Source organism: Microcebus murinus, chromosome 14 (genome assembly GCF_040939455.1).
Source record: "Microcebus murinus isolate Inina chromosome 14, M.murinus_Inina_mat1.0, whole genome shotgun sequence".
Lineage (NCBI taxonomy): Eukaryota > Metazoa > Chordata > Mammalia > Primates > Cheirogaleidae > Microcebus > Microcebus murinus.
In genome coordinates this window covers 46,341,031-46,413,119 of record NC_134117.1, presented here as the reverse complement: position 1 = coordinate 46,413,119, position 72,089 = coordinate 46,341,031, and the positions used below count along the sequence as shown (strand labels likewise).

The 72,089-nt window shown below is 40.9% G+C and overlaps 1 long non-coding RNA gene across 1 annotated transcript; it reads right to left on the bottom strand.

Moving 5' to 3' along the window:
• Nucleotides 1–17,540: 17,540 nt before the first annotated feature.
• LOC142875645 (uncharacterized) lies at nucleotides 17,541–62,088 on the bottom strand. The gene is made up of 2 exons (XR_012922965.1): nucleotides 62,013–62,088; nucleotides 17,541–17,910 (listed from the first exon to the last, which is right to left on the bottom strand). It is a non-coding gene; the product is annotated as an uncharacterized LOC142875645 (long non-coding RNA).
• Nucleotides 62,089–72,089: the final 10,001 nt, after the last annotated feature.

The following is a 72,089-nucleotide window of genomic DNA, read 5'->3' as shown; positions in this document are numbered from 1 at the left end:
CACAGGATCAGATCCTGGCTCTGCCTCTTACTAAATGTTTCCAAATGTCTAAATTAAATGTTTCCACTTAAATTCTCTCCAGCCTCGTTTTTCTCGTCTGCAAATTGGGTTATTCCTCACAGGTTTGTAGTGAGAACCACAGGAAAAAACGTGTAGGCAGGGAAGTCCCTGACACTTTAAACCACAAATTCAGCAAGTATCTTGCACTGCCAGTCGATATTTGATACCTCTTTTATAATTGCTTTGAATTCTTTTTTTTTTTTTTTTTAATTTTTGAGACACGTTCTCACTCTGCTGTCTGGGCTGGAGTGCAGTGGCATAGCTCACTGCAACCTCAAACTCCTGGAGTCAAGCGATCTTCCTGCCTTAGCCTCACAAGTAGCTGGGACTATAGGTGTGTGCCACCGCACCTGGCTAATTTTTAATTTTTTTTGTAGAGATGGGATCTTGCTATGTTGCCCAGGCTGACCTCAAACTCCTAGCCTCAAGCAATCCTTCTACCTAGGCCTCCCAAAGTGCTGGGATTACAGGCATGAGCCACTGTGCCTGGCCTTGCTTTGAATTCTTTACCTTTCTAACTTAACAGTACTAGAGAAAGGCATCATTTATTGAGCAACTACTCTCTGCTACACACTGCAGCTGCTGCTTACATGCATGACCTCTAATTCTGACATCCTCCACGGCAGCCAGGTACTATTATCCCCATTTTGTGGATAAGCAAACAGAAACTGGGAAAGATTAGGGGAATTTAGGCCGGGTTACACCTCTTGTCAGTGCTAGAGCCCAGGTTCAAATCCTGATCTGTCTGCCATGTGGCTTTGCTGGCCCCCTAGCCTACAGTGTAAGCTTGGGCTATGCTCTTAAGGGAAAGCTAAGCTTAGGGCCAGGAATCACCTCCTCATTGTCTGCGTCTCCTCCAGCACCGGTCCCCAACCTTTTTGGCACCAGGGACCATTTTCATGGAAGACAATTTTTCCACAGACCGGAGGGGCTGCATGTGTGTGCTGGGGTGGAGGTGGAACTCAGGCGGTGATGCGAGTCTGGGGAGTTGGGGAGTGGCTGTAAGTGCAGATGAAGCTTCATTTGCGCACCCCCCTCACCCCCCACCTCCTGCTGTATGCCCCACTTCCTAAGTTTCATAGAAGATAATTTTTCCACGGACGGGGTTGGGGGAGGGGACCCGGCAGAGCTCTGCAGCCTGGCCCCTAACAGGCTGCGGACCATTACCTAATAGGTCCCTGGGAGTCGGGGACCACAGTCCTACAGTGTCTAGCCCTTCGCCTCCTCGTACCTAATATACCTATGTATTATTTATTGTTATTTAACATTCTCTGAAAAACAGTGTCGAGAGAGATGATCTAGAAGCTCACGTATGACTCTAAAACTTTACGATCTTTTGGCTTCAAGGGGTTGATCAAACTGAAAGTGTGCATAGTCTCAAGAACGTGTCATATTCCTGGATGAAAGAGCAATAAGAGACGAGGGTGCTGGTGCAATACCGCAGGGTACCCGGGGCACTGTCCAGAAAGGATGACACTTTCCCGGGCTCCGAGGGAGGGATGGTGGGGCTGGCCGGCCCGGCGAGACCGGACGAGGAATGAATCAAGGGCCAGCGCGGCGGTATGTGCTATTTCCAAGCTGCCTAGCTCATGAGTACTGCACAATCCGGCAGCCCACTCTAATTTGTCACACCAAAGGCTGCCTTCTTAGTAAACAGTTGTCCACACTTCTGTTGGTTCTGAGTCACCACTCAGTGTTCAAACTGAAATGCCAGCGCAGCCCTTGGAATACACCATGCAGTGTGAAACCGAGGGGGGCGGGCCGGGCAGGACGGCACTTCCTGTGGAAACTTCCGTGTCCTGCAAAGGAGCTAGATCTCCAGCCAGGGGTCCGCAAGGGGTCACTGCAGGGCAGCCCCCTGTTCACAGCTACCCCCTCCTCTAAGTGAACCCCCTGTCTTTATAGCTGAGGCATCTGGAGGTGAACCGGCATGGCAACTTGCCCAAAGTCCTGCAGGCAGGTCCCTTTGTGACCTGGCTCCTGCCCTCTCCTGTGTCATCCTCCACCTCATCCTCTTCCCATCCACACACATCCTCTTCCCACCAGATGGAGTCACTGCAGGCCCTTCAGAGTGCCACATTATTTCACTTCTCTTGTCTTTGCACATGTGTCCTGTGAACCCAGTGCCATCTCTGCTCCTCCACGGCTGGTGAGCGACTCGTCCTCCAGGACCCAACTCAAGCATCCCTTCCTGTGGGAAAGCCTCCCCACCAGTCCCTCAGAGCAGCACTGTCCACTCTGTTCTCCGCGCTGCCTGTGCTATGTTCACATCACAGCCCATCACCCTGGATCATGTCATTTGTCAGCGGAAGTCTCTTTGCTTTCCCAGGCCACGGAGTCAAGTTGAAGTTAGGAGTGTGTTCAGCTGCAAGTAACCAAAAGCCCCAGTTCATTAATATCTTAGACAAATTAGGAGGCTATTGTTATTATTATTATTTTTTCAGGTAGCCAAGCCTGCTAGGATAATGCTAAGATTAATCTTTAGGGCCCAGTTTCTGTCTAGATTTCTACTCAGCTATCTTTACCATGTGGTTTTGTCCTTATGTTTGTCACTCAGCGTCACAAAAGAGCTGCTTCTTGGCCACACCCAACCTCCAGGATGGAAAGAAGGCAGGGGCAACGGGAGTGAGGTATTCACTGACGGAATCTGCTCCTCCTACAGAGCTTTCCTGGAAGCTGCACTTAGTGACTCTGGCTTATATCTCCTTGTTCAGAATGGGACTATCTGGATATCCCTAGTGGCAAAGAGAATGGGAGATACATTTGTTCAACTGGACATATCGAAATTTCAAGTACAATCATGTCTTGGTTAGTAAGGCAGAGGGAGAGAATTGATACTGGGTAGGCAAGTATCAGTGTCTACCGCATGCAGAAATTATGTCTCATTTCTCCTTCTCTCTCTCCGGGACTTTGCATAGGGCATGGCACATAGCAGGTATTCAATAAATAAAAGTTCAAGAAAGAAAGGAACTGAGGATTTGTGACTCCGTATCTCACTGCTACTGTATAGTGTGACTCAGCACATCTTTGAGCTTTCAGACAGGAAGCAAAGCCTTACCTGGGTGGGGGTGGGGGAGAACAGCAGGGAGGAGAGATGCCTGGAGGGGGTTCCAGCCAGAGCTGACTTGCTCCAGCTGGGAACCCTCAGTTTAGCGATGCCTAGAAGCTAGGAGAGAGGGTAGAAAGTTCCTTCTGGATATGTATGGCTGCAAGGGGCCACCAGTTCCCAGGTTGAAAAGAACGTGTTGGTCACTCCAAGACCTCAAGAGCTTCCTCAGATCTGTGGGACACCTCCTTCCCATCTGCCACTCCCTGTGTGTGGCAGCCTTGGGTCCTCTAACGCCAGGTGCTATTTCTGTGTGTCATGGTTGTTTCCAGCTTTCCACAATTACACACGATTTTGCAACGAGCATGCTTGAAATAAATCTTTAGGTTTGCCTTCGTACATCTTAATTATTTTTTTCCTTCGTTTAAATTCCAAAAAGTGAAAAATTCTGGGCAAAAGTGTACGCCCGTCGCTGAGGCTTCTGGGAGTATGGTTTCCCTGCCAGAAAGCCGTGTTGTTTTATGCTCCCATCTGTCATGAATGGAAAAGCCTGCCATGCTTCCAGTGGTGGCTGCCCTCCTCTGCTGAAGGCGTCAGTTGTCAAGCAGTCAGGCCAAGGTCTAGTCCTTGCTCTCTTCTGAAACAGCAGAACAGCGACAAACCGGAAGCAAAGACAGAAGACCCACAATGACAGCGAGTCTTGATTCCCCTAGTTGACTGTAAGTTTCACTCTGGAAAGAATGAAGGTTGTAGATTCTGTGTGCATAAAGGACACATTCATCAGATGCTCGACAAGGGGGACCTGAGATGATCCCATGGGCCCAGCTTCAGTCCTGGGGGCCATGGCTGACTTCTTTCTATTGCTCTCCATCAAGTCACCAAGTCCTGTCAGTTCTACCCCCGAAGCCACCTTTGCAGTCAGCCCCCTTTTCTAAATCATCTTTGCAGCCACCTCTGACCCTGTCTTGGTCATAGTCCTCACCATTTCCCCTACTGACTGCTTTACCAGCTATTTCTTTGCTTCCACCACTTCAATCCATACCCTGCACAGCACCAGACAGACTTTTCTGAATACCCATGACCATGTCACAACACAGCTCATTCCGTTGTTTTAAATCCTGTTCTTTCAACCTAGCAGCTCCCCGAAGTGCTCGTGTGCATGTGCACGATGGGGGTTCCACAAGCAGGATTCCTTGCAGGGAGACCCCTTGTTTATTCTTCCCACTCCCCTCTCTCCAGATAACCATCTTAGAAACCATCTGGTTGAACTCCCTCATTTTATAGAACAGGCACTTGGAGAATACATGCCTAAAATACCCTCTCTCCATACTTCAAATGGCAAACTTATATTCCTTGTTAACATTCAGCTCATTGTCTCTTCTAGGAAGGCTTGGGACACCCCCTCCTTTTAGCCAAAGTTAGGGGCCCTTTCTGTATATATATCCTCATGGCACCCTGTGCTTTCTCTCTCTCTCTCTCTCTCTCTCTCTCTCTCTCTCTCTCTCTCTCTCTCTCTCTCTCTCTCTCTCTCTCTCTCTCTCGTGACTATTTATTCCTTTGTCTTTCAATCTCCTCAACCGGACTGTAAACCCTTGAGGGCAGGGATTGGGCCTTATTCATCTTGCTAGCTCTGTAGACTATAACATTGCACATATTAGCCATTGCTTCCTGACTGTTTACTGAATAAATAAGTGAATAATTGGTTACAGATTGGAGGAAGTATTAGTGCTGTTAGAGAAAACATGGATGGTGACCATTTCCACAACATACAGCCTATAGATCGGGTGTCAACTTCCCCCTTTGGCGTGGCCTGGGTGAGTGCTTATGTTCCATGCAGCAGGTTGAAGAGGTATGTCCAAGCTATATGTTTCCATTCCTATTGGGAAAACGACTCTTCCCTTCTGGAATGTTGTTTTACTTTTGTGGGAGTACCAAGCCAGGAAGCGGATAAGGCACGTCACTTGTGCATAATATGATAGGGGCTGAAAATAGTTTTGCTTCAAATGGCCATAAAAAAGCTACCGTTAATTAAGGGTTAACTGTGTACTGGCCCTATTTAATCTACTGCATGCATTTTCCATCTATTTCTTATAGAAATTCTACAGGTTCAATGCTACTCTTTTCCCAAATTTATAAACAAAGACCTAGGAGGTGGAGGGGTGAGAAACCAAGGCCATGTGGTGAGTAATCAGTTCAAAACTGATCTAGCGGCTAGACTCGCGTCCAGTGCTCACACCCTGATTATTACATGATACACTGGCCAAGCACAATCACCCAGTGAAAAAGACTGGATTTATGTCACTGTTCCCACTTTGTAGACAAGGACACTGAACCTGAAGGATAACAGGACTTGCCCAAAGACAGCTGGTTACTAGCATTAGGCAAGCAGTACAGGCGTCCAGGTCTCCTGACTCTGAGAGAGCGACCTACTAGATCTGCTAGAACTCAAGTCAGTTCAGTGAACACAACAAAAAAAGAGAGAGAGAGAGAGAGAGAGAGAGAGAGAGAGAGAGAGAGAGAGAGAGAGAGAGAGAGAGAGAGAAGTGCAACTCAGGTCTGTTCGTTGACATCTGAAGTTCATGAATAGCCAAGTGCAAGAGCCGGCAGCTGCTGTGGTCCCCAAACCCCCAGGCTGTCTGGGCAGGGCCTTTCACTCAGGCAGTCTAAGGAAACAGCTCCCTCTTTAGGCCAACTGGAGGAACAGCAGGGACTGCGGGAACACAGCCCCCAAACTGCAGGGAGAGCACCTGTCAGCGCCTTAGAACTCTCCGATGTCTTGAAACAGCTTGACTTACAGTGTCATGGTGGTGATGGTGCGTCCATTAAGAGGTCATATTTTTATCCAGGACTGTGCAATTGAAAAATGATTTTGGTAGCTAGCATTAAGTTTCTTTGTAATTTCCATGCAAAATCTAATACCTTCTCTCTGTCTCCAACATGACAGAGAATAAAGGAGAGGAGAGTGACTTAGAAGGGATAGCGGAGCTTGCAAAGGGAGGAGGAGTGGTCCTTCTGAGCCGCATCCCATGAGTGCAGTGGCCCTTCACCGACTGACCAGATGAAGGCAGAAGAGAAGGGCCTGAGTGAGTTGGTGCAGACCCTGCCCTGCATCTAAGGAGCAGGACTGGAAGAGGAGGGGTGAGAGGCATGACCTGAGCAAATATGAAGGTCCCAGGGGAAAGCACAGGTTGAGATCTCTCTGCCATACTTAGCACGCATTAATACTACTGGCTGGATGCTCATAAAATCTCTGATCTGGAAGGATGCTAGGGTTATCACGTCCAGCTCCAAATTCATCTCCTAAGTTCTCATCCACTCGTCTAAGACAAGTGGTCCCCAAATAATCCATATTCACTTTCTTCTAGAGACAATTTTAAGATGTCTAAATTGAGAACCAATTTCCTGTGTAGAGAGGTGGGAGAGCATAAAGTTATAGCCAAAACGTGGAGACTTGCTGTCAGAGAGCCCTCAGTGACACAGCTCGAAGCCCTTTATTGCACCAGAGAATGAGTTGCATTTCTGAAAATCAGATAAGCAACTGACACCAGCTCCACTCCGAGGCCACCTAGATGGCCTGAGGGTGTACACAGGCCCTCCCGGTGGTGCAAACACTTGGTGGAATATGCTCTTTTCCCCATGGCATAGGGTCTTTCAAGCTCAAGAGTGGAATTTTATGCGCCACTGTGTGGCCTTGGGCAAGTCCTGCTCATCTCTGGGTCTTACTGCTCCGGTCTCTGAAGCGAGGATTTCAACAAGATCAGAAGTTTCCAACTATGCTCTGCAGAATCTAGGGGGCCCTGGGGTGCAGGCCCCTCAGTCTCATCTGGAACAGATAAGCTCCTCTTGCATCTGTGTCATATTGGGTGTCTCCTGGATATTTTGTTTGAACAAAAATCCCACAGCTTTAAAAAGTTTTAAAACTACTGGACCAAATGATACCTGCTGTGGTTCATTCATTTATGCACTCATTCAATTCTACAAGTATTTATTGAGCACTTACTATGTTCCAAGTACTGTTACAATGTCAAGGAAACAATTGTGAGCAAAATCCAGATTTCCTTGTATAATAAAGACTATAATTTCAAATCAGGGACATTTGGCCTTCCACTGCAGACTTGACCTTGGACACAAAGACCACATCCTCATCCTCAGATGGGCAACCAGGATGCATACTTTTGCACATGTCTAACTTCCTGTTTTCTGGTGGTCCCACTTGCTAATGAGAACCTGAAGCTTGATTGTTGAATATATGGTGTTCACAGAGACATGAAGTGTTAAAGGAACATGATTTTTCTGATCGGGAATTAGGATCATTAAGCCAACAAAAGAAGTTTTGTGGTTTTTTTTTTAATATAATGATTTGTTTATTTATAGGAAAATTCTTTGGAATGATGAAACGTCATTGTTTATTGAATCTTACATGATGAATATTCTTTATTAAAACCAATAAGATTTCACAGAAAGAAGTGTCAAATTTATCACAATAATTCAGTTAACATAGCTGTGTGGTCTTTTTCATCATTCGTCCACTTTTGGTATTGGAGAAAAAGGAAACTGAGATTGATTGAGGCCATGGTCTGTGGTAGGTATTTTTCTAGGCATGTTCGTGTGCATCTCTTGCCTCACTTAATCATTTAATCTTGAGAGTAATCCTGCAAGAGCTATTTACCAATTTCTAGAGATAATGAAACTGACGCTTAATGTCTGTCTGAAGTTCAGAAATCCAATAAGAAGTCCACGTTTAAAATTCATGGTTGTCTGATTGTAAAACCTATCAGTACTCTTCCTGCCGGGTAGCCCAGCCGCCCGGCTTGCAAAATGTTATTTGTTCCCAGTTGTTTGCAATCACTTTTTGGCTCATCTCTGTGTAATCATTAGGAAAATCAAGTGATATTTCACCATTTCGAAGGTCACCAATGGCTTTTTTCACCCTCTATTCAGCAGTGAAAGGACAAGCGTGCACCTTTTCTGATTTAGCACTCAGGAATTTAGAAACACCAGTATGCCAGTCAGCATATTTTCTGATCTGTAAATATTTCACCTTGTCCCAGTTGGCTATCAAGTTCGCCTTAGATTAAGGATACAAGGCCCCCTAAAAAGCAGGATTTTGTAATAGAGCACTTAAAGGTTTTCAAAGAGAATAAAATAAATTTTCCCTAGATTACCCCACTCAGGGCTTTTTATCTCCAAATAAATTAGGGATAATTGATGAAGACTAGCAGGTTTTGTGCTTCAAGGTCTTCATCATTGAAACTATTCATATATAAGTTCCTTGAAAATGCTGTAAAATTTCATATCATGGTGATTATTATTGATAACAATTTCTTAGAGAATTGTTATCTTGTACAGCAAAAGCAAGCATCTCCCTTCAAAATTCTTATACCAGCATACATACTCACATTTGACTTCCAATGCAAGCAGTTTCTATTTTCCACCTGAAAATTGCCCCACCCTGGTCTTCCCTGTCCAATTTTGCATTGTAAATATCAGTGGTAAAGATGCAGAATAGTCAAAATGTTAATGTTAAAAAAGAACAAACTTGGAGGACTAAGACTTCTTAAACTCAAAACCTACAGTATCCAGACAGCATGGTACTGGCATGAGTACAGACATATAGATCAGTGGAATAGAATTGGGAGTCCAGAAATAAACCCTTACACTTGGGGTCAATTGATTTTTGACAAGGACACAAAAACAACTGAACAGGGAAGAACAGTCTTTTCAAAAAATGGTGCTGCAACTGAATGAAGTTGGAACCCTTACCTCACATGGCATATAAAAATTAACTCAAAATGTATCATAGAACTAAATACAACAGCTAAAACTATAGAACTCTTTTAAGAAAACATAGGAGTAAATCTTTGTGACCTTGCATTAGGTAATGGTTTCTAAAAGCACAAGAGATAAATAAATAAATAGCACTTCATCACAATTAAAACAACCAGAGAACAGAAGAAAATGTTTACAGATTAAGAAACTTGATAAGGGACTTTTATCCAGATTATGTAAAGAAGTATGGCAACTCAACAATTGTTATGGTTTGAATGTGTCCCCTCCAAAACTCATGTTGAAACATAATTCCTGTTATGGTGATATTAAGAGCTGGGGCTTTTAGAAGCTGATTAGACCCTGAGGGCATTTGGGTTATTTCCAGTTTAGGGTGATTATGAACAAAGCCTATATATACCTTTATGTACAGATTTTGTTCAAACATAAGTTTTTAGTTCTTTTGAGTCTTAAAATGGGATTGCTGGGTCAAATCATAAGCATAGATTTAACTTTGCTTAAAAATCTGCCAAACTCTTTTTCAAATTGGCTGTACCAGTAATGTATGAGAGTTTAGTTTTCTGCATGTTCGACAGCACTTGGTATTTTCAGGGATTTTTAAAAAGTATTTTATTAGGTACGTGGTGGTAACCCATTGTGGTTTTAATTTTCATTTCCCTAATGACTAAATATGTTGAGCTTCTTCTCATTTACTTGTTTTCCATATATATTTTTTCTTTGGTGAAAGGTCTATTCAAATCTTTTGTCTATTTTTTAACTGGATTGTTTGTCTTATTATTAAATTGTAAAATTTATATATTCTGATACACGTATGTTATCAGAATATGATTTGTGGATATTTTCTCCCAGGCTATGGCTTGTCTTTTCCATTTTCGTAATGTTATCTTTTGAAGCACAAAAGTGTTTAATTTTGATGAAGTGTAGTTTAGCAGTTTTTTTCTTTCATGGATCATGCTTTTTTGTGTTGTATTTAAAAACTCTTTGCCTAACCCAAGACCATAAAGAATTTTTCCATAAAAGTTTTATCATTTTCTCTTACATGTAGGTATATGATCCATTTTGAGTTAATTTTCTATATGGTGTGAAGTTAAGGCCCCAAATCATCTTTGTGCATGAGGATATCCAGTTGTCCTGCACCATTTGTTGAAAAGACAGTTTTTCCCTGATTAATTACCTTGGCACCTTTGTTGAAAATATATTGATCTTAAATATAAGGATCTATTTCTTAGTTCTCAATTCTGTTCTATTGATGTGTGTGTCTATCCTTATGTCAGTGCTCTGATGTCAATTTTTAAGACATAACTTACTAAGATAGAGGCAATTATTTATACTTATGGTAAGTTAAATCTATTATACTTGTGAAGTACAAATATTTTGCCCCATACCTTGAGCTTCTGGAGCAATAGTTGTTTTTTTGTTATTTTTATCAATAACAATTAGGTTTGAGCAAGGTGGAGATAAGAGGTGAAGTTGGAGCTATAACTGTGTCTCACAGAATCATATGTGATTTCCTACAAACTATTTTTAAAGACATATTTATAATAAATTTCTCCAATGTAACACTGGAAGCTATAGGGCTCACAGCCAGCTTCTGTTTAATATAAGAAGTATTATCAAATTTTCCACTTTATGCAACATTTACTTCACTATTACTGTATATTTGAATCTAAGATGCCATTAATTATAAAATGTACCATTAATTTACCGTGTTTCCCTGAAAATAAGACCTACCCATAAAATAAGCCCTAGCAGGATTTCTAAGCATTTGTGCAATATAAGCCCTACCCCTAAAATAAGACCTAGTGATGGGCGTGGCTACCCAGCGTATCTGCACAACCCATGCATTTCGTCACAGAGCGATAAAGAAGACGAGCAGCCCTTCTCATCTGCCCCATCGTGACAGCTACTATCCCAGAGGTGACTGGAAAGGTGCGGGCAGCCCCACCAACAAGGCCAGCTCCCCCTGTCAGGTCCCGGCTATCCTGTGCGTGCTGAAAGCTGAGGCTTTGAGGGGAAAATAACACATCCCCTGAAAATAAGCCCTAGGGTGTCTTCTTGAGGAAAAATAAATATAAGACCCTGTCTTATTTTCAGGGAAACACAGTACCTATCACTAAGGCAGAAAAAAATGCTTGCAGTTAGAATATACAATGTGACCAATTGAAAAAGATGCCTCCTAATTCCAGAGATGTAAAATTCTAAATAAAAGTGCATCTTAAAATTGATGCAATTTAGCAGGCATAAATGTTACTTTCGAGTTGTCACATGTCTTTTAAAAGAGATATTTCTATTGCAGGATCTCTTTAAGACTATATTTTTTCTCCTGTGCTTTGTATACATTTTCACAGTCAAATAAAATTCTATAATATTTTCACTGATTTTGAATGTCTTTCAAATTATTCTGAAGTGGAAGATTGCATTTAGACAGCTTTAGACACATGTGTCTGTCTCGATGAATCACTAACATTTCTTCAGCCAGTGGGAATCCCATCTTTCTAATTTATTTATTGTCATGTCCACTATTTTAAATTATTCTGAAACTATTTACCAAATATTGGAACTTCTGGGACAAATGAATGATTGATAATAACCCTGGGATGGCATATTTGAAATCTGGACAATCCCAGAAAATTCAGGATGTAGACTCCCTATACCATGGACATTAGTCACTGGCGAGACTGCTGGGAAGCCACAAGCTCAGCCCTCTGTGGAATGTACATTCCGAAGTCGAAGAACTGCCAGATGTGAACACATCCCTGTCATTGTCTCCGGGATCTAATTCCTGCCATAGGGCTGGCCTTGCACATAGAACGTCCGAGCAGCTGATTCTTCAGGGCTGTCCAAGGGGAACTGGAACCATCCCCACCACCCCAAAGTCTCTTACTTGCTGGCCTGCCCCAGTGCCTTGGTATCACCCACTTTGAGATGAGACACTGACTCCAGAGTCCCTGTCTATGGAGGGGTGAAACCTGGACTGAACTAGGAGCTTGAAAGCTGTTCAGAGCCTGATGTTGTTCTAGAGAACACTCCACGCCCCCTCTCCTGCCCTGCATGGTCTCCTGCTGACGTTGAATCTGCTACTCTCCGCATATCTGTTCTGCCCCCACTCTCGACATGGACTAACTAATCTTTAATACACATTCAAGCCCAAATTCTGAATATATCAGGGTGCTCATGCTAGCCAATGATGTCAGCCCAGTTGGGTAAAGCCCTTCTCACCTGGCCACCTAATGGGCCACCCCATGGACTATAACCAGCCCATGTATGGGCTACCCTTAGGCTAGGTGTTGCCTTGGACTGATCAGTGGCTTTAAGAGGAAACTTGTAAAATGTAGGCTCAGAACCACCTGCATGGGGGACAAAAGGAAGAAGCATTTAGCCCTTGGGTCCCATCCCACATTGGTCAAAGGGGCACCACATTTCCATGTTACCCATGTATGAGTGCAGGAGTGAACCTCCCACCTGCAGGGCAGAGGGGAAATGAGAAGTATCACAACAGAGCTGTCTGGTGGTACCTGCAGGAAGCTCCCCCAAGCCTTCAAGAAGTTGGTTTCTCCTGCAATGTCTGGAGTGGGAGGTGGGGCCGCAGAGACATTGAAGTATAAGACGCTTCCAACACACCCAGGCATGATCACCTGTGTAAGTAAAATGCTCTTTTGGGAAGGAAACGTATTTTCATCTGGTGCAGGGTGTTTGATTCCACTTGTCAGGCAAAACTATCACCCGTGTCAATTTCCTTCACTTCCCAAGAAAGAGCACTCGAAAGTACTAACCCACACTTCAGTTGTCTATTCCTTAGGGAAATTGCCGACTCACACATGCATCAGAGAACCTGCTACCTGGGTCACCACTCTGTCTTGCAACTCCAAAAAGCACCATTCACGTCCTCAACTGCAGAATTCTACAGAGCCGCAGGGCTCTCCATCGTGGCCCTACTCACAACACGTCTCCTGGATTTTCCTACTGACCATGGTTAAAGTAGAATCTACTTTCAGGTAAAAAATTGCCACCAGGAGGTATAATACCCCATCATTGTTTCCGTGTCTCTTTCTTAAAATGCTCTCAACATAATGAAAATGCAAACATCCCTCAACAGGAAGCACTTAATCTGTCTTTAGTCATTTTCACTTTGGTAAAGTGAGGAACCAAGTTCTCAGTGGGAGTGAGAGTGGGTAAAGGCCAGAGGGGTTGCCCCTCCAGAGCGTGCCAGAGGAGGGTGGCAGGGCAGTGGTGGCTGGAAGAGTCCAAAGACAAACTTCAGTCATGACACAGTTCGACTGGGTCTGACCTTCTCAGGCTGGTTCAGATGAGTTCACTGTAGCCAGAGCAGGATAATTCTCCCTGGATGTCATGTTCTGCAACTTGGCGTCAATCACATTGTTTTATCTAGGCCTTTGTGGCATCTTCAGAAGCTATAATGTCGTGAGAACTTCAAAGCTAAGGGCCTTTTCTGTGAATACCCCCTGAGAAAGCCCTTAGAGGTGACCAGACGGGAATGCGTATGGTGCCTGAAGCCATCAATGGCCTCTTAGATTTCCCCCAGGACTTTACAGTGTGAGATCATACGGTCAACACAGATTCAGAGAGAAACTGATAAACAGATAGTCGTGCACCAACGAGTGGTATTGGATGAAGGAGGATGTGGGAAAGAGCAAGGCCGGAGGAATCAGAAAGATTATCTTAGAACCCAAGCCGCAGAGGGTTGGCAAACCACGGGCCAAATCTGATCTGCTGCCTGTTTTGGAAAATAAAGTTTTATTGGCACATGGCCACAGCCATGCATTTACATATTGTCAGCGGGTGCTTTTACACTACAGTGGCAGAGTGGAGTAGCTGCCACAGAGACTGTGTGGCCTGCTAAGACTGAAATATTTGCTTTCTAGCCCTTTATAGAATGAATTAGTTGACCCCTATACAACCTTACCTGTATGTGTGCTGATGTTCCGGCCTCGTTTCTTTCTTTGCAAAGCAAAGATTTACCATTGACTGAGGATCCTACTGAGCACCGCTTTTTGAATTTTCAACTAAGTTTTCCCAAAACAACAAGATGGAGCATTCAGACGCACACTGCCTCAACTTCCCCATTTGAGGACCACTCCCAAGAGGGGCAGCAGCAGTCATCCCACCAGTGGAGAAACCCAGCGCCCCAGCCTAGCGCCAGCACCGCCCTGGGTGCTGGGAACACAGATGAGTAAGGCAGGAGGCTCCCAGCTGGGAAGTTCTGAGTTAGGCTGTCGTTCTGTGTCAGGGGTAACCAGACAGGCCACACGAAGCAGTTAATGCTGGTGGCCTAGTCTTCCTTCTCTCACTCTCTTTCCCTCTTCCCTCTCTCCTCCTCCTCCCTTGTCTGTGCCCCCTTCCTCCTTGGCTCTCCCCTGGCCTCCTCTCCTCTCTTACTTTCGAGTCTTGCCCACATCTCAGGCCTGCCAGTGCCACCCAGTGGCTCTGACAGGCATTACCCCGTCTTGCTGACTGCCCCAAGGCTGGGAATGACCAGGGGAAGTCAGCGAGTGCCGCAATCAGGGCTTTCCAAACAACTAGAAGGCTCCAGTGAACCTTTGCATTCCCCCCACCCCCAAGATTGCTCAAAGCATTAATATTAACTTTTTAAGTCATTTACACTTAAGTATAAATGAAGGAACCCGGGAGAGGTTTGTTAAGGGTAAAGAGATCAGGAAGGCCCTAAATAGTTAAAAGAGGTTACTGCACATCTTTCTGAGCAGAAATTGCATTTGGTATAGTTAGCAATACTGTACTGTAGACACAAAAATTTGTTCAGAGGATAGATCTCATGGTAAGTGTTCTTTTTTTACCATAATAAAAGATAGATAGATAGATAAGAAATTTGCATATAAATTATTTCAGGGTTGTTATTGAAATGGTATATGATATAGATGTAATGCTATGTGAAATGATAGGTTGATGAATGTAATCAATTTATTGGGCCATCTCAATATTATAATGAATTAACATAAAACAATAGTATTTCCCCCAATTGCTGTAATTCATTGTGCTGCCTTTAATTCTATTTCCTGTCCTTTGATGACACCTTAGGTGAACCCAGAGCAGTCAAGGGAGCTGCCTCTCACACAGATGCTTCCCCTGCAAAGCTGTGGCAGCAAAACCCTCAGATGTTTGCAGAGCTGGGCTGAGAACCTTGTTGATTCTCTCGTCTCTCCCCGGAACCCCTCTTAAGAGGAATAGACTGCAGAGTTGGGATGTGTATGACTGTAGCTGATCGTGGAAGAGATGGCTCTATGGACATTTAATAAGTGTGTGCATGTTGGGGAGGATGGGTTCTGGCTTCAGTTTTTGGCCACTGTCTCTAAAAGCAGAAGTACTGAGTGTTTGCTGTATAGGACAATTCTCGGACAAGAGGAAAAGGGCCCCCATCCCATCATAGTCTTGGTGCACACAGCCTGGCACTGCATCCGGGTGAATTCGCATTTGAGGGAGGCTGTAGCATACTGGCTGTTGTGAAGAGATGCCTAAACTGTGGCTATAATTTTCTCACCTACCAAGATTATTTTCTCTAAGAGGAATCTGAGTCTCAGAATTCTATTTCAATGGGCCACCAAACTTGTCCATAGTCTAATGGAGGTTCTGAACAGCACCATCCCTTTAAGTGTGAGAAGGAAGGAGAAGAGGACATTGTCATTATCACTGGTAAGGTTAATATCAACATCACTTCTAGGCAGAAGTTTTAGTATTTGCCTGTAGTGGTGTTTGAAAGACTCCCTTGTTCCAAACCCTCTCTCCCACTTAGGTGCCCCAGGGCCTAAAACTCTACCAAGAGAAATTGTCTTTTGGTAAAGCATTGTCCTCTTTTCCATGACTTCTCTTAAAAATATCCTAGAAAGTTTTTTTCATGAAGTCACGATCCACCAAGGGCTACGGCCTCTGAGTTGAACAGCAAAGTGATAACAGGCTTAGTCCTTTGGAGCCTTCTCTGAAATTATCAGTGGCTTGCATTTAAAAGTCTTACTGTTTCAATTTAACAAATTGCTTAAATTAAATTAACAGTTACATTTAAAATTTTACCTGTTAAAAGTTAAACTCACCCATGTCGTTATCAGTCATGAAAATGCAACATTTTAAAGGCTTAAAATCTGGTACTTTAAAAAGATGATAGAAATAAGAAGGTTGGTCATGGCTTCTGCTTTTCAACTTGGAATCCCTGAGAAATATTGAGGTGGTGTAAATTAAATACAATCACCCTTCCTCAGCTTCAAGGGAGAGTGAGGAGGTGAGAGCAGAAATGTAGGGAGAGAAGAGTAAAGGGATATTCCCTTTTCTCTGTATTTGTGGATTTTTCCATTAATAATAAAGGTACCCATCATTTACACTAGACTGCCTATAAAAGATTATACCTGAGTGCCCATGTAATCAATAATAGACACTGTTACTGACGATCTTCACAAACTATCCTGGCACCAAGCTTTTGTTCATCTTGTAGCTTCTACATAGACTGTCTTTTCTCTGGTTTCCTCCTCTCTAAATGCTTCCCTTTCTTCAAACTCTGCTGAAATTCTACCTCTAGACTTTTTTAGTTCCAGAACTATATTTCTAAATTCAAAGCACTATCTGCACAAATCTCTTGGCATTTAAGTCTTTATTGCACTGTGACTTCTCCAATGATTGGTTTCCTACTTAAGTTTCAACTCATGTAATTTAGCATATAGAGATGCATATCTTGTTTGTCCACCTACATGTAAATCCAACAGTTTTGAAATCTCCACAGGATTGGGTACAGAGCTGGGCATGTGATAGTTACTCAATTATATATTAAATGAATAAATTAAAGTTAATGCATAGACTTCTGCTTAGATAGAAGGTCACATATGCATTTTGGGGCTCTAGTCTTTGGCTACCTCCAAAGGATGTACCTTATTTAACAAATTGAAAACATTAAAGCAGCTAAAAAAGGATATTTTGGTGTCTTTAGAATCAAGGAAGTAATACAATTGGACATTTCTAAGAAGCTCAGTTTTAGATAAGGTGCTAATTCCAAGTGTCATCATGGCTATTCTTTTGCTGTCAGCGTTGAAGTAGATGATGATGGGGGGGGGGAAGAAGAGGACAGGATAGTTCCTGCACTGGATTGGAAGAAAGGTGTCCCATGGGTCATTCATGATTGGGATGACCAGGAAGGGCTTCCGTCAGGAATATGAATGTCCACTAGAAATATACTATAGCTAAAAACATGATCACTAGAATTGGGCTTTGGTTCAGAATTAGATTGAACCATATAAAACGACAGATCTTTGGCCATAAAACTACAGAACAGTTTCTCTATGATCCATCATAATATTGACCCCTACAAAGATGAACGCATAGTTCTCACTTCCTTCCTGGTATCTTAACATTATGGTTCTAATTCTATTTGGTTTGAAAATTTACTTTCACATGGCAAACCACAGCAATTTTAGTGATAATAGAATGTCAGCCATGACATACCTTAAATTTAACCTTCTAAGGCATCTATCTATTTAGAAAGTCTTTACTCTTACAAGAGTGTATCTTATTAGAAATTCCTTCTCAGTAACCCCTTCCCCTCTAAAGGATTTTTTAAGCCATACTCCCTCATTGATGAAATGTGAGGTCATTTTAGGTGGGAACAACCATTTATAATAAGCTTTCTTCTCAATTCTGCCTTTCCCTTGTGGTATGATTGTTTTTTGTTTTGTTTTGTTTTTCACAAGGGGAGTTTGCTGTCTTCTGCCTTTTCTAGTTTATTGTCTTCATATATTATGCTTCTCAAGAGCATGTCCCTGACCAAACCACTGCGCCCCATCCAATATTATTCTATTTACCCTCTGTCTCCTCTCCGTAAGTGAAAACAAAGATAATATTTACTCACCTTTTCTTTGCTGAGGGAGATAACAACAGCCCAATAGTACCAAAAGAGCCTGGCGTTAGAACTCATTTCCTTGGCAATTGCATCATGAAAGGATTTGTCAGCCCCAGAGCAGACATCCGCAGCTTGTCATCAGGCTCAGAGAGAGGAGTTTCGAGTTCTAATCCAAGTTATGAGAGTGATTCATAGAATACTTTTAGGACAATTTGTTGAACTTCCAGTTTGGCCATTTATTCCCATAATACTTACATGGAAACTCTTATTCCACCACCCCCCCTCCCCACCTTTCATTTCTACCAGGTTTAGCCAATTTATCAGATTCCTGATAAATTTGTGTTGTGTTTCTTTCCCGTGTCTCAAATTCCTCAAGTTCTTAGTAAATCTGTTTTGCTCATTTGTTGCTGTGAAGAACAGGCAGATTTGAGAGCAAGTGACTAGTGAGTGCTTAGCATCATCTGGAATATGCTGCCTCCTGAGACAGTGGCCCCCGTCCAAGGTCTTAGAGCAAGCTCCTTTCAAGAGCCTGACCCAGGTGAAGGAGTGATTTGCTCTCTGGTTAGCAGAATGGGAAGAGCCCAGAATGTCCCCTTGAGTTAGTGGATGAAGCCTGCTGCATGGACGGATTGGATGGATTAACTGTCTCCCATTGAGCCAACGCTGTTGGGCATGGTAGTCATCACAAAATCTGGTCCTGCTCTCAAGAAATTCACTTTAGTTGTTGAGGCAAAAACAATATATATGTTAAGTTTGAAGAAAAATTAACTTCTAAATGGCATAGCCCTGTCTAAACCACATTGTAGTTATATTTTTTATTCCTTCATCTATGAAACTTACGTTGTATGGTCATAATGTGGTGACATAGAATAATGGGCAAAGGTACAACAGAGAATCTGATTTTTAAGACGAGTTACAGCAGGAACCAGCTATAAGCTCTTAGAAGAAAATCTTCGTGACTTATGTTAGACAAAGATTTCTCAAATATAACATCGAAAGCCCAATGCATAAACGAAAAAATAACAAATTGGACATCATCAAAATTAAAAGCTTCTGTTCTACAAAAGACACTGTTAACAGAATGAAAACACGAGCCACAGACTGGGAGGAATATTTGCAAAACATACATCTGAAAAAGGACTTGTATTCATATATATATAGAACTCTTACAATTCAATAATAAGAAAACAGCCCACTTTTAAAAAACGGGCTAAAAGACGAACAGATATTTTCCTACCATCTCTTCTTTCTTCACCAAACCAGATATACATATGGCAAATAAGCACACGAAAAGGTGCTCTACATATTTAAGCCTTAAGGAAGTGGAAATTGAAACATAATGAGATATATGTTCACACCTACTAGAATGGCTAAAGCTAAAATCTCTGACAATATCAAGTGGTAGCAAGGATGCGGAGCAGTTGGAACTGTCATACATTGCTGGTGGGAATGCAGAACGGTACAGTCAACTTGGGAAACACTTTGGCAGTTTTTTTTAATAAAGATAAGAATACACCATTTGACCCAGCAATCCCCTCCTGTGTGTTTACCCAGAAGAAATGAAAATGTATGTGTTTATGTAGCTTTGTTCATAATCACCAAAACTTGGCAATCATCAAATGTCCTTTACCCAGTGAATGGTTAGACAAACTCTGGGACATCCACACAATGGACTACAAATAAATTAATAAACAACTAGATAAATACATCAATTTTAGCAATATAAAGGAACTGACTGCTATTGCATGCTATGACATAGATGAATCTTAGAGGCGTCATGCTAAGTAAAAGAAGTCAGATACAAAATGCTACACGCTGTATAGGCTAAAGTTTATAGGCTAAAGCTAAAAACAAGAGAAGAAACAAAGGCAGAACTGTAGGATTAAAAAGAAATCAGTAGCTATATTTGGCTGGGGGTGGGGGTTGGAGTACAAAGGAGTATTGAGGACCTTTAGTGACATGATGGATCTGTTCTATACGTTGACTGTGATGGCTCTTATATCACTATATGTTTGTCAAAACTCATGGAACTGTAACACCAAAAAGCAGTGACTGTTACATAATGTGTTAATTAGACCTCAGGTTTTAAAAAGGGAAAAATGCAATTTTTCTGACTCAGTTACACATTTGTCAAATAAAAACTAAGCCCTGCTGCTGCTGCTGCTGATGATGATATATCAAACTCACAAGATTTTTGTGAATTTTGTAAACTTTTGTAAATGAGAAAATGTCTGTGAACGCTTTGAAATACATGAAGTGTCAAACAATTGCCAGATATTATTATTAAATTGTTCTGTTTTGATTTTGTATTCAGTTACTTTGCTAACCTCTTTTAGTGTTTATAAAAGCCTTCCATTGATTCTTTCAGCTTTTAATGTAAATTGTCAGGCTACAAATAAATAATGACAGTTAACCTCTTCCTTTCCAATCTTGTAATTTCTTTTACAACTTCTTTTTTTATTTTCTTGTGTTGGTTAAGAAACATTGCCAAGTCAATGTTGAATAGCAGCCATTGTAGTAGGTATTCTTTTGTAATTCCTCAATAAAGAGGTTTATAAAATTTCAAAATTAAATATGATTTTTGATGGGCTTGGTAGATATCCTTTATGGAATGAAAGAAGTTGCTTTTCATTCCTGTTTCCCAAGTTATTTGTTTTGTTTTGTTTGAAAGTTTATTAATTTTTTATTAACTATATTTCCTGCATCTATTAAAATCATATCATTTTATTATTTAGTAAAAAGTATTTATTTTTAAGTAAACCTTAGAGCTGACCTCTTATATTCTTGCAGTCCCTTCTCTAATCAATCTGTAATCTTCTAAAGGGCATGACTTTGTCTTTTGGTCATTGCATCTTTATTATCTAGCCCAGGTCTGATTTAAATAATATATTTATCCCTAGAACTTAACTCTTACCTCTAGAGAGAAGAGAACACTTAAAACACGCTGTCGAATACTAGAGGGCTCAGGAGAACTCTTCTCCCGTAAGATTTTTAAATGTTTCGTTTCAAGATTAATCTCAGCCCATGTAGTCATCTGCATCTCTATCAAAGTTTTGGTTTCATTCTTTCTGCCTCAAAATTGGACTTGGAGATAGACTTTTATATATATATATATATATATATATATATATATATATATATATATATATATATATATACAGAGTTAATATGAGTACAAATACTTTTTTCGTTCTTCTCTGGGCCTTGCTGCTATCTTACATTTCAGTATCTTTATTTTTGAAGAGTGGGTTGTAGGTTGTGCTTAGGAGCTTGAAGATTTATTCTTCAAAGACCAGGATGTCTTTGAAGACCAGCAGAAGAGAGAAAGTTTCTAGTAACACCTGGAGACTTGCGGGAAGTTTCCATTTGGGACAAAGGAGTGTCAGCCAGGAGAGTGACAGGTTGCCAGGCTGGTGGCCAACTTCAAGCTCGCTTTGGTTGAGTCTCTTGAGAATTCTGCTCTCGGGGAAGACTGGGGAGATAGTATAGGATTGGTAAGAACATGACTTTGGACACAAGTAGCCCTAAGTTCAAGTCTTGGCTCTAACAATCAGTAACTAGGCAACCATGGATAAATCTTTATTTTTGGTTTCCTCATTTCTAAAATAGGGGTAGAAGTAGATGGTTTAGAGTACCTGATACACAATAGACTCTCAAAAAATATTGACTATGATTTCAATAGCAGTTGCCTAGGCATAATCAGATGCAATAAAATAGGTCTCTCCATGAGAGGGTACTTAGAGGTTTTTTTTGTTTGGTTTAGTTCTAGATTTCTATCATGAGGGAAAAATATGTAATTTTTAAAATGCAGTTATAAAGATACAGAACAAAGAGAATCATGACTCATGTTTCACAATTTACATAGCTTATTTATTGTTTCATGTTCTACGGTACTTCAGATAGTTACATAACCCCCCCTCCCCACTTTAGGATGCCAGGATATGACATCAGGAAAATGGATAGGAAGAGTTTTGGGGGGAGGCATGACGGATTAAATGCAGGAGATAGATATATGCTTCTCTGACGTGAATGTCCCATCACTTACGTTGGGTAAAGCAATCCCAAACCCTGACTGATACCAGGAAACAGTTTTTTCCACTAAGGTCATTCTCGTTGTAAAATTCTATTAGGCCTTTAGATAATGTTATGAGCTGTTCTCAGTCTGGCCTGTTGTTAGACACTGGATTTGAGCCCTTTAATTCCCAGTCATACTGGCTTCTCACTAAATCTCTCCAATTCTTGAAGTCATAGCCTGGACTTCCCCACTTCTCTGGGAATAAGGTTTCTCAGACATTAGTTTCCTATGTCATTCTCCTTTTTAGAGGCTATAGTTGTTTTATCTACTAGAGGATGGAACCCATTCATCAGACTCCATCTCTTGGCCTCCAACCAGTTGCCTTATCTCTCAGTGGGGTTTCCTCTCTTCCCACCAGCACCGTGTACACACTGTTTCCATCTGTGTAGCATTGCCTCCCTCTCTCCCGGCTTTTGTGAGGGTGATTTCTCCATCTTGCTATTGTCTCTTCCTCCCTTTCTGGAGCCATGAGATGGAGAAAATCTTAGTTTCTTAGCATCTTCGGAAGAAATATGTCATTAGGTTTATTCGCGTTTGTGCATGTTTGCATAGAAGAAGTACTTTGATATACTGGGGCTGGAATAAGATTCAAAAAGAAAGCTCAAGTGAAAGAAGAACAGTAACAGCTACATTGCGTTTAAAGAAGGAAAGTCTTGTCAGGGGAACTTCTGTCCAGCGCCATGGTAGACAGGACATGATGAAGTCAACGTCTAATGGCTGTTGGGGTTGCACCTGCCTGCTCCCAAGTCAGGTGCTGAATCAGAAAAGTAACCCCGATGTCTCAGGGAGGTCTATGTTCTGACTAAATGTTCAACACCACTTGAAAAGAGTTTCAGGACTTAAGCTTAAAAAAACAAACAAACTTCGGTGTCAGTGTGAATTATCAATGACAAATACTTTGCTTTGCAGCAACCTGCTTTGGTTCCCAATTTGAAGGCTGCCAGTTTTGAGATGGTCTACTTGTTTCCTTTTCTGGGAGACAAACATATTTTTGAAAACAAGTTCTAGTCTGAACACCCCTTCAGGAAGGGACTATTTATTTGGCAAATCAGTGAGTGTCCCCACACGGGAAATTATATATAGAGAGAATCACCAGACCATGTGGGGGAAAAAAAAGATTCTCTAAAGCTCTGACCTGGGTGAAAAACAGGCTTTTCCCCACATACTTGGTTTGATGGCCATGGAAAGTTCACATTCCACGGGGTCTGAGCACCAGGCGGGACCGGAGTGATTTCCTAGCTCTCTGTGGTCTGTGGTCTGCCATGATTCCGCCCCACCAACCCAGTATCTCTCACTCACCAAATGCACAGTCTCCATTTCAATCAGCTGTTTATCCCACTATCCCATGAACATACCAAACCTCTTCTTTGCCCGTCCAATCTCTCACGCCCATCTGGTCTGCTTCTAAGCTCGTAGACTCTTCCCTTCAAGGACAATCTGGTTACTCTGCACACCCCCAAAACTCTCTCTGGCTTCCTCATTGGTTCCATGAGCTTCCTTTTCTTGGAGCTGCTCCTCCATCCCTTCTCTCTGAATCTATCTGGTACTTGAAGACAATCTTCTCTTGTAACCTACAGCAGTTCTCGAATGTGCTTCCTGCATTTCCTAATGAGGTTGACCATAAGAATAAGGAATGTCACAATTCTCAACTCAAGAATTGTGTCAGTACAGAGAAGTAATAATTATTTTAAGGCCACTTACAATCCATAATTTTCTTAGCTCATTTTGACTAGTGTAGTACACTTGGATGTAGCATGTGTGAAGTGGTAATCACTTGTAAGGATAGCACAACTTGAATGTAGAATTTGTTTCTTCTCTTCTGTATTTAGATTTTTGATCAATTCTTCTTTAACTTTTTTGGGCCTATGATACAAATTTCTATTGAAGATAAAAATAAATCAATCACTGATATTTTAGTCATTGGGATTTTCATCTAAATATTTCCATTTCTGTATTAGGAGAATATTACCTGCCCTCCTCTACACACCCCCCCACACACAAATCCCACCCCAAACCCAAGCATTTTGGAATGTGTCTCCTTTAGTTTTAGAATGTGGATTGTATACCCATATACTCTTTAATGTACTTGTTTGGTTTGGTATTAATTTGACTGTGCATGTGCATGTGCATGATAACAGCAATCTTTGCTTTTCTTTGGTCAAAGTTTTCTGTTTATTTTGCTTGTCATTTTCTATGTACTTCAAAAAGGTGTCTTCATGAAGTTTGCTATTCTGCCAATAAACTTTTAGATTTTTGAAAAAAAAAATAGTTAATTTGAGGTCAACCTCATTTGTTGAGGACTCCGGGACGCATTAGCCCTTGCTAATATCCATGATCATCCCAGCACATGGAATAAGTTAGTTTGGCTCATATGGATAAATGTTTTATTCTCAGAGAGTAATTTTATTAGTGCCAACTTTAAAATAATACTACACTGTCTTTGAGGAAGACGTTTTTTCCCCTAAGTAATGCAAATCCCTTTTTGCCAGCTCATTCAGTTTCATAAAAGCTTTCTGAGGTAGGGATCACTCTGTCTTTCTTAAGGCAGGAGAAAGTTTGCACAAAGCCAAAGTTGGAGTTAAAAGAGAGAAGACCTTTTATGTTTAGTTGGAAGCAGGGAAAACCAGGGAAGCCTCATTTTTATAAGGCCACCATGCAGAGTTGGGTGGATTATGCAGTGGGTAACTTCAGACCTTAGGAGAATGGTGCTTGTTGGAGTTGAGAAGTGCACAACCTCTTTGTCCAGATGTGGTGGCCCTGCCTAAATGACCTGGTCTGAAATGAAGCAGAAGCTAGTGCTGAGTACTAAAGAAAAGGCTGAAGGGTACTTCCTCTTAGTCCTCTTCTTGGACATCCAATCTAGATGGTTCCCACTCTCTTTTCATTCTTACTTAGGCCACAGGAAGGGGAGAGTTTATCAGGACTGGCTCCCCAGTGTCTTCTCAACAAAGCTCTCATTTCTACCAAAGCTCCAAGCCAAGATTTTTTTTTAAAGGGTCAGGCTGTCAGACACATATGGTTACTATGAGACAGCCTCTGTCAGAATAGAAAGGCCACATCCCTAAAAGGCTGAGGCCGAGCTCTGTGCATTATGGACTTAATTCCTGACACATTTGGCACAAGTTGAAAAAAAAAAAAAAAAAAAAACGCCCACTGTCTCAAGAGGCCTTTGGGAGGAACATACAAGGCGAAACGTTTTAGTTGTAGACAAGTAAATGCTGGAGAGTCAGCAAGGGATGAGCTGGTCAGGAAGCATCCACTTCCTGTGGATACTCCCAAAGTTCTCCCACTCCGGCCAACGCCAGTTGCAGATGATGCAGCCAATAAAACACTCTTCCAAGGCAGCACTGTTGGCTCCGTCCGCTCTAGTCAGCTGCGCCGACGATTCCACTTGCCCATGTGGAATCTTCTGGTTTTCCTCCCGAGGCCAGGGATGTTCAAACAAACCAACAAGAAAGATTGGGATAGGAAATGTGGAGCTTAGGAGGCTAGGGGAGGCAGTTGTGTAAGGCTGAGGCTAAAGATGAATTTCCTGACTCTCTCCGGCACAAACAAAGAACTCAAGTTGATTTTGCTTTGAAGGAATGGCTTACAAGGAACATTTTCTTATTTAATGATGGGTGTTTTTCAATGCCATGGTAGAAAAATACTGTGACTCACCTCCACCCAGATGAAAACCTACCCCTGAAGTTTGCTGCGTTAAATGGGAATTAGTATGCTAAGTCCATTAACTAGAACCACGGTTTTCAGCATAAATCAGAGTTGCCTCTTAAATTAAAAAAAAAAAAAAAAAAAAAAAAGCAATTGCAGTAGCAAGTCATGATGAGATGCCTTGCCTTCAGTGAAAAGGGAAGTATGTTTTCTCTGGCCGGCCCACACAAACTCAGATATTGAATATGATTACCGAGAAGACGGAAAGGTTTTCAGGAAAGACTATTGCTCAGCTCCTACCAGCCTGCAAAGGAGTACATAGGAAGTCAAGAGATCCAGCCCATTCAAAGGAGGCTGAAAAACAGGATCTTTGATTCCACTGAGCAGTCCTGTGAAAGCAGAAGATATGAATGGATGGGTTGGTCTGGCAAGAGATTCCAACCAGCCAACTAAGCAACCTGCTTCTTTTTAAGCACCTCTGATGTAAGCATACTCAAATGTAGGGTTGCTGCTCTCAAGAAGTGGTTGCATTTTGCGCCTTTGTCTAATAAGGAAAATAGGAAACACTACAAACATTTACGATGGGGATTGGTTACACAGGTGACAAAGGAGCTAAGGACAATGCAATGACTCCGACATTAGCACCAGCAGGAAGCCTCTGTATTGCCCAGGTGGGAAGCAATGTTTCCAGATGCCCAGGCTTTAGGATGAGAAGGCGGCAGTGGAACCATGGTGGGTCTGACCTGTGGGAGCTGGAGCCATGGAGGAGACCCAGCTGTTGCTAGAGAAGGAGGCTGAGGCAGAGAATGAGAGGAGGAAACACCCTAACTTACCCTCATTCCTTCCTACCAGTCCCTCACTGCTACCTGCCATTGACTGCACCCAGGCAGAAGCCACCTAACATAGGAGTCTGGGAAGGGCCACCTGCAGGGACCAGGCCCCCTGAGAGGCAGGGCAGGGCAGGGGAAGGGCAAAGAGGCCCAGGCCTGGCACAGTGAATGCATTTGGATCATTTTTTACCTTTACCACAATGACCTCACCTCACCCTGGGCCAGACCATGATGAATCAATGCAAGCTGCAAATGCTGGCTGGGATAGGCTCTGGGGTGAACCTCCACCTCATGCTTCTGCCAGCCACTTAACCCCATTTGGGCCGATCTCAAGACCCTTTTCAGGAGGCACTTTAATTCTTCCAGGAGTTAAGGAACTATAATACACATAGCCTCACATGCATACTATCTTTTCACAGAAGCCTTGGAATGGATTGTCCTCACTCTTGTTCTCTGTGCAGAATTCCAGGGTCTAACTAGCCTCATGGCTAAGTGAGCAAAATCCTGCCTGGCTCTGATTTCTTCCATGGTCAGCTCTGCCAAGACAGCTCAGGGTGCCAGAACTGATGCTCTTGGTGTCCTGGTGGCCTGGTGACTAGCTAATGGCAGTCTCCAGTCTAGATGTTTCTCTGATTTGATGTCTCAGGTCCATCTAGCTAAATGCAGCCTTATCAATAGCAATAGTGCACAGGCTTTGGCATTCTTGCATTGGGATGACCTCAGAGTTACTTAACCTCTTTAAATCTCTGTTTCTTCATCTACACAGTGAGAGAAAATACAGGTCTATCATGTGGATTAAATAAGATGATATCTACTAAAGTATTTATTCTGACATCTGGCACAAAAGCAGTGCTCAACGAATGGCATGACTACCTCTTAACTGATGACAATTCCTCTAGCTGCAAGTGACAAAAGCCAGTTCAACTTAGCTTAAGCATAAAGGTCTGGTTGCAGGAGCATCTGGGTCTAAGAGCTCATCCATGGTCCTCACTGGGGGTTTTCTCTAAACGACTTGGCTTTGTAGTCCTCTATTTGGTTCCATTGCCAGGCAGTTTGCTCCCATGAGATGGCAAGATGGATGCTGAGACATCTGCCCAACTGAGCAACCACAGGAAGAAGAGATCCCAAGAGTTTCCTGAAGATCCTGGAACAGAGTTTCATTGGCCTGTTGCATCACACTTCCAGCCCCGAATTAGTCACTGTGGCCACAGGATGGAATGCTGTTAGTTAGTTGGCCAGGCCTAGGTCCTGGGTCCCCATACGTTGAGAGTAAGGGAGTGTCAAGTCTTCAAAGGGAAATGAAGGGGCTATAATCAGAGGCAGGAATGGATGCCAGGAAGGCAAAAACAAGTTGTTTTCACTATAGTGACCATTGTTGCTATTGCTATTATTCCAATTTACTATTTGTCATGTACAACTAATATCACCATCATCGCCAATAATCTACACTGTGCAACACTAGGACAAAAACCTGGGGGATTATTCCGAGGAACAACTAAGCTAACAGGGAGGTAAAAGGGAAGAACCATAGAAAGCTGGAATAAGAGAAAAAGGATTCTGGATATAAGGAAATAAGAGCTCTTAGTAATAGATGAGAGAGAAAATAAAGTAAAGCCTAGAGTGCTAATTCCTAGAAGATGGATCAAACATCTTTCAAAGACAAAACCTATCTAAATGGCAACATGTAATACATCTTACAGTTGCTAAATTAAAAACACCTCACTGTGATTGCTTAAGTAAAGCTTAAATGACCACACGAAGCATGCATGCTGTATGCTGTTTTTGTTCAGCACTGACGCAGGTGTCCATGAAACAAGCCAATAAAATCCCCTGCACAGGAAGTCCACGTCCACAAACATCTTACTGCAGACACAGTCAGCAATAAATGCTCCACAATATGAATATTATGATGTTGAAACCTTCTAATTTTTCCTTCCCATTGTCTTAAGTGAAATGGGCATGTGATATATATATATATCACATGCCCATTTATATATATATATATTTATATATATATCACATGCCCATATATCATATATGATATACATATATGATATACATATACATATATGATATACATATATATATATATATATATAATCTCTGCCAGAAAGTTCAGGTGCTATCACCTATAGTGAAACATTGCTTGGCTATTTGGCAATGCTATAGTATCCTTGAACAACTGGTTTACTCTAGGATTAGTGACATATGCAAGTATGTAAATGCACAATAGAGTAATACTGTGAAACCAATAACTCTGAACTTGAACTTGAACCTATCTCCATTCTACATGCAATATGCCCAGTCAACAGAATAATCTGTATTAAGCTGTGTTACATGGAACATTGGGAAGACTTTGCACATTGGCCTTCTATAAAAACAAAAACGATGTTTTCAGAACTATAGGATTTGCTTAAGGCTAAGGCTCTATACAAAGCAATTATGGAAGAAGCTGATTCTTTGGGCCATCTGGGCATTTCACCTGGAGAGCATCCAGATGAAGTTGGCTAAAGCCCACCTGGGTGGAATGTCCCCCATTCAGTAGACTTGGGGAAGTGAATTATTCAGCTTCAATGGAAACAACCAACGTATGGTCTCTGTTTTGTTTTGTTTTTAATTAAAGGATATGCAATGGTTACATCATATAGTTTTATGTAACAATTTTTTGAAAGAGAAAGCACATATCTAAGGTGAACAAAGCATCTTGAGGGGATTAGGGTACTGTATTTTCTTAACTGTAGAGTGGCATTCTTGGGAAACTAGTCATGTAATATTATGGGGTCTGATAGGCTCACCAAATAGAGAAACAATAACATGACCTTACATTTCTAGACCTTATTACACTTCTCAAACCACTGACAGGGAGGGCTGGCCCCTAATTCAGTGCCTGTCCTGCTCCTGCACACTTTTTTCCATAACACATACAGAATGAAAACATTCTCTGCCCATGTTGAGAAAAACAGTCGTTTGGTTTATTAAGACTTTTGTTTTTCTTTCATATTTTGAAGGGTGCATCGACCAGATTAAAAAACATGGCTCAGGGAAGCAAGAGATCATTCCCCCAAGTGTTTATTAAGTGAATCACAAATTCATTCAGCATGACTGCTTACCCGGAGAAATAAAGGCAGAATGGTAACAAGCTGTGAGCCTCCAAGTACCCTCAACCTCAGGATCTCCCTGGGAAAGGGTCACAAGTGTAATCATTTTCAGCTGGCGCTGCCTTGCTTCCGTCGTCAATGGAAATATCCAGGCAGGATGAACACACTTTTCTGACTAGACTCTGGACTGACCTAGACAGCTTTTGGAAATTCAGGATCTACTTTTCCTAAAGCTTCTTAATTTTTCCCATCCCTCCCTGATTGAAAACATCATTTATCCCATTACAGCATGTGGAAAGAGAGGGGAGGGAGAAGCAGACAGAATCTGAATTCAGGACAAAAGTGACTTTGTGAGGAGGTCTTTATGCTCATCCATAATAGATGATAATTTTCATGTCATGTAGCTGATTCCAGGACAGAATCACCCAGAGAGATATTGAGTAGTATTTTTCATACTGTCTATCTCAAGAGCCCCAATGAGACGTGTGTAGCCACATTCAATAGCTAGTGATCCACAGCTTTCATGGTTCCTAGGAAAGTTTGGATATTTTGTCAAGTCCAGTTAGCAATTATTTCACCGGCTGCACGTGAAAGAATTCTCCTCCTTCACTGATACTGTGGTGGGTTCCAAAGGCTCAGATCTCCTCCAATGTCTGAGAACTGTCTGGAGATCTCACTTCTAAAGAAGTCTGTGGATTCGTAATTTCTGAAGTATCTCTATTCCTCATTTGTTGGGTGATGGCTACTTCTTCAATGGCATGACTCCCCTGGGTCAGCTTTCCAATGGAGTCAGCTCTCTCTGATTTGGAACTGTCTTTGAAATTATAAGATGCTATGTCATTTCAAGGGCAAAAAAGCAACATTATGATAAATAAGAGTGGATGCTAGAGTCCCAAAGACTTTCAGCAGGCTGCAGTTTCCCAGCTGCTAACATCAGCAATGTGGTTCCTATTACACAGCTGGATTTCAGACCATGGTACTTTCCAAGTATCATTTCCACTTTATGTAAAGAACATGGATTCCGCACAGTTTCTGTTGAGCGAATGGATACGATTTGGGATGAATGTCTCTCAGCCATTCCTGCAAATTACTGAGATGACTTGTGGTCCACTAATCCATTTCTAGGGACTACGATAAAGTGACAGAACATGACTCTGAAATTGTTGTTCAGTGGTTAATACACCCAGTTAGCTCCAAATATACTGGACAAATTAGACTTTCTAAGGCAGTAGCAAAAGGAGAGCACAAATGTTAACAACCCCCCCCCCAAAAAAAAAAATTAACAACCTGCTCTCAGTCTGAACTTTTAAGGGAATGGATTGTTACTTGCAAGGGGTAACAATACAGTCTAGTTCTTCTACTAGTAGCAGAACTATTAGTAGAAATTCAATAAATATTAACTCATTTGAGTCAAGTTCTTGGCTAGGCTCTTTATAAACTGCATCTCCCATAACCTTCACAACAGTCCTGTGAGGTAGGTACTCTATTGCTCCCATTTTACAGATGATGAGACTGAGGCATAGAGAGGTTAGGTAACTTGTCCAAGGTCACACAGAAAGTAAGTGTCAGAGCTAAGACCTGCAAACAGTCCAGATTGACTGTAAATCCTCCTAACCATTCTGCTGTCCTGCCTTGGTAATAGGACAAAGCCTCTGCTTCAGTAGTTTTAACTTGGTAAAAGAAGTAGCAGTTGCTGCTGAATGTTTCACTCAGTGTGTCATCTGTGGGTATTTTGTCTCTTTCCCTGGGCTCCTCCTTGCTAACCTTCTATCTAATGACACTTGCATTTTCTATTCGGCAAATCTGCTTTTGTATATTATGTTTTATCTTTTGCTTTTGCAGGATGCATATTTCATATCAGCAATGAAGCACCCAGGAGTCACAAAGGTCTCTGTGCACCTTCATGAAGGTAGGGTTGAAAGGAGCCTTTGCACCGTGGTTTGCTCATCTGAGAACTTGACCCACACTGCCAGTCCTGATGGGGGCCTCCTGCCCTGTAGGGGTCTGGTTTGCCAACCCCAAGACCTCTCGGCCTTCCACAAGTGTATTTCTTATCTTTCTTCATATGAGGAAGGTAAGGAAGTAGAATCTAATTTTGTGACTTTTATACCATTTAGCATGATGGTAAATACTTTTTGCTCTTTGAAAAATGTGTGCAATAAGCTACTATTTCTATAAAAGAGGATGGATTGTGTGTGTGTGTGTGTGTGCGTGTGTGTGTGTGTGTGTGTGTGTGTGTGTGTGTGTGTGTATCAGCATGAATATACCTAAACATTATCTAGAAGGTTCAACAAGAAGTTAAAAGCAGCCATTACTTCTGGCGGTATTGGCGAGGAAAGATGGGGACTGAGCACCCAGGGTAGGCAGGGGGTTCTCCCTCAACACCTTTTCATACATTTTGATGTTTGAAACATGGGAACTTATTGACTATTCAAAAATAAATTCATCTGAATGAAAAGCAAAATGCTCTTAACTTTTTACCACGGAGGGCAACCAGAGGCCACGCTATCACCACAGGATTAGTTAGGTTAGTCTAGAGACGAATTTGTCAGAGGCAGTGAGTGGCAATTTACAGCCCAAAAAGGGGATGGTTCCTTGCAGGACATACAGCCTGTGCCAGCCAACTAGGGCATGGGAAACTGAGGTACCCAGAGAGCAAAATGTACCCAATTGTGTTGCATATTATCAAGATATCAAAGCTGGAGGACATTGTGTTCTGTGAAATAAGTCGGGCACAGAAAGGCAAATACCACCCGATCTCACTTTTATGCAGAATCTAAAGAAGTCGAACTCACAGAAGCTGAGAGTGTTACCAGGGGCGGGGAGGGACGGGAAGATTAGGGAGATGTTGGTCGCAGCATACAAAATTTCAGTGGGATAGGAAGAATATGCTCAAGAGCTCTATTGTAGTTATGGTGAATATAGCGAATAACAACGCATTGTTTTCTTAAAACTTGTTAAGAGGGTAAATTTTAAGTGTTCTTGTTACCAAAAGCTTGGCACTTGTCCTCAAGGCTTCACCAGAAGAATGAGAACAAGTGGTTTGAGGAGGAGGAAAGAGAAGTTTATTAATTTGCCAGCAAATGAGGAAAATAGCAGACTCTATCGTCTCAAGATTCAAATTCCAGTCCCATAAGCTGGAATATTGAGCTTTTAAAGAGAGTGCCCTCAGTTCTAGGCTATCATTGTTAACAATTCTAATCCCCCCATCTCTGCCCATCTCGGCTGAAGACAAAGCCTGTGACCTCTGCCCCTGTGAGACCAGTGCTGAGTTATGTCTGTAACACAGAGAACAAAAGACACTGCCCTGCCCCTCCAGATCACCTGCCCGAGGAAGGCATGCAGGCCAGGCTGCAGTTCCCAAAAATAGTGGAGGAAGTTTTAAAGTGACATATTTTCACCCCCTTTTTTTTTTTTAGGCCATTCCCTCTGTTACATTCTCACCACAAAAAGATAAGTATGTGAGCTAATGCCTATGCTAATTAGCTTGATTTGGCTATTCCACAATGCACATATATTTCAAACCATGGTGTACATGATAAAAACATAATTTTATCTGTCAATTAAAAGATTAGTTAATTACAAAAATCAGACTCTCAAAGCAAAAAACAGGACTACTACAGGTCATCTCAGAGCCCTTAATATGCCATCTTGCATTCAGACCTCCCAAGAGGAGGTGGGGAGTGTTTCCTGGAGTTGTTTGACAATGGAATCCTCCCTTCTGAGGAGTGTCTCATAGGATTAGTGCTCCATGGAACACAGTTTGGAAAATGGTGTATTGCCAGGGACTCATCCAAATAAGAGATCCTATCTAAGCTATACAGAGAACTTTGAGTTCTACAGAGAAGTATTAATTATAACTACCACATTAACCAATGCAATGTTGTCTTAGATCAAGATCTTCTTTGGGTTAAAAGGTAAAACATTCAATTCAACAAATATTGAGTGACCATGTGCAAGGTGCAATCCTGGGGCTGTAGGGACTACAGAAAGGAATCACAAAGGTGACTGACAAGTGGAGTAAAAGTGTTCCTTGCGTAGCAGAGGTAGGGTCTAAGCCATCACAAATGGCCAGTTCTAATTCAGCAAATGGGGTGGCCTCCTTTAATTTTCAAAGTGCTTGTTCTGAGCTGTACAGCTCCTCACGTGTGGTACAATATTCACTTCTGAATTGAATGGAGCACTAGCCCAGGCCTTTAGCAAAAGCAGAGCTCCAACACCCTTCAGGGCAATATCAGTGAACACCAGGAGCATGATACTCATTCATCCACGGTACGGAGTGTATAGAGCATTCTCATCTATGTAAATCGAGTGTAACTCTCCTTTTATGGCTGAAGACCCGAGGGACCAAGCAGTTACATCTAATGTGTTCCATGACTAATAACAGGGTCTGTCCCCACACACATCATGGATGGTGAAACAGTCACAAATGGTCCTCTGTATCAGCCATGAGAAGCTGGGAGGTGTCAAAGACATGATCTAGAAGTGAACCTTTTAAATTGATGCATGCATTGAAAATAATAATAAACAGAGACTACTTTGAGGTTTAGTAAAGTATTTTTACATATGTCAGCGTCTCTCACAAAATCCTCGCCACAGTCTTGTGTGCGAAGGAGAGTCTCACATCTCCATTTTACAGAAAATGAAAATGGAAACTCAGAGAGCTTTATTAACCTGCCTCTGGTCACACAGCATGTGACAATGGTGATAATCAAATCCAATCTACCTTCTCTCAGTTACATACACAGAACTACTGTTCTACTAGTGGTTTATTCTAGAGGCTCACAAGACAGCATGAGGTGATATTAGAAATTCAAAGGGACCTCCTCCCTCCCTTTGTCGTGTACGCCTTGGTTCCCATCCTAGGAGAGGTGTTTACTGTAGGAGCATCAGAAACACCTACCATAAGGCCCTTGTAAAGCCTGCTAGACGATATGCGAATGACAGTTGTCAGAGATCTCTGAATAGGACTGATTCCTGCATTGGCTGTAATGAGGGCCAGGATTGCTCTAAGACAGTGGTTCTCAAACATTGGTGGGCATAATAATCACCTGAGCAAATGTCAAAAATGCAGACTGCCTGTTCTAGCATCAGAGATTACAATTCACTGGGTCTGGGGTAGAGTCTGGTATCTGTATTTTAAACAATCTCTTAGGTGATTCTGTTCCATAATTTAAGAAGCCTACACTTCAATTCTAGGAGCCTGTGATGGCATCAGAGTAAGTCTAGTGTTTGAAGTAATTATTCATCCTCCCCATCAATAACTCTTTGAGTGTGTTTAATTGCACACTGCTAGGATATCAGTAAGTGATTTAACCCAGCCAATATCAATTCAGTAGACGTCCCTTGTTTACTTCACACAAGGTACTAGGCTGGGCTCTGGGTATATTCAGATAGACAAAGCACGCTCTCTACCTCCTGCAAACTTACCTTATTAGGCGAGATGGATGCAATAATTTTAAGATCATTAGGGCACTCCTGAAGCAAAGCAAAGAAGAAACTCATCCTGCCTGGAAACCCTGGACTGCTGGCAAAGGAGGCAGCATTTTGGCTGAACCTGGTCTTAACAGGTATGAATGGAGAAAGGGCTGGAGGGTATATGGTGAGCAGGGATAAGGAAATAGAAAAGTATAGGTGTGCCCTAGGAACCTCGATAAGATCATGTATGAGTAGAATATGAGTAGGTAATAAAAATAGCTTTAATTTTCATGACCTTTTATAGTATTTCCTTTAATCCTTTCAACTGCCTGTTAGATTAGAGGATCATTCCTATGTTAAAGATGACAATACTGAGTCAAGAGACTTGTTAAAGAAGAAAAGCCTGCAGGACCTACAGCAAAATATTAACTTATGGTGGTGGTGGTGGGGATAATGGTATCATAGAATGTTGTTGCTACTGTCACTGTAGAAAGGAACATTAGTGGTTGATAAAGTCACATACACATACTGTAAGAAAAGTAGTATATGTAAACATAGTACATTAAAGCACAAAATTCTATCTTAACTCTCTTTTACTTTATCCACTACACTGCAGTCCCCAACCTTTTTGGCATCAGGGACCAGTTTCATGGAAGACAATTTTTCCATGGACAGGGCATGGCGGGGGTAGTGGGGAGTGGCGGGATGGGAGGTGGAGCTCAGGGTGGTGGCCCGGTGGGGCTGGGGACCACAGCACCAAAGGACACCGAGACCCTTTGGAAGGGAGTTGATTCATGACTCGGGGGGCAGGGAAAAGTCAGGCCGGGTCTGAGCCAGCCCGTGCTGCCAGACAGCACTCACACTTTTAAAAAATGCCAGAGGCGATGTTCTAAAGACAAAAGGGTCAAAGGAAAGCAGCTTCCTTCAGACAGGTTGAGCTCAAAGGAATAGATAAAATAAAATAAATAACACAATGTTTCATCAAATAGGTTGCAAATATCTAGGGAAACTTATTCGTTCCTAATGACGCACAAAAGGAAAGGTTGACATAAAGTGTATGAAAATGTAGTTGTAATACAAAAAGCCTTAATAGGCCATATTTAATTTCTTATTGATTTCATAAATTAAGGGTATATAATCATATATAAATATTTTGTTTCTTCTCTTAAAAAATGCCCCATAATTTAGAGTGTAGTTAAGTACTTTTTTTTATTTTAGCATATTATGGGGGTATACAAGTGTTAAAGTTACGTATATTGCCTATGCCCCCTCCTTGAGTAAGAGCTTCAAGCATGTCCATCCCCCAAATGTTGCACATATTACTCGTTGTGTTTGTAATACCCATCCCCCTCCCCCCTCCCACTTGCCTGACACCCGATAAATGTTACTCCTATATGTCCACTTAGGTGTTGATCTGTTAATACCAATTTGCTGGTGAGTAGATGTGGGGCTTGTTTTTCCATTCTTGAGATACTTCACTTAGTACAATGGGTTCCATCTCTACCCAGGAATATACAAGAGGTGCTATATCACCATTGTTTCTTAAAGCTGAATAGTACTCCATGGTATACATATACCACACTTCATTAATCCACTCATGAATTGATGGGCACTTGGGTTGTTTCCACAGTTTTGCAATTGTGAATTGTGTAGCTATAAACATTCAAGTGCAGGTGTCGTTTTCATAAAGTGACTTTGATATTTTGGGTATATGCCCAGTAGTGGACTTGCTGGATCAAATGGTAGATCTATTTGTATCACTTTGAGGTATCTCCATATTGCTTTCCACAGAGGTTGAACTAGTTTGCAGTCCCACCAGCAGTGTACGAGTGTTCCTCTCTCTCCGCATCCACACCAGCATTTATTTAGGTAAGTACTTTTTATTTTCTGTTTTAGCAGGAAAGAATAAACACACGGGATTGTGGGTAATTCCAAGGACCATAGGTACCGTAAGAAGAACAAGAATGACCAATCAGAACAGGGTCCCACAGTTCATCAGGTCCAGTGATCACACAAAATTACCAAGTGGAAGGAGTATCCCACAGTGTGTTCTGAAAGGATGAATTAGCCTCTTATCCTGGAAAAAAGAAATGACCACACAAACTCAATCCATCCCCTCTTTGGAGATGAATCATCCTGACCAGCACTGCCCAAACTTTTCATGACACATGTAGAAAGTGATAACATTTATCTAACAAAGCATTCATTTATGACATACTATGAGGTTGTATTTGATGTCCCCTTTCCCACCTCCCCTCCCCCCAGGGCTCCCAAACACTCCAGGCTCCAGCCAGCTCAGGGCACCAGGGATCCCTATCTTGTCACCCCAGTCATTCAGGTATAGCAATAGGAGATGACACAGCATTCTGATTGCAAAGTTCTGCCCTAGTTAGCTCTCAGAAGTATAACAAAATATCAATAAGGTTCATATTAAATAAAATACCAGTAAGATTTATATTAGTTTTTCATAATGCTAATAATAATAAATATATCAACATGGAGAGAAAATGTGTTAGCTACTGCTAGCTGTGTCCAACCTTTTCTGTGCCTTACCTTTTCTGATGGAATTTTCTATTTTTTAACTAGAGGCTTTGATTGGAATTCTGCTCAGCACAGAAAGTCGCTTCTGGATGCCATAGCACACCATGTGCATTTCCTTTCTCGTGCCTCATCCTGGTTTGCTCACCCAGAGGTCCCTTCTTGCCTCCCCCTTGCTCTTCTACCTCACCAATCCAAGTCCTGCCCACACCTCAGCCCTATCTCTCTTTTCCCCACTCAGCCCTCAATCACAGCCCCTTCTCATGCCTCCCATAGCAGTGCAGTTCCTAACATATCCTTTCCTCTACTCTGTTCTGAGTTTTTATCTGCTTCCTTTGTGTCTTCACTGTTGGAACATCTACAAGGTGATGGGCCATGTGTTGTATTTCTTTATAACTCCAATTCTCAGCCCTTCAAACAGCATTCAAAATACCCTGAAAGCTAAACCCAAGCTTGTTGAAAGATTCATTTAGAGTCTCAACCTCCCTTTTGGAGAGGGTGGGGTAGAATTAAAGACACCACCACCATCAACAACAACCATTCAGACCACACGGCCAGACTGTGTTTGTGGTGGCTGGGGTGGAGAAAAGGGATCAGAAACCAGGGAGAAAAAAAGTTTGTATTTAGTTTAGAATTTTACTAAGTGGGAAAGAGCCAAAAGTGGCTAATTTCCCCTTCAGAACAGAGTTCATCTTTTAAATGAAGTTAGTTCCTAAAAAATGTAATATAGTCAAATGAACTAGAGAGTAAGTTAGGTAAATAGCCATTAGTGTTTTCTTGACTGGTATTTCTTAATTTTGCTGAAAATTACTTCTGAGCCAGTTATAATTGAATAAATGGGTCTGAGCTCACATTTTTATTACAATTCGATAACTGGGAGCTAACTACCACAATCTGGTCTAAATATATAGTAAGGCAACAACGAATCCCTGTTAATCCTGAAATAGACAGCTACTTACAAATAGAAGAAAAGTACTTTATAGTTAGAAAACTTTTTGAAATCCTCCAAGAATAACAATATCAAGTAGTAATTAAGTGTGCGGGGGTGGGTGTGTGTGTGTGTGTGGAGTCAAGATGGCAGACCGGAGACACCAGCTGCCAGATCATCTCAGAAAGAAGGAGAAGTTTTAGGTGAAGAAGAAAAAACAAATAAACAAACAAACATAGATTGGGTATAATTCCAAGAGAAATGTGCCAGAACCTACCAGAGACTTCACGAGAAGAAACTGAGGACAACAGGAAGGAGCAAGCTATCAGCAGAGATCAATCTCCTAGAGGCTTGGAGTCCGGTGAGAAGGGTAGGTGGAGCAGTTTGTTTCTCTCTCGCTCTGTTTCTCCTCCAATAGGCATCTCTGACTGACAGATGGTGGGTTCCCAAGCTGCTGGAGAGATCTTCTGCCCACATAAGCCTAGAGGCTGCTGCCACCAGTGAGCTGGGAGCTCCCTGTGGACAGGATACAAGGCTCCCAGCCCCCTGGGACACTTCCCACCCCACAGACCCGAGCTGGCCAGCAAGTGTATATTGCTTCTTACCCACCATGTGCCTTTGTCCTCCCCAGGGGGCTTTAACTCCTCAGGTTTCATTTCACTCATCCCCCCACACAGACATTTTCCAAGTCTAGCCCAGACTATAGGAGCCACAGGAGTCCAGTGGGTCCCAGGTGACCTACATGACTGGACATTCTGGGCAGGTGACCTCCCTGAGGGAGAGACAGGTACGATCGGAGTGCTAGCTTTCCTCCATTCAGACTCTTTTTTAACCCACAGCCAACATCATACTGAATGGAGAAAAGTTGAAAACATTCCCTCTCAGAACTGGAACAAGACAAAGGAATCAAATCAAAGACTCAGTACGTTTCACAATAGCTACAAAGAAAATAAAATACCTAAGAATATATTTAACCAAGGAAGTGAAAGATTTCTACAAAGAGAACTACAAAACACTGAGGAAGGAAATTGAAGATGATGTAAACAAATGGGAAAAACATACCATGCTCATGGATTGACAGAATCAACAGTGTAAAAATTAACATTGTTAAAATGTTCATACTACCCAAAGTTATTTACAGATTCAATGCAATCCCCATCAAAATGCCATCATCATTTTTCACAGATTTATAAAAAATAATCCATTTGGAACCAGAAAAGACCCCAAATAGCTAAAGCAACCTTAAGCAAAAGGAACAAACCTGGGGCATCACTTTACCAGACTTTTAGCTATACTACAAGGCTATAGTAACCCAAACAACATGGTATTGGCACAAAAATGGAGACATAGACCAATAGAACAGAACAGAAAGCCCACATATTAAATCATGCACATATTGCCATCTTATCTTTGACAAAATAAACAACAATATACTCTGGGGAAAAGAATTCCTATTCAATAAATGATGCTGGGAAAATGGATAGCCACATGTAGAAGATGGAAACAGGATCAATATCTCTCACCACTCACAAAAATTAATTTAAGATGAATCACAGACTTAAATCTAAAACATGAAACCCTAAGAACTCTAGAAGAAAATGTTGGAAAAAGTCTTCTAGGTATCAGCCTAGGCAAAGAATTTATGAAGAGAATCCCAAAGTCAATCACAGCAACAACCAAAACAAATAAATGGGACTTAATTAAATTAAAAAGCTTCTGCACAGCCAAGGTAACAATCAACAGAGCAAATAGACAACTTATAGAATGGGAGAAAATATTCACATGCCATACATCCAATGAAAGGCTAATAACCAGAAAATACAAAGAACTCAAGCAAATTAGCAATAAAAAAATCAAAGAATCCCATTAAAGAGGCAAAAGACATGAACAGAACCTTTTCAAAAGAAGATAGACTAATGACCTATAAATATATAAAAAATTGCTCAACGTCACTAATCATCAGAGAAAAGCAAATCGAAACCACAATGAGACATCGCATAACTCCAGTAAGAATGGCTTTTATCAGAGTGTCTCAAAACAATAGATGCTGGTACAGACACAGAGAGATACAAACACTTATACACTGTTGGTGGGACTGCAAACTGGTGCAACCTCTATGGAAAATAGTATGGAGATTCCTCAAAGAACTAAAAGCAGACCTACCATTTGAACCAGCAAGCCCACTACTCGGTATCTACCCAAAGGAAAAAAAGTCATTTTATCAAAAAGACACCTGCACCAGAATGTTTATTGCAGTAAAATTCACAATTGGAAAGATGTGAAATCAACCCAAATGCCCATCAATTTATGAGTGGCTTAATAAAATGTGGTTTTGTATATTATGGAGTAATACTCAACCATAACAAAGGATGAATTAATACCTTTTGCAACAATTTGGATGGAACTGGAGACCATTCACCTAAGTCAAATACCTAAAGAATGGAAAAATAAACACCACATGTACTCACTATTAAATTGGAACTAACCAATCAGTACTCATGTGCACAGATGGAAGTAAAGCTCAACAGAAATTGTGCAGGTGAGAGGCGGGAGGAGGAGACGGGTGAAAGCATACATAACAGGTACGTACAATGTACACCATCTGGGAAATGGGCACACCTATAACTTTGACTCAAGCAGTACAAAAGCAATCCATGTAACCAAAACATTTGTACCCTGTAATATTCTGACATTAAAAAAAAATGTGTGTGGGCTGTGGAACTCGTCTAACCAGGTTTGAATCTTTACTCTGCCGTCTACTGCTGCTGTGTGATCTTGGGAAAGTTTCTTAGTCTCTCTGAGCCTCACTTTCCTTCTGTTGACAGAATAAAGCATTAAAGGTATTACCTGTTAAAATAACTGATGAGAGAAATAAACGGAGGCATAATAATGTGCATGAAGCTTCTAGTATAAGGCCTTGCATATAGCAATTGCTCAATAAATGGAAGTTATCATGTAGTCCAACTCTATCATTTTACAGATACAGAAACTGAGTCTCGGAGTAATCAAAGTAATTTCGGGACAAAGCAAAGACAAGAACTTAGGAATTCTGAATTCCAGCCCAACCCTCTGTTCAGGGTAACTTACCATTTGTCACTCACTATAGAATTTGGATTTTTCTAGTAAATTTATGAAAACTTGGATAGTGAATTTTCTGTGAAAGTTGGGTTTTAAGTTGAATATAGTTGGGTTATTCAATATATAATCCACTCATGAAAAAGATTCTTTTCAAGTTCTTTAATAGTAGTATCTAATAAATCAACCATAAATATTATTTGTAAAGTAATTACAAGTTATTCTTCACTGTTTAATTGAAAAGTCCTATTGTCAGCAACACTAATTTGAGTGTTGACTAAACCAATTTGAGTTGTAGTATACATTTATGTGTAGTAAAAACTGCAATTTATTGGGTCAGAATTAGAATTCTCAGATGCTAAAAGGCTCTCTGGTCACAGGAAATGACTACCCCAAGATGTCCCTAATAGGAACAGTTGTCTCTTCCTGAATAATTTGAGTGAGACAAAAAATCATTATATTCAACACAACCAGTTCGATATTTTAACTCTTGTGATGGTCAAAATTGCTTCAAGCTCTCAGATGGTTTTAAATCCAGCATTAACGTATCACCTAATATATTTTAGAAATTATGACCATCCTTGGTCAACCTAAGAGCTCCTCACACTTTTCAGTAGTAGAGCATAGGGAAGTTATGCTTTGTTCACTTTACAGTATAAACACAGGTAGTATACCTCATCCAGATGGGAACCAGTTGCCTTGGACCTAGAAGGTGTTCAGTATACAGCAGTTGATTTGAAAAAGGCAAAGATGTATAGTAATTTATTGATGTTAAGTGTGTTGATAAAAGTGATTAAAATTTCACTTTAGGGGATGGTTCTGCAGAGTATGCTCAAGAGTAAGCCTTAGTCTAATAATAAAAGAAAAAGGAAGAGCTGGAAGAATTTTTTTCATGACAATGAGATTCCAGGTAAAAGATGTGTTAGGATCTTTTGGATTGTAGGAGAAAGCAACCTTCTTAAGAAGAAAGGGGAATTGTGTTGCCTCATAAACCCACAGGAAGGTGGGATGGGGTGCTGAAATCAGGCATTGGGGAGCTACTGACTTCCTCTTGCCATTCATTCTCACACCAGCTTTTTGGTAAGTCAAGAGCCCTGTCAGCTACCAGCCATGGTTCGTATCATTTTTTGTTGTTGTTGTTTTGAGACAGAGTTTCACTTTGTTGCCCAGGCTAGAGGGAGCACCGTGGCATCAGCCTAGCTCACAGCAACCTCAAACTCCTGGGTTCAAGCAGGAGCTTGAGCTGCCTCAGCCTCCCAAGTAGTTGGGACTACAGGCATGTGCCACCATCCCCGGCTAATCTTTTTCTACATATATTAGTTGGCCAATTAATTTCTTCTATTTATAGTAGAGATGGGGTCTTGCTCTTGCTCAGGCTGGTTTCGAACTCTTGACCTTGAGCAATCCTCCTGCCTCGGCCTCCCAGAGTGCTAGGATTACAGGCGTGAGCCACCGAGCCAGGCCTGTATAATTTTATAGCTATGCAAACAGAGAGAAAAGAAATTCTCTTCCCCCTGTTCCAATTGAAATAACCTAGGGAAGGACACTGAAAAGCCTGACTTGAGCCACACACTCACCCGTGGACAACTGTCATGGCCAGGGATGTGAGGTGCTCTAGAATTGTCCAGAAGAAAGGGGCATTCTGAGCACACAAAATCTGTCCACCATACCTATCATTTATTGAATGCTTTCTTTGTGCTAGGCAGGGGCACAGTCTCATTTACTCCTCCTAGAATAAGAACCATGATTATAGGAGGTATCTTTTGGGGCACACCAAATTGTTCTGAGGGGCACAAAGGAGGAGCCCGGCCTGGAAGAGGCAAGGGGGAGCCCTAAGTCACCAACAAGAATGAAAAGCTGCAGGACTCCTCCTCTTATCCTAAATCAGTAAGAGCAGAAGTGAACCCCAAAGGCACCCCCATCAGCCACCCTGCCCAGCCCCAAACAACTTTCCTAATCAATACAGATTCAGGTTTTAAGGGGCCTGAACCTTACACAAGTTGGGGATCCCTTGTTAAGAAAAAGAACACCATCCCATCTCCATCTTGAGATGGAGAACTCCAGACACAAAGAAAAAGAGACAGAGAGAGAAAGAGAGAGAGAGAGAGAGAGAGAGAGAGAGAGCGAGAGAGAAAATAGCAAAACATCTTACTCTTGCAAATTTTACAACAACATATGACCATGTAAACACAATGCTAGTGCCCCTTACCTGTGCCCCTTTAAGAGAGGGGTTTTGAAGTAGAAGCTTCACTAGCTTCATGATAAATCTGCCTTTCACATGACAAACCACAGTTGGAACCAGGATTTATATGAACATCTGTTGTCTCAAACACCCCTTCTTTTTCTAGTACACCACACAGTAGGACCCCTCCCCCACTGGCTCTTGTCATTTAAGAACTTCTATAATTCAGGCCCTTGACTAAAATTTAGATTGTCCTTCTACCTCAATTAATTCTAATCCTGGAAATCTATCATTTTTAATAATGGAATATATAAATCTGACTCCTCTCATCCCATGGATACCTTTTATTTCTTTAACAAAATATGGTTGCTGGCTAAAGAGAAACGGGCTTGAGAAGACCTCTTATTCCAAGCGAACTCTTTGGCCTCAGTGTCATGGACTTGAACCTGGCGTTCCCAGCCACGGCACTGCTGAAACTGATAGTCTAGTCATGCAGGGGATTTTCCTGACTCCGTGTCTGTCTCCCCACAGCTGTTTATTTGTACTCCTGTCTGCTCGAGTTTGGGACACTGACCTTATAAGCTGCTTCCCCAGCCCGAGCTCTGTGGCCAGAGAACTAGGAGTTTCCCTCTGGCGCTGCTCGCAGCCAATTGGAAGGACCGGGCTGTTGATTCACTGTGGAACTGGCTTGGGGTAGGGACAGGGGGAGGGGACTTTGGGGTGGAGAGAGGAAAGGAGAGAGAACAGAGGAGAGAGAGAGAGAGGGACACTTTTAAAATGAATGCCAAGCCAGCTGAGGCTCTCTGGACAGCTGAGTCATTGACAGTCCGGCAGTTCAGCTGGAAGGCAGACTGTGCGTACTAACTCTCGGGTTCCAACTTCCAGCTGGAAGGGGGGATAATTAAATAACAAAGTTAAAGAAAAGAAAGCCACAACTTAATCTCAGATAACACTTCATTCTCAGACTTCTGTGATCCGAGGTGAAGGACAAGAAGCTGGTTCCACTACAAATGAGACTCAGTCCTCTTGTGGGTAGTCAAGAATCTCTTAGGGAAATCTGAGCATTGCTATTTCATTCTTTAGTACATCAATTACAGTAATTGCTTGAAGATGCTGGCTGTCGGCTCCTTATTGGAACTGGCTAAAGATTGTTTTAAAATGTCTGCCACTGAGTCACAAGTTCATAATCAGCTGTGCTGTGGCCGGATTTGGCAGTCCTGCTAGGCACAGGAAGGTCATTATTACAGAGATAATTGGAGGGATGGTTGCACGTCTAAAATTTTCCCAAAATGAAAAAATTATCTCCAAGGGGTGGCAAGGGAGATTTGAAAGGAGCATAAGGAACACAGATATGAGCAGAGTGGCCCATCACTGTCCTGGGCAGAGAATTCACTCCAGGTAAAATAAGATGTGCCCGCCGCAGTGGGGTCTACTCAAGAGTTGCAGTCATCACTGGTTCACTGAGTCTGTGAAACAGTGACAGTCTGACAGTCTGCGTGGAATCCACCAACCCCCTGCTCTCAGCACTCGGTTCTGCTACTAGCAAGAGGCCTTTGTGTCCATCTCATCTACCCAAAGTTCTAAGTAACCCCCAGGCCTGCTCTTTCAGCTTCCATGCACGAGCACAGAGTGTTTCAGAGGAAAGTCATAGGCTGATAGGATGTCCCACAAATCTACACCTGCTGAGATTTAGCTGGGCACAAGGCTGGGCAGTGATCTGATCTTTGTATTCATTTCTTCTTACTGCTGTTGTTGTTCCCACCAAGCTGTTTCTCCCCTTGAAGCCACAGACTAGAAAGATGAACGTGTGTGTGTGTGTGTGTGTGTGTGTGTGTGTGTGTGTGTGTGTGAGAGAGAGAGAGAGAGAGAGAGAGATACAGAGATAAGCACCCCTACCTCCTCTTCCATCTCCCTTTCTCTTCTCTCCAACTCCAGATCTTGTTTTTCTCTAGGCTAGTAGTTCTCCACTCTGGCTCTACTACAATCTTCCAGTGAAGTTTCTCTTTTTTTTAAATTTCAGAATACCCAGGGAATTTTTTAAAGTACAGATCAAAAAGACACCTGCACTCAAATGTTTATTCCAGCAAAATTCACAATTGCAAAGATGTAGAATCAACCCATGTGCCCAACGATCCATGAGTGGGTTAACAAAATGCAGTATATGTATACAATGGAGTTAATACTCAGCCATAAAAAAGATGAATTCATGCCTTTTGCAACAATTTTGATGGAAATGGAGACCATTATCCTAAGCGAAGTATCAAAAGAATGGAAAAACAAATGCTACATATACTCGCTATTAAACTGGAACTAACTAATGAGCACGCATGTGCATAAAGAATTGGAAAACTAAGTGGAAATCAAGCAGAGAGAAGGAGGGAAGAGGGGTGGGGCAAAAACCTATCTAATGGGTACAATGAACATCATTTGGGTGTTGGGCACACTTATAACTGTGACTGAAACATTACAAAAGTGATCCATGTAACCAAAAACATTTGTACCCCCTTAATACTTTGAAATTAAAAACATAATAATAATAAAGTACAGATTCCAGGATCCCATCTCACCTCCAAATTCTTAATAGATTTAATTTCTGTGAGTGCAGCCCTGACAAGGGTCGTATCGCTAAAATTCCCAGGTAGTTCTAATGTGAACTAAAGGAGAGTTCACACACACCGGCCACCTCTCAGTGGCTTCCTTACTGAGGCTACAGCAGCATCTCAGGGTCTGCCGTATAAATGCCCTATAGCATTTAGCAGAAGCTCTTACACAGCACATGGGAAATACTGGTGGACGGTCATTTCTGGCTAACATAATTAAATCCATTTTTACTTTGTTCCTTTTTAAGAAGAAGGTGAAAATTCTGGACTGTCATCCAGACTCTGTCTACACAGCCTTGAACAAGTAACTTATCTTCTTTAGAGCTATATTTCCACTTCCAACAAAGCGAATTGCTCAAATTAGGTGTTCTTTAAGACCTCTTTCAGTTCTAAGTTGTCACAATTATAAAATGCAATGGCCTTTTTATCAGTACTATTATTAAACCAGCCTATTATTTATGAGCTATGTGACCTTGGGTGGCCCATTTATCTTCTCCAAGCTCCTCGGATTTCTCGTGTGTGGAAATTAGATGAGAAGGTCAGGCCAGATTTTCCAGATTTGTTCTGCAGAACATTTCTAGTCCAAGAGAGCCTCCATGGGGGAAAAAAAAAAAAGGTTCCCAGGGCATACCACAGCAAAGGGCCCAACAAGTCTGACAGGCAATAAAACTAAGCTAAGTCTTTTAAAATCCAGAAATTCCCAAAGTTATCTGACCACGAAGCTACTGTTTTCTTGGAAGTCCCATGACTATAGCACAGAACTGTTACCCTTGGTGTTTAGACCTCTTCCATTTCTTAAATTCCACCGTTTTGTGGACAAGGCACAAGTTTGTTAGATTAAAGGGTCAATAACATGCTTGTTCCTTTGACATGTAAAATGGAAGATGGTTTGCTCACCGCTTCACCCCAGCCTTTGGCTGGCTGCTTCTCAGGGACAGATACAATCTTGTACTAATACCTTCTGGGTCTTACCTACTTTTGAAAAGATATTTTTTAAAATGAGATGGAATGTCAGAAGTCACCCTGGTTCAGTCTAAAATGGATTCTGACTCTCTTCAGTGTAACCTGCAAGAGGCAGGTCATTGTGAAAGAGGAGAAGTCAATAAAACTCGCTCACTAACTTCCTTTTATTAGTTTGATCCGATCAGACCAATTCCACAGAACTGTAAGTTCAAAATCAGAGGAATCGTCTATGTAGAGGCAACGCAGAATTCCAAAAGTGGGTATGAAGTCAGATTTTCCAGCTGCATGGGTGACCTGGCCATCTTACTTAACTCTTCTGTGCCTTGGCTGTAAGATAGAGATAATAATTGCCCCTATAAGAGTGCCTTGATTATAGGAGTGAGTGATTTCATATATGTAAGGCATCTAGAACAGGGCTGGCACATGGTAAACATGTAATCAACCTTTGTTATTTAACATTATCTGGACCATGGGTCACCGCTTTGTGATCAGTATCAAATTCAGCTTGCAGACCATCTTATCTGGGCTGTAAAATGGGTACAATTTTAACATGCTGTTATTTGGGACATATACCCTCTAGTTTGCCTCAGACTCCGCCTCTCCCTCTTGTGTTATACCTGACCACTGTGCGTGTGCATGTGTGTTACTTGAGTTTAGAATGCAGACTTACTAAGATTGTCAGTGTCGTGTTTTCAATGCTGACTCATCAGTGCCTAGCAAATATATGGGGGTTTCTAAGTGTATGTCGAATGAACGAATGAGTGTGCTACATGTGCACACACACACACACACAAACTAATCCTTGCTATAGTATCCTTTGCACGGGCTTGTCCAGCCTCTGAATCAACATCTCCATGGGAGGGCACTCACTACCTCCCATTCTGTATTTGGACAGTTCCGCTTGTTGGTAGTTTATTTGAACATTGAGTCCAAGCCTACTTCTCAGTGGCTTTTTATTCTCATTCAACTGTCTGATTTTGAGGTTAGAAGGAACACTGAAGGAAATCTAGCCCAATCCTCTTGCTTGGCAGAGAAAGAAGTAATAACCAGGGAGGCCAAGTGACTGTCGGAAGGTCAGGACCCGTTGTTGTGATCCCAGCTGCTCTGTCCATTTTCCCCTTTGGAATAAATGAGCACCTTTGTGGTGTGATTTGGGAGTCTCTAGTGCCTTGAAATATCAGTATCCCTGACAGTCATTCAATCATCAAAGCCTCATTCCTATAGATCCAGAGCTTTCCAAATCTATTAGATAGTCTCCCCTTGAAATGCAGCCATGGCTTCCTTCCAGTATCAACCAACCAACACCTCAGTTATTAATTATTCTTTCGGTGAGGATGAAGATGAAAAGAGGAACAGGGCACAGGCTAGGCTCTGAGGGGGGAGACATGAGTTTAGAGGCTGGAGAGGGGTTAAGGAGAAGAACAGAGGAGGGCGGCACTGGGGCCACACCTCACCTACTTCCCAGGAAGGCAGACGCAGCCCAGATCCACACCCGCCACTTACGATATTGCTCAACATCCCGGGGAGGGGGGAAGAATGGGGGAGGAACAGACTGTGGCTAATTTCCTATAATCAACATGCAGTAGGCTCCTTTTTTCCATTAAAGGAACAAGAAAGAAGAAGGAAAAAGCATCATCCATTAGTACACTTTCTAGAATCTCGCTCCTAGAGGGGAACGGTTTCGGGGAAAGTGAGAAGCTGCAAGTCCACCTCAGCTGGATTCACCCTCGGGCCTTGGCTCCCCTCAGACAATGGAAAATTTCCATCAGATGTTGCATCTCTTTCTTTTTCTCTGTCTCTTTCTGGAGCGGTGGCTGTTAAACCCTTTTGATCATGATCTCTTTGGGGCACTGGTCAAAGCTATAAATCTTCCCCCAGAAAAAAAAAATGCACAAACATGGAGAATTTTGCATGCAACCTCAGACAACACACTCACCCCTGAAACCTGAGCTCATGGACCCAAGTTCGGAATCTCTGCTGTCTATTGTCTGAAAGATTGTTGGGGTCTTTGCCCTGCTGCCTAAGGCTCTCTGTAGGGACCTGGAGAAGGCGAGTGTGTCTTGAGCGCCTTACAGTTATGGGAATGAACCCAACCAATTCTCTCTGCTTGTGGCTGGCACAAGACACTGTGTGGAGGACAGGGTTTAAAAGGACAAATGCAAGTTTGGCTCCATTCTTTTCATTAGAGTGATAGAGCACCTACTTTGTGGCAGTCACCATGCCAGATCCTGGGACATCCAGGATGAATAAGACACAGTTCTGCTCTGGAGGGACTCAGAGTCTGGTTGGAGACACAGAATTGCTGTGTTAGTTATCTGTTGCTGCATAACATTACCCTAAACATTAGTGCTTCAGACAACAAATATTGAATATCCCATAATTTCAGTGGACCAGAAATCTGGGAACAGCTTAGCTGGGTGCTGCTGGCGCTGGGACTCTAAGGTGGTTGCAGTCAAGCTGTCAGCCAAGGCTGCAGTCATCCCAAGACTCCTCTGGAACTGGGGAATCTGCTTCCAAGCTCACTCACAGGCTTCTTGCCATCGGGCTTCTTCAGAGCCCACTTGAGTGTCCTCATGACATGGCAGGCGGTAATCCAAGAGAGAGGGAGGAGCAGAGAGTGCCCAAGACAGAAACGACAGCCTTTTTATAACCACATACCCAAAGTGTCATCCCATCATTTCTCAAGTCATTAGGTCCAGCTGATGCTCTAAGGGAAGGGATTATACAAAGACACGAATACTGGGATGCTGAGATCACTGGGCTCATTCTAGAGGTTGCCAACCACACTTGCAGACAGAATCTCAGCCTGATACAGAAATGCCGTAAAGCAGGTTTGCCCCAGCTGCTATGGGAACATGGAGGAGGAGCCCCTCAGTCAGCCTGTGGGGATTAAGGAGGAAGGTTGCTTGCAAGAGTGGGGAAGTTGGTTTTAAGTTCTGACAAAGAAAGAAGGTGGCCAGGCAACAAAAGAGGAGAAGATGGCACAACCTGGAAAACCAGAGAGACATGAAATGTCAAACATTGTTTCCACCTGCTGTGCACTACCTACTGGCTTACTTCCTGTATCGACAATTATTGTTAATAAAATGAAGCTTTCTCACTGATAAAATTAATAGACTGGAGAGAACACTGAAAATGAGGAAACAAGTCATTCATTTGAGCTGGTAGCACACACGTGGGTTTATCAAATCCGTGGAAACCTCATCTCTTCCCTCTCCTGCTGCACTCACACCACTGTGGCCAAATTGAAGGGTTTACACCTCTCTGAATCTGCCATGTCCCCACAGTTCCCTCTGCCTGGGATGCCCTTCCTTCTCGCTCCTCACTTTGGACATTTCTTTGCCCAACTCCTCCTCGTCTTTAAGAAGTCAGCTTAGATTAATGTAACTGGGAAGCCTCCCCTGACCTTTCCAGTTTGAATTAAGGGCCATTACCCTTGTGTGCATGCTGGCCTATGTCTACTCCTGCACTAGTACTGACCAATTTGTATTATAACTGTCACCCTCTATGTCACCCTCTGTGAGTTCTACAAAGTCAGGCACCAACTCCTGTGTCCTCGTGGTTATATCCTGAGGGATTGGTCCACAGTAAGATCTCAGTCTGCTTTTGAGAAGGAAGGAGAGAAGGAAGAAAGGAAGGAAGGAAGGAAGGAAGGAAGGAAGGAAGGAAGGAAGGAAGGAAGGAAGGGAGGAAAGAAGGAAGGAATCCATGGGATTATAGAGAAACTTTCAAAGCTTCCAATCGAACAATAGAGGAACTAGGTGGGATGGATGATCTGGATTTACAACATGGGTAGTCCTTTTTTGTGATAGTGTGGTGTCTTAGTTCATTCAGGTTGCTATCACAAAAATACAATAGTCTGAGTGGCTTAAAAACATGTATTTCCCACAGTCTGGAGGCTGGAAGTCCAAAATCAAGGCATCATCAGATTCAGCATCTCTTCCTAGTTCTCTTCCTGGTTCACAAACAGCCATCCTTTTTTTTTTTTTCCTTTTATTTCATCATATTATGGTGGTACAAATATTGTTAGGGTTACATATATTGCCTCTGCCACCCCTCCCTTCCACGTGCCAGAGCTTCAAGCGTGTCCAATCCCCAGGTGGTGTGCACCACACCCATTATGTAAATATACACCATTCTCCTCCTCCCCCTTCCTGCCTGCCTACCACCCAATAAAAGGTGTTTGGTTTTTTTTTTTTTTTTGACATTTTGGTTACATTGTATATCTTTCCCTTTCCCTAAAAAGGGTTAGAGGTATGCCCTCCCCCCCCCCCCCCGCTGCTTGCCACATCCCTAAGATGTGGGTCTCCCTCCCCCTACCCCTGAATCCCTGGTGAACATTATCACCATTTGAACACCATAGTTTTAATCAGTCAGTACCAATTTGATGGCGAGTAGATGTGGAACCCATTTTACATATCTTGTGTCACCTCACTTTGGATAACGGGCTTAAGCTTAATCCAGGATAGCATAAATGGTGCTAGCTCACTGTCATTTCTTAGAATTGAGTAACATTCCATTGTGAGCATATGCCATATTTTAATTATCCACTCATGAGTTGATGGGCACTTGGGTTGTTTCCATGACCGGGCAATAGTAAATTGTGCTGCCATAAACATCCGGGTGCAGATGTCTTTATAATAGAATGTCTTATGCTCTTTTGGGTAAATTGGATGTGAGGGCGATCTGGCTGTGACATCTGTGATCCCACTGATGGCCAGGGTTGATTTGGCCATCTTCTTGCTGTGTCCTCATGTAGTAGAATGTGTAACAGAGCTCCCTGGGGTCTCTTTTCTAATTACGCTCATCCCATTCTTGAGTCCTCATAACCAAATCCCCCCCCAAACTTTCCCTCTCCAAATACCATCACACTGGGGAGTAGGTACTGGGGATTAGGTTTCAACAAATGAATTTGGGGGGGGACAGAAACATTCAGTCCCTAGACTATCATAAACCATCGGAGCAACATGGGGCTAGCCATTGACCTATATTTGATTATTTTGTGTAACATTTATGTCCTTGGGAAGGCAGGTCTGTGAGTAGAACTAAGGCAGAGGAAATCAGGGCAGAGGTGGGAGCAATCAGGTCCTGAAGGCTGTCTGAGCCCTTGTATCCACCTCGCCTGAAGTTTTGCAGGCCTTTTCTGTTGGGTGAATTTTTGAGCTTAAGCCAGTTTGAATTAGGTTTCCGTTCTTTTGAATAAAGGAGTTCTGTCTGCTATTTCTCTTTTCTGGCCTCTCATTTACCCCCGTGGCTCTGACTTCTGTAGATTTCCCTTCCTGCTCTCTATTTTATTATATTAATGTTACATTCTTTGCATCTTTATAAACTATTCTCCCTTATGAAAAATGGACAGGAAGGAGGTGCTCAGAGAGTGAATGTTCCCAGATTGGGGTCTCCTGTTGGACCATTGGCCAGGGGACTGCCCCTGGGGTTTGGGATTTTCAGATAGCAGAGGATCACATGGGAGGCATGAAGGGAGCAGCGTCCTCTCTTCAAAGATCAGTATGCAAAAATTCATGGAGGAGCTGGGTACCTCTGTTAACCCACACTGGGAAGCCTGCCAATCTAGTATCCAGCATAAGATAAGTCATTGATTGCAAACTTGAAAAATAGAAAAGAGTAGAGTGTGCTTAGAAAGAAAGAAGGATAGTAAAGCATCTAGAAATTTGTCAGAGCAAGAATACCAGATTACCAGAACAGTTTTTAGAACAAATATATATATAAATATATGATTATGAGTTATTAAATAAGCTAAATTAAATATAGCGTATTATGTTTAAGAAAGCACAGCTTGTACAATATTTTTTCAGTACTATTTTTATCCACTCCAACCCTGCAAAAAATTTGTAAAGATTTGGCATGAAAAGGGAATGATTTGATTATCTAGAAAATTTGCTTATATGCAACACCTCTTTTTCTGATGAGGCCTGATAAATGGAATACTACCGTATTGGATATTTTCCTGCCCAAACATGAGTTCCTTTCAAAGTCCTTCTGTAAGTCTGTAGTAAAGGTTCCAAGGAGAATATTTCTTACATTTTGAAAGTAAAAGTCATATCTAAAATGCAGATTCATGGGGAAAAAATGGAAAGCCCCTGGGTCACCCATAGCCCTGGGACCAAATGCTAATGGTCAGGGTCCAGGGCAACAGTGGGATGCCCTGTACCGGTCGCCTAAAACTATGTGTTTCCTCTCTCAGCCAAATAGGAGTCTTATATAGCAGTGCCCCTAAACTCCAAAGTCCAGGAAAATGGGCCTCTCTGAAGTGGAGAGAGAGAGAGAGATCTCACATCCTCTGACACAGCTGGTTAAAGGGCCGTCAGCCCTTTTTAAAAACAAGGAAATTAAGAAGGGGCTTGTTCAGGCCCATACATTGAGTCAGAGGAAAAGGCCCAAAAGGATACTCACAAATTCCTGGCTTGGACAAATAGACCTGCTGCCTCTCATCAAGCCCTCCTGCCAACCAAATGGTGACAGATTGAGGCCTTTAAAACAGTCCAAGGCAGATGACATGCCAACCAGCACCACCTAGTGGAAGAGAAGGATTAATCAGCTCACACGCCTGCAGGGTTGTTTATTCACTCAACAAAGGACCTGCAGGACCGTGAGAACAGACTCTGCATTAGGTGCCCTGCAGGGCAAGTTGAAAAGTTACAAGGAATAGAAAGGGATATGCCAAGAGCTGACGATATTCTGGCCAATGGAATGTTCCGGAAATGTGGAGAGGGAAGACTGAAATGTTTTAACACTATCAACCATCACTGGGGCTTACATTTATTAAATTAGGAGGCACATATTCTAAAGAATCCAAGGGGAATCCCCACCTTTAACACAGAACCAGAGAAACAGTGATTCTTGCCTATAGCTCTCTTCATTGTATCAGTAGTAGGCAGATTGGGATAAAATTATGATTAGAGTGATCGCAAACCGCTCCTTTGTCCCAGATACAATTTTGGAGGTCCTGACTGACATTTGCTTTTGCACTCCCCAAAATATGTATGTCATTAAGGCTCTTGAGTACAAATGAGAAAATCCCAACTAGAACTAGCTCAGTCCAGGAAGGGGGAGCTTATTAGAAGGTTTCTAGGAGTACTTTGTGTAATCAAAGATGTAGTTGAGAAGTACCTCTGGACCTCAGGAACAAGGGGAACCTGGGACCTTGTCTCTGCTTTCTCTGTGCGTCAGTGTCACTTTTTCTCACAAAGAACCAGCTTTTCATTTGTGGTGGGAGGATAAGCCCTGATACTGTCCAAATCTCTCCTTGCACAGCTTCTGTTGCTTGAGAGAGGTTGGGCCCCTTCTCCTCAGCTCCGAGTTTTTAAACTCCGCAGAGGTATTGACCGGCCTGGTGAGGTGAGATATCCATGGGATGTTGTTCTGATAATGCTGTAGATGCCATATAGATCACGAAACAATGGCAGTTTGGAATCACCACTTCAGCCTCCCATGAGACCTCACACCAGCCAATTCCTCAAATGAGGACTCTTATTTCATCTTGGGGCTCTCCCCTAAACACATTCTACAGATCCCAGACCACCCAGAATTCAACAGGGAAAGGTCTGTTGCCAGGGATAACAAGCTGCCTGCATGGAACACAGATTGGGTGCTGAAGGTCCAATCCGCATCCATATTCGTACTGGAAAGATAGTTCTAAACACAAGAACACTGATCTAGAACTGAACAGAATCTTCATGTTGCATGTTTGTTGAGCTAAGAAGGCAGAAAATGTTCTACTCTGGGCTTTTTCTACCGGGAAAGTACCAGAAGAAGTAGACTTATATCTATGCCCAGGAGCCTTGGGCAGTGAGCGGGGGTAACTTGGGCCAGGGAGGGGGGAGTCACAATGTTGGATTTGAGATAGCAAATCTAGGCTTTCCTGTGGCTGTATGTCATAGTCTACACACAGCACACAGCAATATCATAGCCTGCACACTTTTTCTAGTACTACTTTGCGCTTTTGTTCCTTTTGCCTGGAGAGTTGGACCCCCTTTCCCCTCACGCTGTAAGTCTGGACATTTTTGCAACCAAATTAAGTCCAAACTTGGGTCAGACAGTTCTTGACAGTGGTGACAAGTGGAAACAATGGATTCAATATTCAAATGGTTGAATTAGTGTGATCTTGTCCTAGTTTTCAGCTAGTGAAGGTAACTATCCCTAAAAATCAATCTAATATACAGTAGAATTCTAAATTGTGACTATGATTCGTTAGGGTATAAAAGACTCTAGGGTAATATCAAATTTCTCCTTTTTCTCCTATTCAGATGAGGATTTCTCAGTCAGTAATTGCAGTGAACCCAGAAAAAGGGTTGATGGTGAGAGGAGAGGAGATGAATTAAGGAATAATGCCCAAAGTATGGGCAACTAATTTCACAATCATTGTGAATAGTTATTTTATCAAATGTCAGCTCATACAAGAATTGCAAAGGCATTAAGGCAAAGATAAAGAGATTCTATCTTTGGTGGAACAGTTATCATTAAACCAATAGGATGATAAATAAAACAGAGGGGCTTATCAGCAGAAGGAGTCTTCAAGGGAAGTGGGGCAGGTCACATCAAAGGACACTTGATGAACCCAACAGCCAAAAATGAAATTCTGTCTTGGAAGGGATTGTGGTTAGGGGAGATGAGATGAAGAGGTAGAATCATGGATTCAAACATGGATTAGATCACCTAAAAGGACAGTGTCTGTCACTGTTGCAATTAAATATTTCACTGCAAGCCCTAATTTTCTTCTATAAAATGACTGCTTTCTGATACTGAAGGGCAGAATTTTCACTTCACTGGTTGGTACTAAAACCAGACTGCTGGTTCCACCATTCAAAAAATGAACAATCACAAAAAAATTTAAAGTCATCTCTTAGAAGCTATAAATTCATAAACCCAATACACTATTAAAGATGATAGAACCAGTCCCTTTAGAGCAATGGATATTCCCATTTTGATGTAGAACACCCTGAAACTTCACTTCATTTTCTCTTCATCAGCATTTGGTATGTGCCTGGCATGGAGAGGATTTTGTTATTGAAGAACCTTTTTATGTGTCCCATGCAAGGATGCTGAGGAGAAAATTCGGTGATGACCTAAGAGTAGCTGGATACTAGGGAAAACCTATAAAAGAAGTAGAAAAAAGGAGCACAACTTTAGGAGAGTAAACTAAGGATCATTGCATCAATGTTATTATAATTACATTCCAAGTTCCAAACTTTTTATTTATTCATTGTTCATCCAATATGTACTAAAAATAATTGTGCCAGACCCTGGAGATGGAAATTTGATAATGCACCCCAGCCTCTCCTCTGCCCTCTAGGATCCCAAAGCTCTTATGAAGGATCAACTCACTTTGCCCCTGTATTAGTCAGAGATTCTTTGGTCACAAGAAACAGAAACCCACTCAAGCTTCTTAAGCAAAGGAAATCAGAAGAATTAGAGTACTGAAAATGGAAGCAACTCGAATCTCTCTCTCTCTCTCTCTCTCTCTCTCTCTCTTTCTCTGTGACTTTACTCCTTTGTTTACAGGTTGACCTAGAATTGCTTTCATTGGATCCTCAGCTTTTGAAACTATAGACTTTAAGTTATGACACCTGCTTCTGACTTAGTCTCTTTGGGCCCATTTCAAATCAATGAGAAGGAAATTCTGATAGACACAATTTAGATCAAGTATCTACTCATGCGTTCCACAAATATTTATTGAGCATCATGTATGTGCTAGGCACTATCCAAGGCCTTGGAGCTCCACAGTGGACAAAACAACATCCATAGCCTCATGTGCTTACACTTGGAGTTGGGATGGGTGGGTGCAGCACAGATAAGAAAGGGCTGGATTTGTAATACAAGCTCAGGGATGATAAGTGTTATGAGGAAGAATAAAGATGGGTAGACAATAGAGAGCAACAGAGAGGTGCTGTTTTAGGAAGATATTCTGACCAAGTGTTGCTGAGAAGGTGAGTTGAGCAGAGGTCTCAAGGAAGCCAGACAGCAGGCTATGTGGTCAAGGGCATTTCAGGTGAAGGACCTGCAATGACACATGCCCTCAGATGGGCCCAGCAGGAAGATTACCAAATACATATTAAGCACTTTACATGTGTCCTTGAGAATAAGTTACTGTTATTATCCTCATTTTAACCTCATAGTAAGGTTTGCATGAAGGTTTTCAGACCCTCTCTGAAGGCTCATCAATGCTTTCAAATACATTGAACTGGCAACCTGAAGACAGTGATAGAATAGGGTTTTGCATAGCAGTTGGGTCTTCTTTTACACTCAAAAAGACACATGCATCTTTGCTATGACAACTTCATTCATTTAATTCATCATTGAAAGTCCCAGGTTAAGCTGCCAGCTACTTCTAGTACTATTCAGAACAGACTTTTTTCCATCCCCTACCACCCAGTCGTCTTCACCCTATCTTCTACAAAACAGCATGCGGATTACTTTTTGTAAGCAAGAGAAAAAGTCCTACTTAAGCAGAGTCACACAATAAGGTGGTGATTGGCAACAGCATGTCAGAAAGAATGAGAAAAAAATAAACTGCAATTGGTAGTACCCTTCCCTAAGGATACCCTCCTTTCAAGAATCTCTTATGGAGAATATTAAGAAAATTGGAAATTGCTTTCTCTAGAATTGAGCAGTTTTCAAAGTTTATGTCCTTCATTAAAGAATGACTATATTTACATGGTACATGCTCAGGGTGAAAGATGACATGATGGAAAAAAACAGAGCACACAAGAAACCAATCCTTTTCTTCAAATTATAGGACAAACTTGACAGCCAAGTGAACTGATTCCAACTGACCAGAAGACTTAATTTACTGAAATTACTGCCCTGTGTCTATTTTTATGAGGAGGAATAAGATAACATGGCAAAAGTTTTATGATAAATAATCCCACCCCCAGGTGCCAAGTAATGAGTGACAGGGGTGTCACGCACTTGGATTCAGCCCAAACTATCTGTGTGGCAACAGCACTAAATAATACAAACTGATGTTTAACTGGATTCATTCACTCATTTCATAAACATTGTTCGAGTGCCTACTATATTCCAGGCACTGTTCTAGGCCCCAGAGAAACCAGTCTGGATAGAGTAAAAACTCTTCTCTTATGGAGCATACATTCTAAGTGTGGGGGGGGGCATAGATGGAAAATAAATATGCAATATAACAAGTAATGGTAAGTGTTGCAAAGAACAAAGTAAAGTAGTATAAGGGCAATAGAGTGAGGGAAGAGTTGCAGGGGAGGGGGGTGGTGATGGTCCTATTTTATCAAGGATGGTCATAGGGAGTTTTTCTGATTAGGTGACATTTGAGCAGAGATTTGGTCCAGACTATGACATGATCAGAGAAAAAGTTGGTTTGAGCAGTCATATTCTGCTAAGTCAATGTGGAGAATAGATTCCTTTCACAAATAGTTTCAACAAGGTTTTCAAAGAAAACATTAACCCTCAGTTAATCAGAAAATCCAATTGGCCGGAATTCCTCTTAACCCCATTTCTTGGACAATACAGTTAAAGGAAGGCAGTATATACATTTATATATACAACATACCCATTTAAGCATTTTTAATTATCTACCTAGAAACAACATGCTAAAGTGTAAAAAGAATGATATTCAAGATCAGTGAGGATACGGGGGTAAATAATTGGCAGACTCTACTTAGAACCCCAGCTCTACCTGTTTGTGATTTTGAGTCAATCGGGTAACCTGCCCAGGTTTCACTTTATCTATGAAAAAATGATACAACATGTATGCTCGGACCGGCTATGAGGGTTAAACAGCTATCATATGCAAGATGTAAGTTTTACATAGGCTTTTAGTAAGTGCTTAAAAATATGTTAATCTCATTACCCCAAGGTGCCTAGAGAATTACTAATTCATGAATAGTGTCACAGAGCAATGCAATAAACATAAAATTTTACTTCTTTTCCCAGCAACAGAATTAGAAATTTTAGGATGTCCAGGAAACCAGTGGCTTAAATACTCTTAAGATTTATTGAAATGATTATTCTACTATGTTGTCACTATCAGTGTTCCATCTGGACTATTCGTTTAAAGTCTTTTATTCCAGCTAAATATCAGGTCAACACACAATAATGAGAATGAGCACCACGTCTGGAATTTCTCCTTTGGACGCTAAGCCCAAGACTATAACAGCCAGTCAAGCATGCTAGGCATATACTCAGATACAGCCTCTCACTATCGTCAAGATTAATGTTTCTTCTTGGTCCAGTAGGGTGGGTCCAAGGAAATGAGCACCTGTGAGTTTCCATGTAACATTCATTATGACAATTTTGGAAACCCAGTATCTACTTCATTGAATTTCCCCCAAATTGATGGATAGGACCCACTCAGTCAATTTTAAATTCACGTGTGTATTTTTCTTCCCCTTATCACAAGTTTATAGCACTAGGATTAGAAGAAAATCCCTGCATCCTGTCTGGTACTCAGTGCTCCATGTGGTGGTTTCTTTAAAATAAATGAATGGGCTATTTTCTCATTTCTGTTAGTTATTTCAGGAAACTAGTGGTGGGAGAGCTGCAGGGTGCCTATCACTCTGCTCTTTCCAAAATTATTTTAAAGTTTTCCATGAACAAATCTAGCAAATAGAGATTGAACTACTGTTGAACACCACCATCCTGTCCTTACCCCAAAGTCTTTCTCTAGCAGTTCATTCCATTTTTACAGATGTGATGTCAGGTTTTCTCAAAATAGAAAGGTAAGATCTTGCACCATTATAAACTCACCTTTAACACGGGCATAAATTCTACTTGAGCTGGTATTATGTGCATACTTGGAATAAACCCCACTGATCCTTACATCTGAAAATTTTCCCTAAGCTGACTTGCCCTAGAGGAAGTTAGCTGACCCCTGGGAGACCCAGAGCACCTGATCTTTGCCTGCTATTTTAGAAGCCTTTGCCTGCTTACGAACCCTGGCTGGCCTAAGTGAACTTGTCAGCTTGGATCCCCAACACTAAGTATGAAGTCAGCAGCAAACCTAGTTATCAGATGTGCATTTTGGTACAGTGATAAGAATCAAATCTATATAAAGAAGACTATCGCTGAAATGAATACCACTTTTACATAGCGCTTTCCAGGATATTAGCTTATCTCCACAAGTCAATGTGGAGGAAATTATCATCTGTATTTTACAGGTGAGAAAATCCAAGACTTGAGAAGTTAAGCAGTTTGCCCAAGATTACATAGCTAGTAAATATTAACTGGAACTGCATCTCACGTCCTCAGAATTCAAATCTCCTCTCCTTCCTTTGCTAAAGTCTTCCAATTCCTGTACCTTATAGATACACTTATTTGTTAGTTCATTACATTAGCTACCTACTTCTTTTCATGCTATTTTACCTTATTACAAGACTTCAGATTTTCAGGTAGTTGATGCTCCCTAGATCCTCAACAAATCTCTAAAGTCCAAAATTGATTCTCAATTGAAGGAGATGGCAAGTATGTTTTCAGACAATAAAAATTACATCAGAACACATGTAGCACTGAGCTTAATGATGGAAGAAGAGATTCAGCTATCTCTTGCATTCCTTTGTAAGATTTGTATCAAACTTTGTTCATCCTGTTCATCTCAAATCATAGTGGGACCCTTCAACATTCACTAGCTTGATTATTTGCTTGGCATTTCATCATGAATTGCCTATGTACCTCATGTGTTATTGACTTGAATTATTTTTATTGTCTCATTGATTTTCCATTTATGAATTGCCTTCCAACTATAGGCTAAGCTTGTAGAAAAAAGCAGGGCCATATCTTAAATTTTTTCAATCCCTTAGATTTAAGGTTGCCTATAAGAATACTTATAAAAACAGAACCAGGGAAAATACGTTGTTATAGCTGTGAGAATTGTCTACCTACTCTCTACTTCCTTTTGGCTAACATAACTCTGAGTCTGTTAGGTAGTCACATGATCCAGAAATGGCCAATGAGATATAAGCAGCTCTTGTTTCCTGTTAAGATGAACAGGGAGAAGAGACAGACTGACCCACCCCTTCTCTTTCTTCCTGCTTTCAATGTGGATATACAGCCTGCTTCTGTGGCAGCAGTCACGTGACATGAGGCACCAAGCATTAGATTGAGAAGACAACGACCAAAACCAGTAGAGCGTAACTATAGAAGGAAAAATCACGCCTGTGTCTCAGATAACATCTATGAGCAGCTGCACCAGTGTAGGAATCACCCCCCTCCAGTCTTCTCATGAGTGAGATATTATGTGTCTGTATCACTTGAGCCATTTCTAACTCTGACTGTACATATTCAGAGTTTGGTACTGCAGTTGAACCACACATCTTTTTTTGAGTTTCCAAACAGGCAAAACAACAGCATAAAAGAGATGCTCGATTAGTTATTATTTGTCATTGTCTTTGAGGAGAAAATATATCAGTCCTTCAGGAGGAATAGCACTTCTCATGGAACTTAGATCTTTAAGAAATGTCTCAGGTGGGGCACCGTAGAAGGACACTTAGTTGTGGTGGAAAATATATTCAAATCATATCCCCACGTTAAATGTAAAACTAGATCTCATATGGTTGTTTCCTGTAGTAACTTTTAATGTAAACTGAGGATGTAATACAAACCCTAACTCAGTGAAGACAATTGTACAAGAGAGTATTTAGCTCATGCAGACTAAATAGCATTTTGTTGCACTTCAAAGCCATATAAACAATATATATTTTAAAAATTTCCTCACCTAAAGAATTTTGACCTACCTAGGTTGCCATACAATCAATAGAGGGAAAACATAGTTTTTCTATTATGTAATTTAAAGTTTCACAGTGGAAACAGATCACTTTCCTATGGAAACATCCCAAAATCTTGTTATGAAAGGAAGAGGTTTTAGGGTCTGAATTTATTAGCTTCACAAAAGTCTCCTTTGATTTCATTAATTAAATCATTGCTTACCTCTATCTTTTTCCTGGTTAGAAACAAGATCCTTTAATTGGTTCTCAGTCTATCAGACAAAACCAGCTGGCCCATTGCTGAATGAGGGAAAGAGGAAACACTGATTCAACCCATTTGAGCAGAGAGCAGCGTGGGCAGGGAGGGTCAACCTTACACATCTTTTATTACAAAATAGTTCCAAGTCTCTTGAGACTGGATGAGTGGGAGAGAATAGATTACACTTCTAAAGTAGAAGCTATCTAGGAGGACAGGAAAACAGCCCTTTGGTTCAGAAAAGGATGGAGAGGTTGCCTGGTACAGAGGCCACCATTTGATCATTTGGGTATCTGCGCAGCACTCGGGGGTTTCTAAGGCTTAAGAATCTGAAATCACTAACACAAAACCGGAACTCGTCTTAGCCTTGGCATTTTGTCTTGGGAACAAAATTGGCCCTGAGATCCCTAAGTGACTCATTGAGGAACTACTCGGGCACTGCACAATATGAGGGCAATATTTCAACAACAGGCGAACATGTATTACATGAGGAAGAATCACAAATGAAAGGAAAATAAATTAAGGAGCCCAGAAACCAGAGGAAGGATCACAGCAAGAGGCAGATACCATTACCCTGGAAGTGAAACGCCAGCACTTTGGAAACAAAACATATGTGCTAGACTCATCAATGAACTTGAAATGAGACTTAAGAAATACCATACCAGTTTGCCTTCACTTCCTTTTGTGCTTGCTGCATGCCAAATAGTAGAATATAAAGTATTCCAATGGATGTAAGAACATTTTACAAATTAAGTGCTCTGAAAATATAAGCCATTAGCATCATTTCTGGGGAAGAGGAGACCACCATGTTACACAAATTATGATGTCTACTAGCCAAATAGTTTGCCCAGAAGGAAACTATGAAGCCATGAACCAAAGTGAAAAAGTGAAAAAACAAAAACAACTGAAGAATTTTTCCGTGTTTGGCCTTGAACTAGGTTATAGCCTGTTACCAATGAGAATCCTGTTTAACATCAGGATATTCCTGTTTAACATCAGGATATTAGAATTATGGTACCCTGAAAGAAGAATATTTGTACTTTTCTGCACTATTTCAGAGGGGCAGAGAGAATCTGAGCCATGGGCCACAGCTCCTAGCCAGGGCTGGCAAATGAGCAGGGTGTTACCCTCCTGTGCTCATGGCAGACATTGCTAATCAATCTTGACACTCTGCTACTCTCATCAACAGCTTTGGGAGTCTTGTCTGCACAGCCTTCCAGAAAGCTACCATCAACAAATCAGAGTTCCAACGTTGAGTTGAAACCTAATTGCCTTCTTGACCCTAGGCTGTTTAGAGTACTATTTTAGGTCCCCACCTAGCCTGATGGGAGGAGTTGGTCCAACTCTGTAGAGCACATGAAAAAGAGATATCCACTTAAGGAGTAATAATGATGATGATGATAGCAAACATCGAGAGCAACAATAATGGCAATAATAAATAGCATCTGCCCTTTAGTTCGCTCTTATTGGGTTCCAAGAATTGGTTGAAATGCTTCACATGTTATTGTTACTTCCATTTTACAAATGAGAAAACGGAGACAGAGGAAGTTACTAACTTGCTCAGACTCGTGGGATTTAAACCTACTTCTTGGCGTTCAAACTCAGGTTCAACCAGGGGCTTTATAACATGGTTAATTATCTGCCTCCATTTAGAGCTTCCTGTGAAGGGGGAAGGAACTCTCCCCCTCCTTTTCTTGTTGAGACTGGTGGCTGTGGCTACTTCCTGAAATGTCGAGGACGTTTGCTGGAAGTTTACTGTTACTCTAGACAGTGCAGAAAGAAATCCCAGTTATCTCAGACTTCAAAGTATTTGTATAAACTCAGCAAAGTTCACACTGTTTACACAAACAACTTTTGCAGGAAACGGAGATGTCATCTTTCTCTATTTTACATGTACAATCATCCTCCACCCTACCCTGTGACCCCAGGGCATAGCCCATTAGCATAAAGGCAGGGGACAGGCTCTCAGTCAAGGCAAAACAACCTTGACAAGCATCGAGAAAACCAATCGGATTTTCTGGGGTTTCAAGAGCTATTCTGGTAAAGGTTTTCTTAGAAAATGAGAGTTGTATACAGATACTAGATAATATTCCAGTCTTGGTCACATCCGGACAAGACTTGAGTTTGTTTTTTCCGGAAGCGTTATTATGGACATGGGAACATAGCCAGAGGGGGGAAAAAAACAAACAAAGTTTTACAGCTTTCCAAATCTTACTTGTGGTGAATAAAGGCAAAATTAAGAGCCAACTTCAAAGTCATGACACATACCACTTTATCACTAAAGCACTACATCTTTAGTGTTTCCTGCTCTTCAACAAATGTTACTCAGAGTGTGATAACAAGATACAATAGAGAAATAGCTAACTACCAAATCATTTTCCTATTACTGAACCTGAAGGACCAGGCAAGTTTCTTTCTTTATTTTTTTATTGTTCATTATTAAGGCGTACAACATGATGTGTTGATATGCATAGCAAAGTGATTACTAAAGTCAAGCAAAATAATATCTCCATTATCTTACACAGCTATCTTTTTCTTTTGTATGTGGTAAGAGTACCTGAAATCTATTCTCTGAGCAAATTTCTAATATACAATACAATATTATTATTATTATTTTGCAAATAAAAATATTATTTTATTTTTTTCCTTTTCTATTTTTTTCCAGCATATTACGAGGGTACAAATGACAATATTATTAACTATATTTCTCATGTTGTACAGTAGATCTCTACATTTATGCATCCTACATAACAGCAACTTTGTGCCCTTTGATCTACATCTTCCCATTTCCCTGCCCTTGGTAATTACCATTTGTACTCTGTTTCTATGAATTAGATTTTTAAAAATTTTTGGTTTCTACATATAAATGAGATTATGCAGTATTTTTCTTTCTGTGCCTGGCTTATTTTACTTAACAGGATTTCCTCTAGGTTCATCATGTTGTTGCAAATGCCAAGATCTCTTTCTTTTTGAAAGCTGAATAATATTCCATTGCACATATACACCATCTGAATTGATGTCTATGGACACTTTGGTTGTTTCCATATCTTGGCAATTATGAATAATTCTGCAATAACATGGGAGTGCAGATATCTTTACAAGGTGGTGATTTCATTTTCTTTGGGTATATTCTCAGAAGAGGGATTGCTGAGTCATATGGTAGTTCTATTTTTAATTTCTTTAGGAACCTCCATACTGTTTTCTGTAGTGGCTGCACCAGTCCACATTCCCATCAACAGTGTGCTAGGGTTATCTTTTCTTCACACCCTCCCCAACAATTGTGTCTTTTGTCTTTTTGATAAAAGCAATCCTAACAGGTGGGAAGTGATACCTAGGTAAGTTTCTTCCGATGGAGTGGGCAGAATTGTGTTTAACAACTTTAGTTCTTATAAGTTCTCTCCTCCTTCCTGCATGTTCCCCATCTCTGCCCTGTACTCCTACATACTCAAGGATTCTTTGCTGCTTCTAACCCCACTTTCTAACTCTGCTTCAATGCTTCCATCAAAACTTGTCTTTCCTGGGTCCCTTTCCTTCTAGATCCAGCTCTTTGCTAAAAGGTCAATAAATTAAATCCACACAAAATGGTCATCCAGATTTAATCATCTTGATATTTCTAGCAGCGTTGTCAGGGCTGGTAGGAAAATGAGTTGGAGTTGGGGGAAATGGCTTTCAGAATCTCATCCCAAAAAAATCAAACCAGGTAGGTATCCCCTCTGCCCATAAGGGCAGCACTGATGCCTACCCGACAGGTGAATTGCAGTGAATTCTAACACTGAATTGCACAAACCTAAGTGAGAAGAGGTCAAACACACCTTGAACTGCATGCCCCAGCCATCCTATACCTCAAACTGGAAGTGATGCAGATGAACACTGCTGATAAGCTAGAGGCAAAGGTCACGGCCACCTGTCCAGTCCCCCATGTCCCTTCCTCTTCACCCCCACCCCACTCCCACTCCCCCCTCCCCCCTCACCCCACTACACTCCCTCCTCCCCCCACTCCACCTCCCACCCCCTCCCTCCCACTCCACCTTCATCCCCCCAACCCCAAGGAGAGGGTGCTTCCGTGTGCCTCTGCTGCAGTGTGTAAGGCAGCAGCCCCTCTCATGCTGGGGCCATCTGCGACTGTAGTGGCAGTTGAACCATTGAGAGGAATAATCACAAGGCCCTGCTGACGTCAATACTTGGAAAAGAGCTTTGCCTGTTTTAAATAGCTGCTGTCTGTTGTATTAAGCAACATCACTTAAAGTAATCAAAGTGATCTATATGTGAACAATAGCCAGGACGCTTGCCGTGTGTGCACCAGCTTCCCAAGTGCAAGAATGCAGTGAGCTTAGCAGAGTGGCTTTGCTCAGAAGTTAGCATAGGAGACTCTGCTCCTCTGTCTCCCTCTCCTTTCTTCTTGGTCCTGATCTTGAATACTTGTCTTTGACTACTATCTCTTGTTTATATATCTTTATCTATCTATCTATCTATGTATCTATCTATCTATCTATCTATATCTTGATATATATATCTTTATGAAGAAATTCTTGATGGATATTTTTAAATAGTTATGTACACGCGTACTCAGGAAGCATTCATTATACAACAAAAATGAGAAAGAAGTGGGGGTGAGGATGGGAGCAGAAAAAAGTTTGTGCCCTTTGATCAGACTGAAATTCAATTTTCTTCATTCATTTGTGTAACCCAGTATGAACCCTAAGGACGTATGTTCTTTGTGCAAATACTAGCATACCAGCAAAAGAACATGCTCATAGCATGCTTTTTAGATCTTTCACAGAGCAGGTGTTATTTCTGTGTTATTAGTGCGGAAACTAAGACTCCCAAGTGGTTAATAGCTGCCATTTTTTGAACACTTATTATGTGCCAGGGATGCACGAAGCATTTCATATACATGTGACAACATTTTGCAAAGTAGATCCTGCTGTTAACATCATTTCACAGGTGAGGAAACAGATTCACAGCTAGAAGGCAGGATGCAGCTGGGATTCAGATGCAGGCACGTGGGACCCAGATCCAATGGTCTCCCCGACTAAGTATAGGGACTTTGCACTGCGAAGGTCAAATCGGGGCATCTGCTGTCAAATCCCACTAGTGTCTCTTATTAAATATGTGTCCTTTATTCAAGCTACTGAATCGCTCTCTTCTTAAAAAATGTTTACACTCACCTGATATTGTTTCAGTTCTGTCTGTTTTTATGCTTCACAATGTATCGTTCTTTTTATGAGTATTATTTCTCCTTTAAATTTTTAAAATGTTAAGTATAAATTTTTGTTCTATTTTCTCTATTTTTAAAGTTAACGTCCAATAAAGTTGACTCTTCTGCTGCATAGTTCTATGCATTTTAACACATATATAGAATCAAGTGACATTCACCGAAAGCAAACAGGATGCAGAATAAGTTCATCACCCCTAAATTCCTGTGCAGCCCCTTTCTTTATAGTCACATCCTCCTCTGACCCGTAACCCCTGGCATCCATTGATATTTCCTCCATGACTGTAGTTTTGTGTTTTCCAGAATGTCCTATAAATGCAATCACATAGTATGTAGCCTTTTGAGATTGGTTTCATTTTTTTTTTAATTAGTAGTGTTTTACTTTATCTTTAACCAACAAATAATAATCATATATATTTATGGGGTACAATGTGATATTTTGTTTCGTGTATACATTGTAGGATGACTAAATCAAGCTAATTAACATATCCACCACCTCACACACTTATCATGTTTTTGTGATGATAACATTTAAAATCTACATTTTTTAAGCAGTTTTGAAATATACATTATTATTGACATTATTATTGTCACCATGCAGTGCAATAGATTACTGAAACGTATTCCTCCTAACTAACTGAAGCTTTGCATACTTTCCAATTATCTCCCCTTCCTCATCCTCACCCCTCCAGCCTCTGGTAACCACCACTCTACCCTCTACTCCTACCAGTTAGACATTTTTAGATTCTGCATGCAAGTGAGGTCATTCAGTATTTGTCCATCTTCACTTGGGTTATTTCACTTAATGTCTTCCAGGTTTGTTCATGTTGTTGCAATTGACAGAATTTCCTTCTTTGAAAGGCTGATTAGTATTCCATTATATATATATAAACATATCATGGTTTCTTTATCCATTCATCCATTGATAGGCACTTAAGTTGCTTCCGGATCTTGGCTACTGTGAATAGTGCCACAACGAACGTGGAAATGCAGATATCTGTTCACCATACTGATTTCAATTACTTTGGAAATATACCCAGAAGTAGGATTTCTGGATCATATGGTAATTCTGTTTTTAGTTTTTTGAGGAACCTCTATACTGTTTTCCATAATGGCTGTACTAATTGACATTCTCACCAATAGTGTAAAAGTGTTCCTTTTTCTGCACATCCTTGCCAAAACTTATCTATCATCTTCTTGGTAATAGTCATTCTAACAATGTGAGGCAATATCTTATTGTGGTTTTAATTTGCCTTTCCTCATGATTAAGAATATTGAATAAATTTTCATATGTCTGTTGGCCATTTGTATGTGATACTGGTTTTATTCACTCAGCAAAAATGCCTTTGACCTTGACGTATGCTGTTGCAATTATCAGTAGTTCTTTCTTTTTTCTTGCTAAGTAGTATTCTATTATATAGATATTTCACAGCTTGTTTACCCATTGACCTGTTAAAAGTCATTTGGGTCGTTTCTAGTTTGGGGTAATTATGAATAGAGATACAATAAACATTTATATACAGATTTTTGTGTGAATATAGTTTTCATTTCTCTTGGGTAAATACCTAGGAGTGGGATTGCTGGGTCATAAGCTAAGTTTACCATGCATTTCCGTGATTAATTATGTTGAGCATCTTCCCCCATGCTTATTTACCATCTATATATCCTCATTGGTGAAGTATAGTTCAAATTCTTTGCCCATTTTTTAATTGGGTAGTTTATTTTCTTACTAATAAATTTGACAGTTTTTTTATATATTCTGGATACAAGTCCTTTGTCATTAATGTGACTTGCAAATATTTTCCCCAATATACACCTTGGATTTTTATTCTCTTAGCTTTTTGTGGAGCAAAAGTTTTTAATGTTGATGAAGTCCAGTTTATCCTTTTTTTTAAAAGGATAATATTTATGGTATTACATTTAAGAATGCTTTACCTAACCCCAGATTATAAAAATTTTATTCTGTTTTCTTTTAAAAGTTTTATAGTTTTACATTTTACACAAATTTATCATCCAATTTTAATTTTTGTCTGTGTTATGAGGTTTATGTCAAGGATTTTTTTTTTTTTTTTTTTTTTGCATATGGGTCTCCAATTGTTCTATCACCATCTGTTGGAAAAACTATCTTTTCTTCATTGAATTGTATTTCCATTTTGGTCAAATATCAATGAATCATGTTTGTTTGCATCTTTCTCTGAACTATATATTGTGTTCCATTGGCCTTTGTATCTGTCCCTTTATCAATACCACATGTATTGATATTATAGTTTTTTAGTAAGTCATAAAAATGGGAGTATGAGTCCTCTAATTTTGTTCTTTTTTAAAATTAGTCTGAGATATTCTAGCTCTTTTCCCTTTCCATGTAAATTTTAGAATCAGCTTTTCTGTACTCACAAAAAAATTTGCCTGGGATTGCTTTAAATCCATAGATTAATTTGGGAAAAATTGATATCTTAACTGTATTGGAGTCTTCCAATCTATTGAGAACAATGCAACAGATTCAAGAAAACCCAATGTCTTTCTTTTTATTTAGGCCTTATTTTATTTCTTTCATTAGCATTTTATAGAGTTAAGCCTACACATGATTTGTTGATTTATAGCTATTTCATTTTTTTGAGCTATGATAATTGCTATTGTTTTGTTTATTTCAGTTTTGATTTGCTCATTGTTGGCATATATAAATATGATTGATTTTTGTATTAATTTTGTATCCTTTAATCTTGCTAAACTCACTTAGTTCTAGAAACTTTTATGTCAATTTTATGTAAATTCCATGGGATTTTTCTAGATAGACAATCATATATAAACAATTTTCTATATAATGTCATCTGTGAAAGAGACTGTTTTATTTTTTCCTTTCCAGTCTATATTTATTTCTTTTTCTCGCCTTTTTTTGTATTGGCTAGAACATCCAATATAATGATGAATGGGATTTGTGAGAGTAGAATATTACTTTGGTCCCAATCTTGGAGAGAAAGGATTTAGTTTCTCACCATAAAATATAACATTAGCTTTAAGATTTTTTAAGATGTCCTTTATAAAGTTAAGGAAGTTCCCTTTTCATTTCTAATTTGCTGAGCATTTTTATCACGAATAGATGTTGAGGTTTGGGAAATGTTTTTTTTGCATCACCTTGTACGATTATGAGGTTTTATTCTTCTTTGGTCTGTTAATATGGTAGATTATAGTGATTGATTTTAGAATATTGAACCAACTCTGCATTCCTGGGAAAAACCCACATAAATTATGGTGATTTTATATATATTTTTAATTAGTATTTTGTTGAGTATTCTTACATCTCTTGCATTACAAAATCATAGATATAAGTATTCCTACATTTAGGTTTACAGGGAATATGGTCTGTGGTTTTCTTTTCTTTTCTTTTATTTCTTTCTTTCTTTTTTCTTCTTTTTTTTGGTACTCTTTGTCTACTTTTGGAATCATGGTAATGCTGGCTTTATAAAGTGAATTGGAAAGTGTTTCTTTCCTTTATTTTCTAGAAGACACTGTATAGAATTGGTGTTTCTAAAAAATATTTGGAAAATGAGTCAGTGAAACCATCTACGCTTAGAAGCTTCTTTTTAAAACTACATGTATCTTTACTAGGGGCAGGACTGTTCAGGTTATCTATTTGGGAGTGTATTTTGGTTGTTTGTGGCTTTCAAAGACTTGTTCTGTTTCATGTAAGTTGTCAAAATTATGGACGCAGAATGGTTCATAGTATTTCCTTGTTATTTTTTAAAATTTTCTCAGGGTCTAGAATATTAAATAGTAATATCTCCTCTTTCATTCTTGACATTGATAATTTGTGTCTTCTCTCTCTCTCTCTCTCTCTCTCTCTCTCTCTCTCTCTCTCTCTCTCTCTCTCTCTCTGTTTGTTAGTCTGGCTAGAGGTTCATTAATTTTATTAATCTTTCCAAAGAACCAGCTTTTGGTTTTTACTGATTTTCTCTATTGCTTTTCTAGTTTCAATTTATTTTATTTCTTCTCTTCTCTTTATTATTTCCTTCCTTCTGGTTGCTTTAGGTTTATTTCATTCTCTTTTTTCTAGTTTCTTAAGGTGGGGCTTAGGTTATTAATTTATGACCTTTCTTTGTTTCTAATAGAAAGATTTACTGCTACAAATTCTTCTGCAATCACTGCATCCAAAATGTTTGATATGGTGCGTTTTTATTTTAATTCAGCTCAAAATGCTTTTCATTTTTTCTCAAGACAATCTCTTTTATTCATTTACTATTTTGAAATATGTTATTTAATTTCCAATTGTTTGGAAATGTTTTAGTTATCTTTCTGTTATTTATTTCTTGAAATAATATTAATATAATTTATATTATTTGAATACATTTCAACTTTTTAAGGTTTGTTTTATGATTCTGGATATGGCCTAGCTTGATGAATGTTTTATGTGCACTTGAGAAAAATTTGTATTCTGTTTTTGTTGTGTGTGGAGTGTTCTATTAATATCAGTTAGTTCCAGTTGGTAGATGGGGGTTTGTTTAGTGATTTGTTTAGTGATCCTTTTAATTTTCTGTTTACTTGTTCTATGACTGAGGGAGGTCTGTGTTGAAATCCTGAGCCATAATTGTGGGTTTCTTCATTTCTCATTTCAGCTCTATCAGTTTTTACTTCATGTATTTTGTAGTTCTGTGGCTAGGTGTATGCATATTCAGGATTGCTATGTCTTCTTGGTGAATTGGCCCTCTTATCATTATGAAATATAGCTTTTTATTCCTGATAATTTTCCTTGTCTTGAAGTCTATTTTGACATTAATTTAGCTGTCCATCTATCTTTTGATTAGTGTTCACATGGTATATATTTTCTATCTTTT